Source organism: Aulonocara stuartgranti (assembly GCF_965226115.1).
Source record: "Aulonocara stuartgranti genome assembly, chromosome: 15".
Classification (NCBI taxonomy): domain Eukaryota; kingdom Metazoa; phylum Chordata; class Actinopteri; order Cichliformes; family Cichlidae; genus Aulonocara; species Aulonocara stuartgranti.
Genome location: NC_138951.1, coordinates 42,570,241 through 42,642,329, shown reverse-complemented (window position 1 = coordinate 42,642,329; position 72,089 = coordinate 42,570,241). Strand labels below are relative to the sequence as shown.

Below are 72,089 nucleotides of genomic sequence, written 5' to 3'. Positions count from 1 at the left end.
TGAATCATTTCTTCAACAGATTTGATTCAGCCATGAGGCAGTCTGCAACATCGGCTGCAGACTCACCCACCCCCACTGCTGCTGTTCCACCTCAGACACTTCACACCTCCTCTATTCACCCTGCTCACTCCCCCCCACCCCCAACAACAGCATCCAATACACACTCAACACAAGGCTCCAGCCTGTCTCTCTCAACCACCCAGGTTAGGAGGGAACTGAGGAGGATTAATGGCAAGAAGGCAGCGGGTCCAGATGGCATCAGCTCGAGGGTCGTCAGGTCCTGCGCGGACCAACTGTGTGGGGTGATGGAGCACCTCTTCAACCTGAGCCTGAGGTTGGGAAGAGTCCCACAGCTCTGGAAAACCTCCTGTGTTGTACCAGTGCCAAAGACTTCACGACCCAAGGACCTCAACAGCTACAGGCTGGTGGCTCTGACATCCCACCTGATGAAGACCCTGGAGCGGTTGGTCCTGGCTCAGCTTCGGCGCCTAATAAGCTCATCACTGGACCCACTTCAGTTTGCCTACCAGCCTGGCATTGGAGCGGATGATGCCGTCATTCACCTCCTACATCGTTCCCTCGCTCACCTGGAGACCGCTGGAAGCACTGTGAGAATCATGTTCTTTGATTTCTCCAGTGCCTTCAACACCATTCTTCCCTCGGTTCTAAAGGACAAGCTGGTGAACTCTGGAGTGGACCATCACCTCACTACCTGGATCCTGGACTACCTCACCGACCGACCACAGTATGTGAGGACTCAGGGCTGTGTGTCGGACAGGGTCGTCTGCAGTACGGGGGCCCCACAGGGAACGGTTCTGGCTCCGTTCCTCTTCACCATCTACACTGCAGACTTCTCCCACAATTCCACCCAGTGCTTCCTGCAGAAGTTCTCTGATGACTCTGCAATAGTCGGCCTCATCACTGATGGGGACGACAAGGAGTACAGAGGTCTGACCCAAGACTTTGTGGACTGGTGCCAGCTGAACTACCTCCAGATCAACGCCAGTAAAACCAAGGAACTGGTGGTATACTTCCGCAGGCACAAGCATTCTCCACTGCAACCACTGAACATCCAGGGTATGGACATTGAGGCTGTGGACAGCTACAGGTACCTTGGTGTTCATCTGAACAATAGACTGGACTGGACTCATAACTCAGACGCCCTCTACAGGAAAGGGCAGAGCAGGCTGTACCTGCTGCGGAGACTCAGGTCGTTTGGAGTGGAGGGCCCACTCCTGAAGACCTTCTATGACTCTGTTGTGGCTTCTGCTATCTTTTATGGTGTGGTCTGCTGGGGCGGCAGCATCTCTGCTGGGGACAGGAAGAGACTGAACAGGGTGATCCGAAGGGCCAGCTCTGTTCTAGGATGCCCTCTGGACCCAGTGGAGGTGGTGAGTGACAGGAGAACGGCGGCTAAGCTGTCATCCCTGTTGGACAACATCTCCCACCCCATGCAGCAGACTGTGACAGCACTGAGCAGCTCCTTCAGTGGGAGACTGCGGCACCCACGGTGTGGGACGGAGAGATTTCGCAGGTCTTTCCTCCCCACTGCTGTCAGACTCCATAATAAAGACTTTAACTGATCAAGCACACACATCCATACATATGCAATAATGCTAAGTGCAATAATCCTTTCTGTCATCGTTGTATTTTTACTCAGTTGTATATAGTATTTGTATTCTATTTTTATCTTATTGTATATTTATTTTATTCTACTGTATATAGTATTTTATTTTATTCTATTCTGTACAGTTGTGTACTGTATTTATTCTTATTGTATTCTAATTTTTGCCTCATAACTTTTGCACTGTCCACTTCCTGCTGTGACAAAACAAATTTCCCACGTGTGGGACTAATAAAGGTTATCTTATCTTATCTTATCTTATCTTATAACTGTGAGAAAGGGTGTACACACCTGCGCAGCATTAAACATTTGCATTTTCTTCTCTACAGCATTACAGTTCTTAATGTGCTTTGAATATGTGATTTATAACTGGACAAGTAGTTAATGTTTTCTAATAATGTTTTCCTACTACAGGATTTCTGGGCTTATGTGTGAAGAAACGGGGTTTATAGGTTATGAGTTGGTGATGCTATTAAACTGTGGGAGACACATCCTGTCTTGAAAACAGTGTGATTCTTTTTACAGGAAATCTTTTTACAGCACCTCTGGGATGTGGAGGGCTGACGCCTAACCCGAGATGGTCAAATGTGTTGCTAATGTTTGTTTTGCTTTTGTTAAGAGTGCATGTGGAGGATTCAGTAGAAAACAGACAAGTGACATGAGATAACAAATAAGAGATGCAGTTTGTATGGAACAGTTTAATAGAGGGCTCATAGTGATAAAACAAGTGGAGTGACATTGCTTAAGGAAGTCACTGATTAAATTGGGGATAAAATAAATTGCGGCAATAATAGTGATTTAATGATTTGGGAAATCCTGAACATGATACTTGTCTGTTGTGCTGAATACTTTATCACTCTCATGATCTATAGTTGGTTGTAAATAAGATGTTTGATTTAACAGATTTGTTTTCCAGGATACAGGTTCCAGGTGGAGCTGGGAGTTAAATGAGCGTAACATGTAACTGCTGACTAATGTTTTTACACAAGCTTACAGGTTGGCGGGAGATTGTTTTAGAGAGAATGTGTAACGTTCTTGTACAGGTCTCAGTAGGGAGTTGACACATGGCGGAAGCCAGGTGCAAGAGGAGGGTCATCTTAATTCGTAGGTGTCGTGACGTGCCATGACGAGAAGTGAGTGAGGAAGGGCGCCTACAGGATGGAAGTGGAGGCCAGGATAGAGGCTTGAGGAGGATCAGTTATCATCTTAAATCTTCAGCGGAATAGTACAGGCAGCTGTGCTACTGAGCTTCCAGGAGACTGAGAGGAGTCTTCCTACAGCAACGTTTTAAATAAAATGAGAGATTCATCGTTGACATTGAGGAAGACAACTAAGGTGTACGACGTGCTCTGCCTTAAATCTTCAGCAGCGTTGGAACATGAGAACCTGAGGGATGAAGGGAGCGTGCCAAGCTCCAGAAGTGACGGCTCGTACCACAACAGCGGTCCAGTTGAAGGGGACAGGCAGGACCTAGTTCCATTGGTCTCAATGTGCAGTAGCAGATGAGAGCTTGGTGGAGACAAGCTCATCTCCAAATAACACGGGTGGCAAAACAGAGGCAGAATAACCCTCTGACCCGTGCAACGACTAACCAGTAGTCTACCTGGGAAGTTGAAGAAAGAAGAGAAGGATCGTAGAGCATCATTTCACTCAAAGAGGAGGTGGCTGAGTGGCTCGACGAGTGAGACATTAAGAGGAGTGTTGGCCTCTTCGAGGCCAAAGAGGAGGAGTGTCGAGATGAAATATTATTTTACATCCATAATCCTTATTATTACTGTTGCATCATTTATGATTTATTGTTGTTGTCATTTCATTGACACATTTATTGAAACTGGTGAGGTTATATTAAAGTCTGTATTTCAGGTGTTAGCCTAAGCACATAATAATCTTTCATTGCAGGTGCAACTGTAATCATGTTATACACATATTGCATAATTAAAGGGTTGAAGCTCGGTTAAGTTAATTAATGGTTTGAAGCTACGGGCAGCACGATGTCTGGCCGATCAATGGAGCAAAGTTCAGCTATTGAAAGGTTGCCTACATGTTTACAGTATAATTTACTACATGTTGCCTGTGTGCATTCAGCAGGCTGCACTGGAGTTTGCCTGGTAACAGATGACGTAGAGGGAGGTCATGCACTTAGATTAACGACACAGACACATAGCCTGTCTGGGTAAACTGATTGCAAGTGTTGTCTAAGTCTAGAAAAGTGTAATAACAGGATGCATCTGGGAGGCGGTGGAGGAACTGAAAGAGGAACTGTTCTGTTTTAGTGACGCGAGTTACTGGTCATCATAAGTATAAATATTACAACCACCTATTGTCAGGCGGGAGATGGAGCCTGATGTTTTGCAGAGCCTATCTTCACCACATATATGTGTTTTAATAAAATAATTTGTGTTGACCCACTATGGACTTTCAGTCGTATGTCTCTTCCTCAAAAATTCGAACCGCGACAGGGTACTTCACATATTCTTGGTTATCAGCCACAGAGGGTCCAGGTTTCTAGCTTATCCACAATCCTGCTCTTGCACTTAATGCCTTCAATGTGGCTTGGTACCTGGGATGGGATGATGATATCTTCCCCCTGACCTGATTTCCTGCTCCCCCGTGCCATAACATTTGAGTTATACCTCGTCAATATCTAGTTGTGAAAAGAGTTGCTTCTTCTGGATGTTGGAACACTGAGCTACTAGTTGTTTTGTCATCAGTCTAGATGTTGGGTGTCAAAGATTCCATAGGTCCAACTTCCTCTTCATGCTTCATGTAATTTGTATAGTAGCATTAAAACCGCACCCTGTTCTCATCCCTTGTCCACTTGTGCCTTCTTGTTCCAGCAGCCCACTCCAAATAAGTGTGTCCTGGTTCCTCAACTCCTGGGGAATGGACCTTGAGCAGCATGGGAGGCCTAGGTTAGGGGAAATAAAATCCAATTCTACATGGTGGAAAAGTAATCACTTTTTAGACCCCATTCCCACAAAACTGCTCAAAGAAGTCCTGCCATTAATTAATGCTTCGATCTTAAATATGATCAACCTATCTCTAATAATCAGCTATGTACCACAGCTGGCTGTAGTTAAACCTTTACTCAAAAAGCATCTCTAGACCCAGCAGTCTTAGCTAATTATAGGCCAATCTCCAACCTTCCTTTCATATCAAACATCCTTGAAAGAGTAGTTGTCAAACAGCTAACAGATCATCTGCAGAGGTTTATTTGAAGAGTTTCAGTCAGGTTTCAGAGCTCATCACAGCACATAAACAGCTTTAGTGAAGGTTACAAATGATCTTCTTATGGCCTCTGACAGTGGACTCATCTCTGTGCTTGTCCTGCTAGACCTCAGTGCAGCGTTCGATGCTGTCGACCATAATATCCTATTAGAGCGATTAGAACATGCTGTAGGTATTACAGGTACTGCACTGCAGTGGTTTGTATCATATCTATCTAATAGACTCCAGTTTGTGCATGTAAATGGAGAGTCCTCTTCACACACTGAGGTTAATTATGGAGTTCCACAGGGTTCAGTGCTAGGACCAATTCTATTTACATTATACATGCTTCCCTTAGGCAGTATCATTAGAAGACATAGCATACATTTACACTGCTATGCAGATGACACCCAGCTCTATCTGTCCATGAAGCCAGATAACACTCACCAATGAGTTAAACTGCAGGAATGTCTTAAAGACATTGCCAGAAGAAAATTGTACATAGTGTGATCAGCTACATGAAATGTGTTTTCATTGATCACTAAGCAATCCACATGTCTACGTGACTTTTTACATGAACTCTTGTGTGATAAACTTATTTAGCATCTAACAGCTTCCTCTTTTCTAAGAACATACAGACTTAGAAAAGGGCAACCTCAGCTCTAAGTTCTTGGAATAACTTTGTTATCTTTGTACACACATGTGACCAGCTTGTATAAATAAAGAACGCAGACAGTGACAGAGCGCGAGTCCGTGAGTGCTTCCTGCGAGGACGAGCACTCTGTGACTGCCCTCGCGAGTAAAGACGACTGCAGTGTTTGTGTTTTCTAACTCAGGTGTCTCAGCTGAAGAGCCCTGGGGGGATATTCTTAGAAATCCCCTGTCAGACATAAAGACCTGGATGGCCGCTAACTTTCTGCTTCTTAATTCAGATCAAACTGAGGTTATTGTACTCGGCCCTGAAAATCTTAGAAATATGGTATCTAACCAGATTCTTACTCTGGATGGCATTACCTTGGCCTCCAGTAACGCTGTGAGGAACCTTGGAGTCATATTTGACCAGGACATGTCCTTCAACGCACATATTAAACAAATATGTAAGACTGCGTTCTTCCATTTTTGCAACATCTCTGAGACAGGATATTTCTGATTTTAGAGTGATGCTGAAAAACTACTTCATGCATTTATTACTTCCAGGCTGGACGACTGTAATTCATTATTATCAGGATGTCCTAAAACTCCCTGAAAAGCCTTCAGTTAAAATCCAAAATGCTGCAGCAAGAGTCCTGACAGGGACTAGAAAGAAAGAGCAGATTTCTCCTGTTTTGGCTTCCTGTTAAATCCAGAATTCAAAATCCTGCTCCTCACATACAAGGTCTTAAATAATCAGGCCCCATCTTATCTTAATGACCTTGTAGTACCATATCACCCTATTAGAGCACTTCGCTCTCGCTCTGCAGGCCTACTTGTTGTTCCTAGAGTATTTAAAAGTAGAATGGGAGGCAGAGCCTTCAGTTTTCAGGCCCCTCTTCTGTGGAACCAGCTTCCAGTTTGGATTCAGGAGACAGACACTATCTCTACTTTCAAGATTAGGCTTCAAACTTTCCTTTTTGCTAAAGCATATAGTTAGGGCTGGACCAGGTGACCCTGAATCCTCCCTTAGTTATGCTGCAATAATCGTAGGCTGCCGGGGGATTCCTATGATGCATTGAGTTTTTCCTTTCCAGTCACCTTTCTCACTCACTATGTGTTAACAGACCTCTCTGCATTGAATCATATCTGTTATTAACCTCTGTCTCTCTTCCACAGCATGTCTTTTATCCTGTCTTCGTTCTCTCACCCCAACCAATCACAGCAGATGGCCCCGCCCCTCCCTGAGCCTGGTTCTGCCAGAGGTTTCTTCCTGTTAAAAGGATGTTTTTCCTTCCCGCTGTCGCCAAAGTGCTTGCTCATAGGGGGTCATATGATTGTTGGGTTTTTCTCTGTATCTATTATTGTACGATCTACTGTACAATATAAAGCGCCTTGAGGCGACTGGTGTTGTGATTTGGCGCTGTATAAATAAAATTGAATTGAACTGAATTAAATTCTGATATCTTGCTTAATCGATGCTTCTCTGCATCTCCAGGTCTTCATCCATGTTTGTGACTCTTTGTTTAGTTACCTTATTTACTCATCACCATTAAAGCTGCATTAGCATTTAATTCCTTTGTCCTGAGTCCTGAATTTGGGCCCACAATCTGCTTGCCACACAGCTGAACCGTGACGCATATATATAGTGAACAGTGCCTGCTGCTTCCACACATAGATGTTTCTTATCCTTCTGTGAACTTTACATATAGAAGAAATGCATCGTATTGACATACATAGGGTGGCTGTAGCTCAGGTGGTAGAGCAGGTCATCTACTGATCGGAAGGTTGGTGGTTCGATTCCTGGCTTCCCCTAGTCTGCATGCCAAATATCCTTGGGCAAGATACTAACCCGAAATTGCTCTCCGATGCATTCATCGGAGTATGAATGTGTGTGAATGTCAGTTGTGCTTGTGCGAATGGGTGTGAATGGGTGAATGCACAAGTTGTGTAAAGCGCTTTGAGTGCTCAGAAGAGTGGAAAAGCGCTATATAAGAACTAGTCCATTTACCATAAGACCAATTGACTGCAAACAAGTGTGCTTGGTTTAGTCTAATGCAATCATGTGTTCAGTTCATTACACAGATTCTCGAGTGTTGATCTTCCAAAACCATAAAATAGTTTTTGTTTTGTTTTTTCCAGGTACAGAGTACAGATCTCTCTTCCCTCCCTGTTTTCCAGTGTCTGCTCTGGGATATAATAGTAAGAACAGCAGCAACAATCCAACACAGTGTGTGATGATTCCGGTTGCAAACAGATGGCTTACTTCCTGAGTTTTATTTATCTCCTCCCTCCTCTAAGGTAATAACTGGAAGAGCATGCATAATTCAGTGAAAATCAGGATTTCGATTACTGTCAGATGAAAGTGGTTTAATGTGTTTAATGTCTCTGCCTCATCACTTTCCTCATCGCTCCCTGAGGACTGTGTCACAGAGAGGAGTGAGACGTTGTAAACACCCTACTGCTGCAGTCATTTCTTTTTTATATATGCAACATTTATTTTGACATTCATGGTCAGATGCAATACATCTCAGCTAAATATAAAATATCTGACTCTCTAAATATATTAAAAAATAACAATGGCCCTCTTTAATGAGGCTAAATGATTTTTACCCAATGAGGATTTGGCTACACCTACACCAAAACCTTATTATGAGCTCACCTCCTGCTGGCCTCTTTAACAGCAGCCAAGCTGATATGTTTCACCTGAAGCAGAAAGTCCAGCATCCATGCCTCCTACTACTGATCTGTGCCTCTAGAGAGAAAAAGGAAAAGAGGTTTGTTCAATATTGATAAACTGTATATGGTGTGATGCTGTTTTGATTATTTATTATTTATAAAATTGCTCCTTATAGCTCATTCAGTTGCACAGCTATTTCTCAGATGCATTTTAGAGAGATTTAAGTACTTATTGTTTCCATGCATCCACTAAATGGCCTAAAAACTTTGAATGCATTATGCTAAAGTCGAAGCTAGGAATCTGCTGGTTATGTTCCCTGGGCGAGCTATGGCTGCATTGTTGATGACTATTTTTCAGTTTTAGTTTCCCCATATTTATGGTTTCTACATCGTGGTTCTGCTCTGCCCATTTTGTGTGTATGTGCAAACTACAAAAGTGATTTAACTATTAATTAAAGTGTAGTTATCACCCTGGGCTACATCAGTTTTGTGTGTATTGTTTCGTTGGTGGTTTTCTTCTGTTAGCCCATACATGCTAGCTGATCACCAATTAAAGCAAGGAATGGTTTGTGGTCATGTGATCATGTGCCAATTCGCCACCCTTAAGTTGTTCTTCATACTTTGCATTCACATTAAAAACTGAAGTCTAGCAAATGTAACTTAAATGTTCCACAATCTGAATCACATATTATTAAACACAGAGAGGAAAATTGTTATTATCTATATCGTGTTCATTTTAATTGAATTGATAATTTGAAAAATCTGTCAATTAAAAGTTTTCATTATTCAAACTTAAAATTGCTTCATTGTACGCTTAAATATTTTTTGAAACTGAAAATACATCAAGAAACTATGACTAAAAATGGTTACATACACATATTTGCAAATTAAAACAAATCAACAAATAACTGAATTACAGGTTCAATAATGCTATGTATTAACCATTTATGAAAAAGCATGCAAACCTGGCTGAAGTCCAAAAGTCTCAGTTTTTACCTTTTTGTGCTTCTTAAAATTTCTGTTCATCTATGTTAACAAAGAAAAAATCAAAACAGATTAAATCTCTTTGCACATATTATATTATTTTTTAAATTGAATGTCAAACTGTAACTGTTCCTTGATTTACTGTAGTTTAGAAATAATGCAAATAGTTTAAGCTTGCTTGTGGCATGTTTACTAAAGTAAATGAAGTACAGACTTTGAAATGTACTTAAACTAAGAAAGTCAAAAGTAGCTGTTTGGAAGACATTTCTACCAACTATTTTTATGCAAAGCTAACTGAATCTACTGCTATATTAACTCAATACTAAAATTACAGCATATGGGAACGGGACGAACAACAAAATCATTTTTAATGACTCAGCATAGGGAAGTACAGCAAGGCAACCACCTGTACTAGCCTGCCTGTATTTAAAAAAACATAAAATTATTAGACCTCACTTTGTTTTGCAGGACATTTCACAATATGAAAAAAAATCCCCTTAGGTTCCTATCATATATAAATCCAATATTTGATTTTAAAAAATGAGGCCATTACATGTAAGCTTTAAGTTTCCTGTTTATGGGGAAATTTTGGGAAAATCTGGATATTGTCCAGCCCCAATTTCTTTCACAAAAAAACAAAACAAACACAAAAACCCCGCAAAACCTCTCTGGAGATAAAGAAGAATCTGTAAAAAGATAGATGGAAAGGAGCAGGAAAAGATCATAATAAATGGTCTGCACTTTCATATCCCATTTTAACCTCAAAGGTTCTATAAAACACCTCGCAGTGTCTCTTATTCACACAGTCACACCCTCACCAGTGATGTGAGGAGAGCTGCTATCCAAGATATTTGTCTGCTATTAGGAACTCAGTGTGTAAGCCAAGCAGTCTCTGGCATGTGCAAAGGCCACAGATTACAGGACAGCTCCACCACTTGAGCCACAGCCTAACATTTCGCTACACCTGAAAATAGCAAAACTGATGACTTAGCGTCAAGATCAACATCTAATTACAGCTAATACCGATAATGTGACACCTTTGTATAGCTAAATGTGTAGCAGCAAAGAACACGGTCCTGTCACTCCTTTTGATGGATATAATAACTCTACTTCCAAAGTTAATTTGGAGGGGACAATGAACAGAAGCAGTAATTGCAGCTCAACATGTGTTAAAATAATCTTTTCAGCCAGAATTATTTGAACACCCTGAACCAGAAATTGCCCAAACAATGCAAGAAATTAGTCTCCTGAATTCTTTTTCTTCTTTGTCCTTAGCGGGCGCCCGGCGGCGGTGGTTGCCGCACAACCATTACGCTGCTATAGGTGCTGCAGGTTCTCTTGCTTGACCAACGCTTTTTGATCTAAGGCGATGGTTCTTGCCTTCTCGAGGTCAAGTCGACGGGTCCTCAAATCATCCTCGATTTGTTTCATCCATGTCTTCTTTGGTGCATTTTGCTGCACATTAGATCGGTGATAAATTGATCGGTCGAGGCTTGGACTCCGCGGCGGCCCTCAAATGCCTTGCGCATCACATCGATAACGATGTTGAACAACAGAGGTGACACCACATCACCCTGCCGGACCCCGGTCATGATGGGGAATTCTTCGGACATTTAGTCACGAATACGTACCAAGGCCTGCTGAATAGTGGCTCTTAGAGCCGGCTCTTTGACGTGAACGACGCGAGCCGGCTCCTTATCGCGAGCCGTGGGTTTTTTTTTTCCCTTTCTCTCACCCTCTCTCTCGCACTTTTTTCCCCGCTTCACTCAGCACACCAGCCTTGTGCTTTGCGCTGGGAAGAGGGGGGAGGGACGGTAGTTACACTCAGTAGCACAGGAACAGAGCCAGAGGGAGAGAAAGAGAGCCAGGGACAACAAAGTCACATTAGAAAGGTATAGTAATCATCCACAACTATTTTCGGTTGCAGATGATAAAGGATTCAGAAAGTTTATTCATGCAGGTCCATATGACAGAGAATATGCATGTTCTTTTGTATAAATAATAATTAATAAGTAATTTATATTTAATTGTGTTGTGGTTTGCAGTGTTTTGTGTTGTTTCACTTTAAATTTGTAAAAGAAAAAAGCTGAAAATTTAAAAGTTGAAATCTGAATAGTTGATTTTTGTATTATATGATTTATTTATTACATTTTATGTGGAGTGAATAAATAAAAGTATATTTACGGTGGCCCCTACAGACAAAGCACATACAAACGTCAAAACACGTACGAACCCTGAAGCATGTACAAACTCCAAAACACGTAAAAACTCCAAAACACGTAAAATTACGTACAAACTCCAAAACACGTGAAAACTCAGAAGCACATAAAAACTCAAAACACGTACAAAAGACAACAGAAGTGCTCCAGGATGCTAGGGGCAGTGTTGAACTTTTGTTACCTAGTGGCTACACAAGCCAGCAAGTACCAACAACCGGATTTGGTGTGTGGTAGTAAGAGGTAAATGAACATTTTTTTTATTTTTTATTATTTGACTATACATGAATGGTTGTGTATAAATACACAAACAGTACACATATGCTTTCATTTAAAGTGGGATCCCGTGGATGGGGTTAATAAGATGGGGGTGAGGAGAGGTAAAGAGGAGCAGGGAAAGGTTAGGTTTAGGGTCCAAATCCCACCCTGCACAGGGTCTACTGAGGTTAGGTTTAGGGCCCATTCCAGAGATAGGGGAGTACTCAGTCCAATTAGGTATTAGAGTGGTTAGGTTTAGAGCCGAAATTGAGGGTTAGGTGTGAGTAAGAAACAGGCCACCAGCAAGCTGGTAGCCTGGCGTGCACGGGCCATCGATGGGGCCGGGTGGTGGTGTCCCTGCTCTGGTTCAAAAAATTACCCATTTCTAGGGTCTAGTGCACTTCATTAGGCCTTCGCGACGTTTCGGCGTAGTTTCGCGTTCTTCAGGTTGGCCCAGTGTGTTTCTGTCTGTTTGTGTTCTGTTCTGCCTCTCTTGGCTTTTATACTTTTAGTTGACTCCTCCTTCTTTTAGGTTTTCTATTTGTGTTTTTCAAATACTTGTTTGTCTTCATTGCTTTCTCTGTTTCTCTTATTTTTTCTTCGTTTCTTACTTGTTTTACTTCGTTGCTTTCTCTGTTTCTCTTGTTTGTCTCTTTGTCTTATTTGTTTTTCTTTCTTTATATTTCTCTTTGTTTTCATGGCACCCCCTGCTTGGTTTGACATCCCGTCCTTTGTTGTTTATGTTTCTTATCTTTCTTTCTGTTTGTTGACTTTCTTGTCTTTTCTGTTTTTCATTGTTTTTCCTAGGGACCCCTCTGGTTAGGGTTAGAATTTGAGAAAGGACTGGGGCCCCAGCAATGCTGGAAAGCCACAAGTGCACGGTCCTTCGCTGGTGCTGCCTTCCGTAGCGGACTTCTTGCCACTCGTCAGCCATGACGGGTGGTTTTTAATTATTTTTTAATTTGTAAATGTCTTTTAATGTAGATGAAATGTAAAAAAATGAATTGTTTTTTCAACTAAAACTGAAACCCAAAAGGGGCTCAAAACAACTAAAAGAGAGCCCAAAAGGCTTAAAAATCCCTTAAAATAAAAACTGTCTGTTCGGCTGTTTCTTTTACATTTCTACTAAAAATTTAAAAAAAAAAAATAACTAAACAAGGTTTGTTTTTAACCAAAAAAGAAAACATCCAAAAGGGGCTCAAACAACTAAAAGAGAACACAAAGGCTTAAATAAATCCCTAAATACAAAAAAAAAAACGTGTTTTCCGGTTCAAAAAAATTAAAACGTGCCTCAGGCAACGTTTCGACCTTAAGAGGTCTCCCTCAGGCCTGTGAGGCACGAAAGAAAACAAAATCAACAAAAATCCAAGCGCTCAAAACAATGGCTGGCTGCTGGAGATGTGCACTGTTCGGTCATCGAAAGTAGAATGAGCTCTCTCTCCTACCTGCGCTCCTTTTATATTCTCCGGTCTGTAATGCGTTTTATACAGTTCTTTTTTTTTATTAATGTTGTTTCAGTGTCCCTGTCTTCTTATAAAATTAGGGTTTGACTCTGTATGTGTTCATCTATTTGTACTATGATGAATTATATGAATTGAAAAAAAATTATTTCATTATATTATTTACATTTATTTATTTATTAGTGTTAATGCTTATTTAATATTTGAGTATATAAATTAATATTTATTCCTTGACGTTATCATAATGAATTTACTGTTATTAGTGTAACCCTTTTACATGAGATTAATATATTTTAACATTTGTACTTTATAAAATTAATTAAGGAAAAAATATACCTTTTTAAAGAAGTCAAACTTAGAATTAGAGTTAGACATCAAGCCAATTTGGGTTATTAGGGGAAAGGTTAGGGTTAGGGAAAAGGATCATGGGTGGGGTTAGGGTAAGGGAAAGGGTTGGGGTTAGGGAAAGGTAGTGGGAGGAGATAGGAGGTAAAGGTGAAAAGGGGGAGGGGTTAGGGTTAGGAAAAGGACCCGGGTTGGGGATAAAGGGTTAGGATGATACAAAATTGGACCAGACTAGGGTAAATTCCAAATAGGGTTGGACAAACAATTTGGGATCCGGAGTTGGGTCAAAATAGAAACTGAATCAATTTTGCATATTTAAGCCAGATGGTTCTTTGGTACCTAACAAAAAAAATCCAATACTTTTCCTTCTTTTTACGTTCCCAATCCGTCCACTTCACATTTCTTTGCAAGCCAGCCATTCTCATCGCTTCTTCACCATGAATTGAAAAATGTTTAACCAAAGGAGTTTCTGTTGCCTTCTTGTTCTTCACATTGTATCGATGTTGCATCATACGTGTGGACAATGTATTCTTGGTTTCTCCAACATATTGAACACCACATTTTGAACAAAAAATGACATATACACAATTCTTCGAGTTGGTGCTGAAACCTTGCTCAACTCGAAACACTTTTTTCTCAACACTCTTGATGAACTTAAGTCTAACAAATTGGGATTCCAACACCTGTGGTTTCCGCAAAGTTAAAGATGGTAATCTAGCTTTAACCAAAAAATCCCGCAAGTTTTTATTCCGTCTATAGGCTGTGATAACCTTAGACGAAGGAACAAATTGCTGTATATCTGGAACCGTGTCAAAATTCATTTTAAACTTCCCATTTAAAACCTTGGAAATACTCGAATAGGTTGTAATCAGTGGAATCAAATTCCGATCATCCAATGTTTTAGATTCCTTAAAGGTCTTGCATTCCCTAAGAAAGGACCTAGGGTAACCTCTGTTCCTCAAGGCCCTAAAAAGAGCCCTTACTGCTTCAAAAAACTCCACTCGTCTCGTGCAAATCCGATCGAACTGTAAAAGCTGTGCTTTCACAATTCCTCTAAAACAGTGTGTCGGATGGAAACTTTTCTTGTGGAGTAGTGCGTGCGTATCAGTTGTTTTAAAATGCACTTTAATATCTAACTTAAGTGTCTTTAAGAAATCCGGTCCTTTAAACACCGTGGTATCTAGGAAATCAATCTAGTTTTCCTCAAATTCCTTCTTCAAAGTAATTGATGGATCGTGTGTGTTGAGAATTTCCACAAAATTATCAAATTCCTCACGTGATTCCGTCCAGATACCCCAAATGTCATCTAAGTATCTGAGATAACATTTTGGTTTCGTCCCACATTTGGCTAATACTTCTTTCTCCCAATTGGCCAGGGTTAGGGTTAGGGGGTTAGGGGGTAATAGCCAGTAGTCGACCAAATAAAATGGAATAACTTGAAAAGTAAGTGTCGTAGAGGGATGAAAGTGGTGTCTACGGGGTTTTTTGGGGTCCTCCGGACACCCTGGTGAAGACCCCATGTCGATAGCACCAACGGTTCTGGACTTGGTTGAAATCGGTTAAAATTTGACCGAATAAAAAGTTCAAAGTTGCAGATAGGAGTGTCTGATCGGGCTAATTCCACCACCACTGTACTCAGCAGGCCCTGCTGGGTCGTTAGACACCCGACATGGCGTTAGGGTTAGGGGGAGCTGGGGTTAGGGTTAGGTTTTGTGTAAGAGCAGGCCACCAGCAAGCTGGTAGCCTGAGATGCACGGGCCATCGATGTGGCCGGGTGGTGGTGTCCCTGCCCCTTTTTTATATAGGCAGGAAGGATGACAATTTCTTTATTTAATTTGTTTAATTTATTACTTAGAATAACAATTTAGAAAAATATACTTAATTGCTCGATGTTTAATTACTTGATGAGACTCAGAAGATAAATACCACTTTCCTTTCCTTTTTTTTTTTTAATGAATGCATTTATTGAAGAAGGACCACCAAAATCTTTGTTCTATTTGGTGTACATATTAAGAGTTGCTGGACTAACAGTTGGTTTGATTTGCTTCAGAGAATCCTCAAATTCTTTCATCTTAATGTTGCGCACCTCAGCAGCAGCTATAATACGGACTTGGTCTGGTCCCAACTCTCTTATTGGGCCAAGTGCAGCATCTCTGGCTAATGCTGTCAAATTGCTCCCTGAATATCCTGCAGTCACTTTTGCAAGACAGGACAGTTCGTTTTGGCTCAGTGGACTCCCGTGCTTTCCCAAAAGATTTTTCAGCAGCGTAAATCTTGTCTTCTCATCGGGTAAGGTCACATATACTCTTTTTGCAAAGCGCCTTAATATTGCTTCATCGAGCTCCTGGGGCCTGTTAGTTGCTCCAATTACAAGTACCCTGTCATCCCTTCCTGACTGCAACCCGTCAAACTCAATGAGGAACTCGGTTTTTAAATGGCGAGAGGCGTCATGCTCCCCCTCCCTCCTTTCATAGAGCAAGCTGTCCACTTCATCGATGAAGATTACTGAGGGCTGTAACTCTCTTGCAACCGCAAAGAGTGCTCGTACGAGCTTCTTGCCTTCTCCCACATATTTGGAGGTCAAACTAGCAGCACTAATGTTGAAGAATGTTGCATTAGACTCTGCAGCAACTGCTTTGGCGAGCATGGTCTTCCCATTTCCTGGTGGGCCAAATAAAAGCAAGCCACGTGCAGGAGCTCTCAGACCAGTAAAGAGATCAGGTCTTAAGGCAGGAAGGATGACAATTTCTTGAAGTGCTTGCTTTGCCAGATCCTGCCCTGCGATGTCATCAAATGACACAGTCGCTCCACTGCAGTGAACAGAAGAAATATTTTAAATGTGCAAAACTTTTTTTTTTTTAAATTTCACCCAGGGAAAAATGTCTTGTTGATTGTGATGCTTCTGATACCTTTCTACAATTTCATTCATAACTAGAAAGGGCATTTTCTGAAGAAACTGCAGTGTGAATGCTTGAATCTGAATGTATGCACTGAAATGAATTAATTGCTGAATGTTAAGTTAAAAATTCTGAATGAGCTGGAAAATACAGAATTTTTAACCTGAAAACAAAAGTGCAGAACTTTTGAAAGTTGATGTTCACACAGAAGAAGTTGGAAAAAAGCTAAACATGTTTAAAATGTAAATAATAAAAAGATGAGTAATGACAAAAGAAAATTTAGAGTCAGAAAACATCTGAATGAATACTAAAAGTTCATATTCTTCTAATTGAAATGAACTTAAAAGATGAACAAACATTCTGGAGAAAATACAAACTTGTGTACTGTATAGAGATTTGTGAGTAAATTCAAATGAAAGCCTAAGGTGGTGACACAGTTTAACACATGCAAATAATCAAATAAACACAGTCCTTTTTGTGAACATGGATAAATAAGTATCAATAGTTTACAGCATTGTTCAGCCATGCCACTAAATGCTTTTTTACACATTGTTTTAACCTGGGCTCAGACACAAAGTCCCAAATTTAGTTAGTCCCTGACTTTGAGTTGTGGTTATGACTAATTATTATACACAAGGCTTTATCTATCTGAACTCTAAGGACACAAATATAAAAAAACTATACTTACCAGCTGATACCCCACACTACACACTAGGTGTGTCAGCAGAGGTGGGACCAAGTCATTGTTTTGCAAGTCTCAAGTAAGTCTCAAGTCTTTATCCTCAAGTCAAGTCTCAAGTAATGTCAGGCAAGTCAGAGTCAAGTCTCAAGTCACTGGTGTAAAAGTCCGAGTCAAGTCACAAGTCTGAAACTTTGAATTTCAAGTCCTTTCGAGTCTTTAAAAAAAACAAATGAAAAAATAATGTTGCAGTTATATGCTAAATGTAAATATTAGACCATGTAATTTTAAAATCTGTGTTTTTCTCAACACATACAAAATAGTGAACTTAGAAAATATACACAAATTGTGAAATTGCACCTCTTTAAAATGCAGCTCAATTAAACCTAGCTCCTAGAATAATTTTCACCGACAGTTCTGAGATAAGCTGCATGTTATTCTTGGATGCGGTTGTAGGACCGGCTTTAAAATCGCATGACAAAAATATCATACATATTTAAAAAAACTGCATCACCTACGTAGCCTGGACAACATTTGCTAGTTAGATGAAGTCAGCTATCTCATTGTAGCATATTTATATGCATATTTATAATCATACGGTTCTTGGAGTGAGTGCATACACTCATGAAGTTTAGTAACTTCCGGTCACTGCAACAAGCCCAGGTACAGTTTACCGCCGGATGGGTACAGGACCTTGAAATGCACCGTGTAGAAAGTAAAGACCATCGTACCTATCATAAGTTTACCAGTCTCACAAATTGTCTTCATAAATACACATTCGTTAACCGTTTATTAATAGGACCTTTGAGCTCAAGGGTAATTAATTAGTAGTGGAAATAATTTCTGGTAGCATTACAGAAATGTAGCAGTGACAATAATACTGTATGCTGTAATCGCACTGGGCAGTTAGTGATACAAAACAACTGTTTTATCCTGTGAATAAAAGTATATGTTTTTGTCAATGTACCATAATAACAGAAGCGAAACACAATATTGTGTCAGGACAATTCACTATTTATGCACAATAAACAAAGGAGCATAGCGCGAGAATTTCTGTTCAGCGCCAGACTTGCTTGTAACCTATATCACCAATTATGTTAAGAAAAATGACGCATTAACTACAACAGAAGACTGACCTTTGTGGGAATGCTTGGAGCAGACTAACCTGTGAGCTGGAGTGTTCTGGGACGTTATATTTGGTCTTTGAATGGCTGCAATCCAGGCCACCCGTCGCCTCTTTGTTACTTCGGAAACATGGCTCGAACAATTTACAGTGGGGCAAAAAAGTATTTAGTCAGCCACCGATTGTGCAAGTTCCCCCACCTAAAATGATGACAGAGGTCAGTAATTTGCACCAGAGGTACACTGCAACTGTGAGAGACAGAATGTGAAAAAAAAATCCATGAATCCACATGGTAGGATTTGTAAAGAATTTATTGGTAAATCAGGGTGGAAAATAAGTATTTGGTCAATAACAAAAATACAACTCAATACTTTGTAACATAACCTTTGTTGGCAATAACAGAGGTCAAACGTTTACTATAGGTCTTTACCAGGTTTGCACACACAGTAGCTGGTATTTTGGCCCATTCCTCCATGCAGATCTTCTCGAGAGCAGTGATGTTTTGGGGCTGTCGCCGAGCAACACGGACTTTCAACTCCCGCCACAGATTTTCTATGGGGTTGAGGTCTGGAGACTGGCTAGGCCACTCCAGGACTTCCAAATGCTTCTTACGGAGCCACTCCTTTGTTGCCCGGGCGGTGTGTTTTGGATCATTGTCATGTTGGAAGACCCAGCCTCGTTTCATCTTCAAAGTTCTCACTGATGGAAGGAGGTTTTGGCTCAAAATCTCACGATACATGGCCCCATTCATTCTGTCCTTAACACGGATCAGTCGTCCTGTCCCCTTGGCAGAAAAACAGCCCCATAGCATGATGTTTCCACCCCCATGCTTCACAGTAGGTATGGTGTTCTTGGGATGCAACTCAGTATTCTTCTTCCTCCAAACACGACGAGTTGAGTTTATACCAAAAAGTTCTACTTTGGTTTCATCTGACCACATGACATTCTCCCAATCCTCTGCTGTATCATCCATGTGCTCTCTGGCAAACTTCAGACGGGCCTGGACATGCACTGGCTTCAGCAGCGGAACACGTCTGGCACTGCGGGATTTGATTCCCTGCCGTTGTAGTGTGTTACTGATGGTGACCTTTGTTACTTTGGTCCCAGCTCTCTGCAGGTCATTCACCAGGTCCCCCCGTGTGGTTCTGGGATCTTTGCTCACCGTTCTCATGATCATTTTGACCCCACGGGATGAGATCTTGCGTGGAGCCCCAGATCGAGGGAGATTATCAGTGGTCTTGTATGTCTTCCATTTTCTGATGATTGCTCCCACAGTTGATTTTTTCACACCAAGCTGCTTGCCTATTGTAGATTCACTCTTCCCAGTCTGGTGCAGGTCTACAATACTTTTCCTGGTGTCCTTCGAAAGCTCTTTGGTCTTGGCCATGGCGGAGTTTGGAGTCTGACTGTTTGAGGCTGTGGACAGGTGTCTTTTATACAGATGATGAGTTCAAACAGGTGCCATTCATACAGGTAACGAGTGGGGGACAGAAAAGCTTCTTACAGAAGACGTTACAGGTCTGTGAGAGCCAGAGATTTTCCTTGTTTGAGGTGACCAAATACTTATTTTCCACCCTAATTTACGAATAAATTCTTTACAAATCCTACCATGTGAATTCATGGATTTCACATTCTGTCTCTCACAGTTGAAGTGTACCTCTGGTGCAAATTACTGACCTCTGTCATCATTTTAAGTGGGGGAACTTGCACAATCGGTGGCTGACTAAATACTTTTTTGCCCCACTGTATCTTCAACGACGTAATCCGATAACAACCGATCTCTTTACCCGTCGGCTTCCCGTGGCTGTCATGCGACCGGTTATTGCAGTTAATAATACAACAGCTTCTTGACATTTTTGTGTTTCTTTTTATCGCTGTGTGACTGATTTCAATTGAAAGCCTGCGTGCGCTAGTACCTCTTGCCACGAGTTCCCAGAATTCTTTGCGGTTTTACCCCTGAATGACGTCACATTTTCAATCTCTATATAATATGCATGTTAAATTTTAGATTTGGGGTGAAATATCAAGTCTTTTCAAGTAAACCGGTTCAAGTCCAATTCACATCCCAGGTCATTGGTGTAAAAGTCCAAGTCAAGTCACAAGTCTTAGAACATTTTTTCAAGTCAAGTCTAAAGTCATAAAATTAATGACTCGAGTCCAAGTCATGTGACTCGAGTCCACACCTCTGTGTGCGGGCAGGCGGAGAGGAGGATCCAAACGCAGGACTCAGACACTAACTTGAAACTTAAAAACCTCAGCTTTATTGCTGGTACGAAAACAAAACATGAAGTGAACATGGAATATGGAGAACCGAAACACACAGGCATAATCTGATGGTACGACGCGACACCGAGCATGGGAAAACACAGGGCTTATATACACAGGGTAGTAACGGGGGAATCGGCAACAGGAGGGAGACACAGCTGGGAGAGATCAGGGCTAATGAGACATGGGGAACAAAGCTGCACACACTAACATAAGACAAAGACTTTCACAATAAAACAGGAAACATGAATCACAACTCAGAGACATGGACTCAACACAGAGACAGAAAATGACACATGGAACTGAACTATACATGAAACCACAATTCCTAAAACATGGATAATAGAAACATGAAACTCTAATAATAATAATAATAATCCCCACAACCACAAGAGAACAAGAAAACAATCCATGATGCAAAATAAAACCAAAACATAATAAACTCAAAATACTGGGTCCAACGGACCCAGAACCGTGACAAGGTGTGCCATGTGACCTGAAACCTTGGTACAAAATCATCATAATCATTCTGTTAACACTGTTTTTTAACACTGTTTGTGTTGCTGTTCAGCAGTTTAAAATGTTTTAGATTGGATTACATGGAATGAATTTGAATTTTCTTGGGGGTTTTGTGTGTGTTTCGTTCTCAGCAGATTTTGAATTCCAGTTACCACATTTCTGGTCATATGACATATGCCCACTTAAAAAAAATCCCCACAGTTAATTCAACATTAAAACAAAATAAAAATATGTTAAATAAATAAAGGTTTGCTCTGTGATGAAATATTAAATAAGCATACATTGTACAGAGCACTAACAATGAAAACAATCCTTTAGCCTGTTGATCAGAGAGAGGCAGTCATTATGTCCATTTAAAACCTGTAATCACAGAGCACAACGTTTCTGTGAAACTATGAAGTCCCATATGATCCTCATCATGTCCAGTGACTTCAGAGTGGATCCTCCCTGTCATCCGGCCAGTGTTTGATGTGTGGCAAGCAGTACAGAAGCAGGATAGCTGAGGACTTTAAAAGAAGAGCAGAAAACGGGAACATATATAGTTGTAAATGTAAATATCAGTGATACTTGTCTTGTCAAAGGGAATAAAATAATGAAAATGTCAACTTACACACTCATTTAGGGAGGATCTTGACACTGCACAGAGGCACAATCAGTCTGACAATGATGGTGATCTCCAGGGATGTTTTCCTGCAGCAACATTCCTGCCAACTGGCCATATGATCCAGAGTAGTTGGTTTGTAATGAACAGAAAGGTGTATATGTTAGGTAGTGTGCACTCAGAGCTGGTCCTAAGAAACAAACACATCCTGTAATAAACTGAATACCTGTAGTAGTGCTGCTGCAAATATAAAGCCCTTCTATCATGTGTGGTTTCAAAGAAGGTGTTTTGGAGGCTCAGTCACAGAAACTGTGCAGTCTGTTCAGTCCTGAGTGTCTCAGCTCTGAAGGGGATGGATCACAGAGGGAAACACCTGAGTACAGACATTACAATACACTCTAACACTCCTAAGGTCAAGTGAAAACACAATTTAAACACTTTACAAAGAATGAATACATGTTTTCATGGAAATTATGTCATTAACCCTTTTTGTTGTGAGTAAATCTCACCGACTGCTTGTGGGACAAGCTAGAAGGAAGACTAATCTCTCCTGTGCTCCAGATGTGAAGTCTCACGCTCTGATCGTACGGCGATGAAGATGGTGATGATGAAGCCTCTCTGATCTGTGGCATTACAGTTTCTGGCTGCTATGTGCTTCACACTGTTGGATTTTACATGTGAAGCTTGGAGAAGACACAGGAGGACTGTGTCTCTCTTAACAAAAAAAAAAAAAAAAAAAAGGAAACCTAACACCCCCCCCCCCCCAAACTCCCCAACCTCACACCATCCAATGTCTATACAAAAGTAGGGTATCGGCTGGTAACAGAAAGCAAGTGTTACATATGTACTACATATGTAACACTGCTGAAACATTTCTGGCCAGAAATGTGCAGTTATCAACCCAGACCCACCCTGATGATTGCACTGGCCAAAACATGATAAAAGCTCATAAAAATGTATGTTTCATAGAAAAATTTGTCCAAAAATATAATCGTATACTTTTGAAAAAGGTTAAAGTTTATAACAAACCAAAATAATAAAATTTTTGTAAATAGTATTTCAAAATAGAGGCACACATAAAGTGGCTTAACTGTCATTATTGTTTGTTTGTTTGTTTGTTTGTTTGTTTTTTTAAAAAGCAACCTTTAGTCATTGTTGTTCTCTCAGAAACAATGAAGAAGCTGTTGAACATTTATTTGTTGTGTGGGCAATCCTCTGGTCCACCCTCCCTCCCTCCCAGCCACAGTGAGACTGGGGCAGCCTGGCAGGATGTTGAAGCCTGGCTGCAGAGAGGATATGCCTACACTGTTCATTTTAAACTGCTATATTTGATTTTTCTGACATTTATAGGTTACTATTAGTGAATTTTGGATTTTCTGTAATAAATAAAATTGTCATCTTTTACTGATATCATTACTTAATTCATGTAATTGTATTTTATGTAAACAATTCAAACATTATACTGCAATGCATGGCGTTTTTTTCTTAAGTCAACTTTTAAATATTGTTCTACTTTCTATTCAAAGATCTAGATCATGAATCATCATGAATCATGAGGTCTGACCCAAGACTTTGTGGACTGGTGCCAGCTGAACTACCTCCAGATCAACGCCAGTAAAACCAAGGAACTGGTGGTAGACTTCCGCAGGCACAAGCATTCTCCACTGCAACCACTTAACATCCAAGGTATGGACATTGAGGCTGTGGACAGCTACAGGTACCTTGGTGTTCATCTGAACAGCAGACTGGACTGGACTCATAACTCAGACGCCCTCTACAGGAAAGGGCAGAGCAGGCTGTACCTGCTGCGGAGACTCAGGTCGTTTGGAGTGGAGGGCCCACTCCTGAAGACCTTCTATGACTCTGTTGTGGCTTCTGCTATCTTTTATGGTGTGGTCTGCTGGGGCGGCAGCATCTCTGCTGGGGACAGGAAGAGACTGAACAGGGTGATCCGAAGGGCCAGCTCTGTTCTAGGATGCCCTCTGGACCCAGTGGAGGTGGTGAGTGACAGGAGAACGGCGGCTAAGCTGTCATCCCTGTTGGACAACATCTCCCACCCCATGCAGCAGACTGTGACAGCACTGAGCAGCTCCTTCAGTGGGAGACTGCGGCACCCACGGTGTGGGACGGAGAGATTTCGCAGGTCTTTCCTCCCCACTGCTGTCAGACTCCATAATAAAGACTTTAACTGATCAAGCACACACATCCATACATATGCAATAATACTAAGTGCAATAATCCTTTCTGTCATCGTTGTATTTTTACTCAGTTGTATATAGTATTTGTATTTGTATTCTATTTTTATCTTATTGTATATTTATTTTATTTTATTCTACTGTATATAGTATTTTATTTTATTCTATTCTGTACAGTTGTGTACTGTATTTATTCTTATTGTATTCTAATTTTTGCCTCATAACTTTTGCACTGTCCACTTCCTGCTGTGACAAAACAAATTTCCCACATGTGGGACTAATAAAGGTTATCTTATCTTATCTTATCTTATCTTATCACAGGACAATACACAGTATACAGGGTCATGGTAACTATGGTAGGTCTTCATGACTCCAGAATGGAGACATCGCTCTGGCTGAGAAATGAAAATTAGGTCAAGCAGTGTGTTCTTCTCAGTGGTAGGGGCAGTGATGACCTGTGCGTATCCCCTAGACTCAAACAGTTCCAGGATTGGTTTGTTTGCACTGGATAAAACATTCTCATTAAAATCACCACAAACTATGATGGGATGACAGTCCATGATCTCTAATGAGTCTAATAGGCTTACCAGGTTTTTCAGGAATGGCCTCAGAGTGTAGTCTGGAGGTCTGTACACAACTGCAATCAGAGCACTGACTGGTGCTTCAACCTTTAAAGCCAGAAATTCAAGGTCAGTTACATTATGGATGTACTGTTTTTCATGCACTTGAATGTCACTTTTCACATAAACAGCAACTCCACCACCACTTCTGTTTGCCATCTGGGGAAAGTTTGTGTAGGACAGGTGTCTGTTGCATTTGAACAAATTGTAATTTTTCAAGTGGAGACTCTGCGACAAAAGAGCCCCGCAGGTGTGTTTCTGTTAGGCACAAAACATCTGCTAGACACAATTCATGGTGACTCTTGATGTCATTAATGTGAGCTGGCAGTCCCTCTGTATTATGATGAACAATGGTGAAAACGTCTGACCTGCTCAGTGTTTGTCTCACGTGTAGAAGAGGCATCATGTCATCAAGGTTGGCTTGTCTCATGTTCTCAAGCGCTGCAGTGATTTCTGGGTTGGTGAATATTTTTTTCTCCTCCATATCAAGAAGATATAGTCCACTGAGAGACGTCACTCTACTGACAGCTACGTAGGCCATGCCGGGCTCAAAAATGCTCTTAAGAGAGACAACAGCTGATGTAGTTGTCATACCCTGTACCTTATGTATTATACATGCAAAGGCCAGCTTCACTGGGAACTGTCTTCGTACCACTCCTTTCTGCTTCAGATTCTCCTCTGCTCTCTCAATGTACACCATGTCGTCTGCTGGTGTGCGGTTATTCTTTCCAGATGTCTCATTATCCATTTTAAGTACAAGCTTGATGATGTGTTGGTCGTTTTCAGAGTGAACTACTCTAAGTAGTATTCCAAAAGCTCCATTAACCAAACCATTTTGTATGTCAATGTTTCTGGTGAGCATGACACGAGCTCCTTCTGCAACTTTCAGTGTGTCTGGTAACTTGTTTTTACCTCCTTTGAATGGTCTGTCTTGAAGTGCCATTCTGCCAGTTCTAGGATCTTTTCTAAAATCATCTGCATGGATGTCAATGATACGAGTATGGAGCAGAGCCAGTGTTGAAGAGTTGTGTGCATCCACTTCTTTATTAGTTGCAAAAATGTGCAACGCATCAGTCGGACAAAGGGCTGGTTCAGTTATGGCCTGTGACAACAAATTTCTATCTGCTTCACAAAGCTCATCCAACTTTCCTTTCACACGAATTCTGTTCAGCATCTCAGCAAAGACAACATCATCTTTCTGACGCATAATCTCGGTCAGAGTGATCATTTGAAAATGCTCCCGCCACAGGTCGATCTCGGACGGGTCGTGCACACAGAGAGGTTTAGACTGTCGCACTGGGGGTAGCTGATAGAAGTCTCCGACAGCAATAACTGACATGCCTCCAAAGGGTCTCCGAGTCCCTTTGATCTGTTTGAGTCTTGCATCTACATATGCAAAGAGATGTCTTGACACCATAGACACTTCATCAATGACGATTATTTCAGCATTCAAAAGTTCTGATCTGACTTCATCCAGCTGATTGCCAAGTCCCTGAATTGGAGGTTTTAAGCTTCTAGGCAGCTTGAGAAGAGAATGCAGTGTTGTTCCAGAAATGTTAAAAGCTGCAGTCCCAGTGAAAGCAGTTAACAGGACAGTGGGTCTTGATATGTCAACGTCGTCTGCATATCTGGGCACTTTGCTCAGTATCTTAGATGTTTCTGAGTAGATGCATTTGATAAGATGTGATTTTCCTGTTCCAGCACCACCATTAATATAAAAGAAAAACTGCTCTGGATTTAGAGCACAGACTCTTTTAATGCACCAGTCTCTAACTGCATAAAATATGCAGGCTTGCTTCTTGTTCAGATTCTGAAACATCTGACGTAACAATGTGGGATCAATAGCAGGGGGTTCCCTGATGGCTCTGACTTCTGTTGAAGCATCAGCCTGACTGCTGTAGTCGGTCACATCTTCCTGTTCATTTTCATTGTCTCGCTCTCTTTCTTGTTCAACAAGTGGCAACCTTACGAGATCTGATTCAGGTGCCAGATTACACCATTCGTCAGTCACACCTCTGTTCTGCTCATATTCCTCAACAGCGCTCTCGATCTCCTCACCGTTTTTCTCATATTTCTCTCTGTTTCTTTTGACAATGTGTTGCACGTACTCAAGACGGTCAGTATCTGGTAGCTGTACACAGCCAGCACCATAGAAAGCCTGATAGGTTGGCAAAGATGGTGTTTTCAGTTCGTGGTCTGAACGATGAGGAAGGTACAGTTTAAGCAGTCTTCCGTAATATTGCTCTGGATGTTTTTCTTGTGAGCACTGGTGAAATCTGATGATAGCAGGCTTATCGTTTTTGCGCCTTTGCACAAATCCCATCTCATTGAGAAGAGGCAAAACATCTTTACCTTTTTTCTGTTGGCCATAGACAATCCTGCAAGTAGCAGCAAATTCTGCCATGCACATCTCCTCATACTCTGGTGTTTCAGGTCTGGCTTTGTATTTGTCATTCAAAGATGTCATCCAAACATTGGAAGACTCAGGTGTTGTGTTTTCCAGAACTGACAGGGGACGACTCATTTTCACAGGATTATCATCAGTTGGAATGAATATTACAGCACGTGAGCATTGCTTCATGTGAAGACCACATGCACGAGCAACACACTCCTGTGCACTGATCTCTCGCTTCTTTGAATATGCCTGCATGACGGCTCTCATTTCATCGCACTCATTTACACTGTCCTTATGGGAGTTCTCAATGACAGTTTTCAGGTACTCAGATAGCCCGCCCTCTTTTTTTGATATATATTTCATTAAATAATTTGCAGCACCAAAAGCATCTAAAACAAAGCTTATGTCGATATTACTGTTCCAGGCTTCAAGCAGATGTGGATTATAGCCATTTATCCAAGAGTCTTTTGGATCATGCTTTAGTATGATCGTACTCCTTGTGTTCATTTTATTCAGGTATCGCTCATATTCTGCATGTGTCAACTTGCATCTTGCCAAGAGCTGCTCTAAACTCATGGAAGCAGTTTCAGATTCATTTAGCAGCTGGTTCAGTAGTCTGAGCTTGTTCTTTGCTATTTCTACTTCCAGTGCATCATCCTCACTGGGTCTTGTGATCATTGTCTCATTGCAGGGTGGTTTGGGAAAACCAAAACGGCACCCGGAGCTTAAACTCCTAAAGCACGTCTTTGTGTGGTTCTTACTGTGTTTTTGCACTTCTGTTACTTTCTTGTACAGTTCAGGTTGTTTATGTGGATCAGGCAGCTGAGCTGTGATGTATTTGTTTATAAAATCAACAACAGTTTGCTCATCATCCTCCTCAAACACAGGAGCACCTTCTACCCACAGGAGGCAGTGTATGTGTGGGCTTCCTCTGTGCTGAAACTCAACTCTGTAAAAGTAGTCAATGACTTTGCCAAGTGGCTCTGCAGGAGATAAGAGTAAATCTCTGAATAATGCTTCAACTCTCTTGTCAAACATGCGCAGGATTGCTTCTCAGGATGTCACACTTTGCCGACCAGTCGAGTCCTTCAAAATTCACTTGTTCACCTTGCTGCCTTGTTATTGCCTCAATCACTTCAGGCCTGCGCATTTCAGCGGCCGAAAATGTGCAAAAGAACGTGGGAGTTCCCAACTGTCTGATCATGGCAAAAAGATCTCTTGTGGTTTTCTCCCAATAGGCTGGGGTTCCTCTCAGAGGTTGCATGAATCTCACTGCGTCTTTATTTCGCACCAGTTTCTCCACCTCATGTTTATCTTGTAACATGCCTGAGGTTATTTTTCTCCCATCTCTGGTCAGAGGCTTTGCCTTCCTTAACTGTATTGTCATGCTGGATGTAGCCAAGTGTATTTCAGTCACAAACTGTGCAAAGAACAAATAGTTTGTGTCTTTGGCAAAACGATCATCAATGCAGAAAAGTCTTGATTTGAAATACCCACTGGGGGATACTTTGATCAACCTTCTTTCATCAAGTGTGTTTTGACCTGTAGGAAACTGCACAGGGAAGGCCATGGCCTCCAGTTTAGGTGTTTTGAAAAAACTTATTGGATTGTTTCTCTCTGCAGGAGCAACAGAGTAGATTCCTTCACTGAAACATAATATCTCCTCAGCCACATCAGGGGGCTGCAAACAGGACTCGAGTGCAAAACCACCATTAGTCAGTCCATCTTCTTGCTCTGAATCATCTCTCATCTGTTCACGTGATTGTTCACCATCACAGGGTAACATGTCAATGTCCTGTTCATTTTTATTTTGTGCTTCACTCAGTGCATTTTTCTCACAGCTGTCAATTTCCATTAAATCAGCCTCATCATAATCGTCCTCATTCATGTTTTCATCATCATCATCATCTTCATCAGGAAGTGTTGGGTCACATAGCTCAGCATCATCTCTGATGCTCACATCCTTATACTGTGGATGAATCTGCTTGAGTTTATGCAGTGCTTGCACAAGTTTAGACCAGCTTACAGTCTGAAACAGCTGATGACCTTTGTAAGACAAGCATCTCTTCAGTTTTACTCTCATCACCTGAGAATTAATTCTCAATCGAGGTAGTGCTTCAACAGTTTCCTGCACCTCTGATGGGACACAGACCACATTTCCTCTAATTGCTCTCTGTCTGCCTTTGGGAAGAGGAATGATCTTGGCAAATGGTATGCACTTGGCTATGAGATGTCTCTCCAGTATGTTGAGATCAGACAGTTCAGGTGGAATATCAGCAAGATCCAGTTTATTGGCAACAGCAAGTGCTGGCATGAATCCATTTTTAAGATGATCGTGGCAGGTGTGACAAATCCACTCTCTCTTTCTCTCATCAGGCACATTGCACTGCTCATTTCTGCAGTTTTCATCACAAAGATGAACAAACCTTCCTGTCAAACATGTTGCAACCACACGTGGGTTTTTGACATACTTTGACCTTGTGCGGGGTCGCACTTGGTTTGGAAATGAAGCCTTAAAACATACAGTACATGGCTATGATGGTTCAGCTTTGATTTGTGATTTTAACACAGATATGGCCTCGTTGATCACACTGTTGTCACTCTCTTGGGTTTGTCTGTTCACCCATCTGTATTTCCTTTTTATTTTCATTGCACATCTCATGTTGTGCATAATCCTGAATGCAAGATTACTTTGATACCTGTCTCGCATTAGTTGTTTCATTAGTTGTTTGTGTCTTACTCTGAATGGGTCGTCACGTGCATAACGCTGAGTCACTCGAGATCTCTGTCTCTCTCTGAATTCAGGGTTTTCTTGATACCTTTTAGTTATATATATTTTTTTGTTTTTGTCTAAATTCAGCATTGTCACAGTAGCGTCTTTTAATATATTGTTGTTGTTTTTGTCTAACTTCAGGATTGGTTTATATGCCTCGCTTGTGCAAGATTTTTTCTTTTCTTTGTACTCTTTATTTGAAGCATACTTTAGTTGTTCTTTCCTTTTTTGGTTTTCTTTTCTCTGATTTCTGGGTTTCTCTGATGCCATTAATCTTCTTTTCATTTTGTGCCTTTGTTGTTGATTAACTTTTTTCAGTTTTTGTAAAACTATATCAGAAAGATCACAGGCAGCAACATTTTTTATGGCAGCATTTGATTGACATGAAAAAGCATCCCTTGATGGAAGGAAACTTAATTCACTGCATAATTCTTCAGTTGGTATATTAGGAGGTTCATTCTGATCTTCATATGATGTGAACTGAGTCATGTGGACTTCTTTTTGTTTCACCAGTGGCGTACAAATGGACATTTGACAAAATATGTTTTCAGTCAGACCAGTGGTTGTGTTTCTCCTTGGAGTAGAGGGGTTTGCTTCATCAACAGTTGTATCAGAGTCAGTAGGTGCCACAGCAGTGGCAGCTGTTTGTCTGCAGACTGTGTCTGTGATAGTATCATTTAGGTTGACTGTGCTCATACTGTAGAACTGCACAGGCTTCAGTTCATAGTTACAAGAGGGTGATATCTCCATCATTTCATAAGAATCTTGTAGCCTCTTAATCATGTCACTCAGGAGTGTGAATTTCAGCATCACTGCTGAATCACGATTACGTGACTGTAGTAGTAGAGGAAGACCACTGGGTGTTCTGGAGTGTGGATCAAAGAAACCATATTTGCCTGATGTGGATCTGAACGCTGCGATACACAATCCACTCATAATCAATAAGGCATACTGCACATCTGACAACAGGCAGCTCAGTCCTGCTTCTAAGCTGAGAAAGGTATCTACTGCCTCCTCTGGAGGTTCTTCAGATGTCCCATACCGGGAAAGCTGTGTCATGTTGACATGATACATAGACCTGCGAGCATCAACTTTGTCTGGCAGCTCGTCGGTTGCCAAATGAATATTTTTAGGAAATCTTTTCTTGGCCTCTTTGTACATCACATTACCTTTATCCAAGACCAGATTAAGGTCAGCTGTAGTCATGTTTTCATTCTCATGAAGGAATGCAAGAAATGTGAGTGAGTTACATGTGCACTGCTTGTTTCTGGAGTCTCCATATTTAGGATGTGCCTGGCTGTGAGATGCACAGACATGTGTAACAGAGGGCTGGTTTTCAAGGTTCACTCTTTCTGCATGAGATGGTCCTGCCTAGGGCTGGGCCATATTATACCGTTCACGGTAATACCGGTATAATGTTAGGCAACGATAGGAAAATGAAATGTCGCGATAGAATATGAGTAAAACGCGCATGCGCAGTGCCTTTGTTTTCATACGCACATGGCCGATTGTTGAGTGAAACAGATGAACCAGAATTGGTTTGTAAAAATGGTGCAACTTCAGTGATGTGGAACCTCGTTTGGTGTTTGTCCGTCAGATACACGACAAAGCACATTTTTTTGCAGAACATGCATGCGGCCGTCGTTATTGTCGTATTTGTCGGTCTAAGATGCTCTTAAATCTGGGAGTAATCTGGGTCCTAAACTCCGTGTGCTTCTGGTCAAACGAACACTGCAGCATCACTGAGAGTTAAAAACTGTCTAAATTCTTTCATCTTTAATAAAACGATAAGCATTGCTGCTTTACCAGGTGTAACTATGAAGTTTAACTTCCAGGCATCCATGAAAACAAAATTTATTACATTTAACGGAGTTAGCAGGAAGCTAGCGGAAGTTAGCTCGCTAGTTTCACTAGCTACCTAAGCATGATATTGCATGTTCTGACTGAAAGATTTCTGAAAAAAATCAAACGTACAGCTCTGCTATCACTTCCAACATAAATGAAGACAGGAAACTAAACAGCAGTGACGTTTGTAGGGTTACTGAAGTTGGGCTAGCTGGTATATAATGATGTGCTACGTGATCGCTAGCGACACAGCTATGTTAGCATAACATAAACAGTGAAGCTGGAGGACGAACACTAACACTTTTCCACTTATAAAAGTTAACGTGAAGGTTCCTCATGGTTAGAGACAAATGCAATCGCATGGCAGGATGCTGTAAACGGACCAAACTTCAGTCAGGAGAACAACTGAGATAATCCATCCACAATACGAGGTTAGTCATTAATATACTGCAACAACATGGGAATAGAGCAGCTGCCAGAGAATTCAACATTAATGAATCAATGGTACAGAAGTGGATGAAGCAAGAAGAATGAGTTTAATAAAGTTTGATTTATCTGACTGCTTTGTTTCGCTTAATGTGCCTTATAATCCCGTGCACCTTATGGTCCAAAAAATACGTACTGCACACTGCAGTTTAATGTTGCAAAGCACCTCTTTTTAACTTCAGTGGATATTATACATGGTTATGCTCAGGATATGTCAGCCCATTTCTACTGGAAATGCCTTTTGGTTAAACTTTCAGCAAGGAATTTGCATTTGCACCGTTACATTTTTATAAAGCTTTAATGTACATAAAAACCAGCTTCTTGTTTAAGTGAAAATAAATGGAAGGTTGTCTTTTTGCGCTAGTAATGTTGTGGAGTTCTATTTTGTCTCGCATCAATTATATCGTCAGTTATATCGTTATCGCAAATTTTCAAATATATATCGTGATAAATATTTTTGGCCATATCGCCCTGCTCTAGTCCTGCCACATCACTGTGACGGCCTCACAGTGAAGCTCATGGAACTCATGGAAGCTCATCAAACTTCTTCCAGCGTTGTTTTGCAGCTTGTGACTTTTTCTGCTTCCTTGGCATTTTCACACACTTGCAAGTGTTTCTTAGTCTTTAGAAAATATGTTCACAAGATAAGAGTGGCACACACCAGGAGATGTTGTCTTTGTTTTTATTTGTCTGAAACAGTTGTCTTTCGTTTGACAGTTTGTTCTTCAGTTGAGAGAATATTATGCACTCTCTTTATAGGCTTGGCACAACTTAGCAGCAAGCCCAGAATGAAAAACAGGTAGAGAGAAAATTTAGAAGAGAGAACAGACAGAGCAGGAGAGACACAGCTTTAAATCAAACCGCAATAAGATTCTTAGTTTGGCACAATTTCGCACAAACCACAGGGTTAAATACAGATGGAAAGAAGGCAGAGAGAACAGGTGGAGAAGGACAGAGGATAGAGGGGTTGGGATATGAGAGAGAAGACTGGAAATCTGGTCCTTGTTCTTCTTCTGCACACTGTGAACAAAAAAGAAGAAAAAATAATAATTGTATTAAAATGAAATCACATGGTAATTGTTTGAACTAATTGTGACTACTAAAACAAATATTCAAGCTAAACTGTTGTTGGCTGCCATGTGCAAAAAGTTGCATAATTGGGCACTTTTTAAAAGAATAAATATTTAATTAAATTCAGCAATAATATTTTTAAATACAAATATGATTAACTAATCACATGTAGTGTGACTACAAAAATGTACGAAAAAAATATTTTAGCCCAATTATTAAGCTGCACTTATGTGTATTTATTATAAAATTGTGTTTAAAATGTTTAGCACAAAGTTTGAACCCATCAAAGCTTATATTAGTCAGATTATTTTTTTATTTTGGTCTACTTCTCTTACAGTATGTGCACACCTACCAGGCAAAGCACAGGTGTCAGTCAAGTTCCTGAAAGTGTAAGACGAGAAATTATATGTTAGTTGTCTGTACAGTGTTATCAGACTAACAGAAATACAAAGCCCACACGACATGATACACTGAACTCATAGTCAGCAGGTTATAGAATAATACAGCACACCAAATAAAAGAATAAAAAATAAAAATAGAATAAAACAGACACAGCAGCAATTTTATAATTCAAACTAATTACCTGAAGTATTTCCACATATTTAAGGCTACTGTTAGACTGTTACTAGCCTTAGCATTGCTGCTAGCGCTAGCATTCCGGCTAGCATTAGCACTTCAGTTAGTGTTAGCGATGCAGCTAGCGTTAGCATTGCAGCTAGCATTAGCAATGCTGCTAGCGCTTGCACTCTTATTACTGTTAAAACTGAGCCACAATGGCAATAATAAAGCTCATTTCTTACTTTTGTCTCACTCACTGACCGCCAAGATATATCACAGGAATATTCTTTTTGTCAGTTAACAACTGCTAAGGCTAGTGTTAGCACTATAGCTAGCGTTAGCATTGTTGCTAGCATTGGCATTGAAGCTAGCGTTAGCACTGCTGGTAACAGCAAAACATCATAAACGTATATAAATGATAGCGAAGGTTATTCTTCTGATTAATTAGTGTGAATGTTTTTCAAGCATTCACACTAATTAAGTTGGCCAGTTTACTGTCCACATTCTTGAAGTTTTTCATATCCCTCTTCGGGGGCTGTTTCACAGCTGCCGGTCTTCCATTCTGAGTTTTTCCCACCCGAGCGGTTGTCTTAGCAGGAATAAGATTGTCCCAGAAAGCATTACACATTAGAAAGGTAGCTTCAAATGGCATGTGCCTGCACTATTAAATAACCAAAAAAACCCACAAACCTTTGCATCAGTTAGTCTTAATGAAGGTCTTACAGGAGTGGAGGGTCTGATGGTGGTGGAAACACCTGCGGGTTGACTTTTAGGAGCTGACTTTGGCTGTGGAAGAGCATGACGTGATGTCCCTTGGGGGTCATTTCTCCTTTTAGAGACTAGTGTCGTCTCTAAAAGGGTAAGCCTGTCTTTTGCCATGGTGAGGTTGGTGACCATTTTATCCTGAAGTCTCTTTGCTCGGTCATACTGCTCTCTATGCCCAGTGAGCTCTATTGCAATACCCCTTTCAAGCTCAGAAATCCCTTTCTTGTACCACTGCACAACCTCCTTCGTCTCACCTGTGTCGTCCTCGTCGATCTTCAGTGCCTTGGATATATACTCAAACGCGTGCTTGTGGATGTTTTTTATAACTTCAGCGCTGTCTTTGGGCTTACTTGCGTTTGTTTTGGTCGACATTACTCTCGCGCTACTTCCCCCCTGTTCTCAGTCATAACACGGTAAGCTAGTCATAAACGAAAACGTTTAGGCTTTAAATCGCATTTAAAGGTGATGCAGTCCTCTTTCTTTGGGACAAAACACAACGCTTTAGCTTCATAGAATAAAAATTCTGGCGCTTCGTGACAACAGGGTTAGGGTAGGGTAGGGTTAGGGGGTTACGGTTAAGGGTTAGGATTAGGGGGTAATAGCCAGTAGCCGACTGTAACAAATTGGAATAACTCGAAAAGTAAGTGTCGTAGAGGGATGAAGGTGGTGTCTATGGGGGTTTTTGGGGTCCTCTGGACACCTTGGTGAAGACCCCATGTCGATACCATCAACAGTTCTGGACTTAGGCCCAATCGGTCAAATTCTGACCGTAACAATAGTTCAAAATTGGTGAATAGAAGTGTCCTATCGCGATGATTCCACCACCGCTCTGTGGTTCCTGTTCCTCTCATGTCCTAGTCCACACATGCCTTCAAGACGCATCCTACAAGTGGAGAGCAACACATGATCAGTTACCACTATAAGAGAATCGCCTTGTGCGCCTCTTCTTCGCTCTGCTTTGTCTGTGTGTTTGGTTTTTAAATGGGTTAGGGGTTAGGGTTAAAGAGATGGGCGGCAAAGGAGCAATACAGAGTGGAAGGCTATGAGCTAAGGCGGTATACAGTGCTGCAACAGAACAACAGAGGGCATACGTTTAGCTTGTGTTACTACGAGTGCTAGATAAGAGCAGTTTGCAGCTGCTACAGTGGCCACGTGTTTGACAGGCAGAGTGTGACACAGAGAAGTGGTTTAATGCTTTTACGTTTTGACTCTTAATCTTTGTAGGCCTGTGTGTGTGTGTGTGTGTGTGTGTCTCTTGTGCCTCTATGTGCCTGGCTTTTGCCTCTGTGTCTGTCCCCCTGTGCCTCTCTGAAGCTGCTGGGTCATTCAAATCTGACAGTCCTTGTGGAATATGTGCCCCCTTGAGGGTCAATTTGGCACAAAGTGTCAGAAGATGTTAAAGCAGCACAAAATAACAAGATCTAACAACCCATGGTGGTCGTCAGCCACCGGAGGGAACCCAGGTTGCCATGTCCAGTGGCAATTAAATGTGTTGCAGCTCTACAACGTTGTATATTTCCAGTCAGTCAAACAGAAAACAGAATGTGATGAAATGACTTTATCTTTAATTCCACTTTTATCGTGGGACTGATCAAAGTCGCTGCTTGCAGGTTTCAGTAAAGGAAAACAAAAAAAAAAACAAAAAAAAAAAACGGTGAAACTCCGCTTCACAGTCTGGTGTAAAATCAGCAACCCAAGCAAAAATAAATAATCAATAAATATGCAAACGCATATAGAAAAATAATTTCCAGCTAAGGGTGCCACCAGGCTTAATTGAAAGCAGATAAGGACCACGTCCAATCTGCAAATCTAAAGTCCTAAACAGTCCAGAGTCCTGATACTTCGCAGGAACTGTCAGGGAAGGGAGCCGTGCTCCTCCCGCAGGCCTCCCCTCCTCTTCTTCCTCCTCTTTCATCCAGGAGTGTGACAGGATCTCCTTCAGAATGGGACGGTCCTCAGGCTGGAAGGAGAGACACCAATGAATCAGAGACTGGCATCCTGGTGGGAAAAAAAGAGAAAGGTTCTGAAAAGATTTACTATACATGTAGGAGGGGTGATGTGACCCTGAACCACAGTGATTTTGGAGGAAACGCCTGTTGAGGAGAACCTGAGGCTCACCTGTAGACACCGGCCTGGTGAACCTGGGGCAGGCTTTGTAAATCTCATCGTCATTCTTGAAGGGAATGTAGCCGCAGACCATGGTGAATAGCAAAACCCCCAAAGACCAGACGGTGAGGGGGACTGCCTTGTAGGGCTTTGACGCAATCCACTCGGGGGGGGGGGGGGGGGGGGGGCTGTAGACACGGGTTCCTGAGGACGCAGGAAGTGAGGAGAGGAGGGTTACAATGCGAAACTCGGCACAGGGAGGAATTTTGTAGGGGAAGGGGGAAAAGATGCTATAGGTTTATGCTAAGTCCACATGTACACGGGTATTTTTGAAAATGCAGCTTTTTCTGTGCAAACTGCTCCCAAGGTGGAGATTTTAGAAAACTCAGTTTTTCCATTTACGTCTGGATGAGGAAAATTGAGATTTAGTCACGCAACGTCAAAGGTGTGCATCATTTTTGATGTCACGCTGTGCACTTTTCAAAAATACCCGTGTACATGTGGATGTAGCCTTAGAATGACTGGTTACCTTGAAACTCGCTGTACATGCCGTCTTTAAGCAACGCCCCATACCTAAAGTCTACGATTTTGATGTCCATCGTCATGGTGTTTACCACTATGTTCTCGTCTTTGATGTCCATGTGCACGATGCCGCGGGAGTGAATGAATAGAAGCGCCTCAACCACCTGATGGAAAATCCTATTGGGAAGAACAAAGAACCAGAATGTTAACAGACATCTAAACGACTGCAGCAGAATGCATTAACCTCCTTTCAACCTCCTTCAAAGGTGGTGGGCGGGAGCGCAAACCTGAGTGAGAGGCTTTCTGACAGAGCTCCTCTCTCCGTGATCAAGTCAAGCAAATCCTGACAGTGTAGAGGCCTCTCCATCACCAGCAGGAAGCCCCGCCCCTCCACCTCGAACCAGTCCAGCATGTGGATGACCCCAGGGTGCCCCCCGTCCTCTGACAGCAGCTGCAGCGGTGCAATCTGCATGGGAACGTGATTGATCTCATCTGACTGACGTAACAAAGAAGAAGATTAAGCTGTGTGCATGCAGGAGTGGTGGGTAGGAGGACCCAAAGTGCAGACTCACGTGAGCAAAATAGTGCAGTCAAAACAGCTTTATTGCTGAAACATAAAATAACTAAACTGAAGGTACCAAAAAAACTGAACTGGCAGGCTGGCAGGAAGACAGAACACACAGCATAGTAGATGGTATATCATGACCCAGACAAAGGAAAACACAGGGCTTAAATACACAGAGGGAGCAATCAGTGAATGAGAGACAGAAGGGAAACACAGCTGGGGAAAATCAGGGCTGACGGGACAGAGGAACCAAAACCAGACACATTAACATGAGATACGAACTTTCAAAGTAAAACAGGAAACACAGGCTGAACTTACAGACAGTAAGTTCAGACACTGCAACAGAGGGAACATGGAAACCCAAACATAAGAACTACAAAATCACAAACCAAGAAGAACCGTGGAAAATAGAAATGCAATACAGAAACCAAAACCTTCACAGCAATAAACCAAGAGAACACAAAGAAAGGTACAAAACTGAAAACGCTGAGTCAACGACCCAGGTACCCTAACTGTTACAAATTTCTCAACCACTGCACACCACAGCTGCAGCTCCCCTGAGCCACCAGCAGAAGACGGAGCTAAACAATCGTAGCTTTGTTTCACATGTGTCACTCAAAACACCCTGTGCATTTTTGTACACATTTAGTTTATTTATTTATTTTAAGTATCACTCACCAGTGTTGTCCACTTGTCAGTTGTAATTTAATGGCAACCTGGATGGTTAAAAAAAGAGTAAAATATTTTAAAACAATAAAATAATAAAATAAACTTCTTGAACTGTAATAATAATGATAATGGAGAGAAAGTGCAAATTTTTTAAATGAATAAATACAGGTGTGTATTTTTTTTTTACATGTAGTCCATCAGAGAGCCTCTGTCCTGAAAACACTGAGCCAAAACCTCCACTGCCAAGCAGAGGACTGCAGTGATACTGACTGAGGAAGTGCTCGCTCACATCAGTGCACTGCTCACACTTAAGAGATCAAACATTACCCAACAACAACAGAAACCCAAAGAAACTCAAAAACACCACACGGTTTACGATGTGTTCCTCCCTATTATCTCGATGCAGTCCATAGGCGTTTCTCAATATGCGGACTTGTGATACATCATCAGTCACAGACCAAGTACTGTTCCAATTCAAAGGACGCATCGAAGTCAAGTAGCTCAAAATGTTCTCGCTACCCCCATTTTATCGAGCATTCATCATCTGTGACTTTTGTGGATGGAGATAACATCTAAATGTTATGTTTATTTCAGTGTTTTATTTGTTCCTGAGCAAATCGATTTGGCTGAGATTAAAGTTCCACTTCATAACCGGGCCGTTTTATTTAATACTGAAGTCTTACTTGGAGAGCTGTCAGTATATTTTGAATTTCACCCACCATATCTGCTGATATAAAATGCTGTGTTGTTATTTAAACAGCTCACTCTGAATTAACATCACTACCTGAGACTTCAGCTGAGACTGAAGAAGTCACTTGGATGAGTGATGAAACATTTCGCTCACAGAAAATACCACATCCAGATGAACAGAATCTACTTTCTAGGAATCGCTTTATGTCAGTGACTATACCCATACATTACATTTTTCCTGGCCAAAATATATTTCAAATATGTGGTAAATATATGTTGTATTTGTGATGCTCAAAAAATATATTTTTGAAATTGAAAATATATTTGTTTCAAACCAAAATACATTTCAAAATATATTTTAGGGTGAAGAAAATACATTTCCAACCTTACAGTAGAATGTATATCAAAGTATCCTTTATTTAAAATGTATTTAGTGCAATGATGATGATAATAATAATACTAAAATTGATTGTTTTTAATGTACTCTTAATTTGATCTGTTATTGTATATTTTACACATGTTTGTATGGGATATTGTATTTGTTTTAAATGTTATATACCTATGTGGTATGTGACTTTTGTTGCTATGATGTCAGGTCTCTCTTGGAAATGAGATTTTTAATCTCAATGAGATTTTTTACCTGGATAAATAAAGGACTAATAATAATAAAAGTAACAACATGTTTTATTTACATCTGCAAAAAACAGTTGGATTCAAACAAAACAGAGTCAAAGGTTTAGCAAGAATGAGGTTGTTTATTCATTTGCTTACAGTATTTCACATTACACAATATCTCACTATAATGTAGCGTTCACTTGACTTTGAAATTATCTGTCAGTGATACAGTAAACAAGATACAACAACTGCTATGTACACTTTAGTTTTTGACAATATACAGGGAGTGCAGAATTATTAGGCAAATGAGTATTTTGTCCACATCATCCTCTTCATGCATGTTGTCTTACTCCAAGCTGTATAGGCTCGAAAGCCTACTACCAATTAAGCATATTAGGTGATGTGCATCTCTGTAATGAGAAGAGGTGTGGTCTAATCTAATCTAAAAACTCCTTTGTCCCACACGCCATCAGACTGTTTAACTCCTCCCTGGAGGGGAGAGGGAGGGGAAACAGGAGGACAAAGGAGGGGGGAACAACTAAGCTGTAGTGCCTCTTCACCTCACTGTGCAATACCTTTTGTGCAATACTTTTGTAAATAGTCAACGGTGCAATAGACTCAATACTTGAAATGTGCAATTCACTTGTATTTTTATTTTTATTCCTATTTATTCTATTTATCCCCTTCGTATATTTTATTTATATTGTCTCTGTATTTATATATATGTGTGTGTGTGTATATATATATATATATATATATATATATATATATATATATATATAATATTCTGTAACTCTGTAACTTCTGTCGGTGCTGTGCTTTTTTGGAAATCGAATTTCCCAGAGGAACCCACCCGAGGGATTAATAAAGTTCTATCTAATCTAATCTAATCTAATCTAATGACATCAACACCCTATATCAGGTGTGCATAATTATTAGGCAACGTCCTTTCCTTTGGCAAAATGGGTCAAAAGAAGGACTTGACAGGCTCAGAAAAGTCAAAAACAGTGAGATATCTTGCAGAGGGATGCAGCAGTCTCAAAATTGCAAAGCTTCTGAAGCGTGATCATCGAACAATCAAGCGTTTCATTCAAAATAGTCAACAGGGTGGCAAGAAGCGTGTGGAAAAACCAAGGCGCAAAATAACTGCCCATGAACTGAGAAAAGTCAAGCGTGCAGCTGCCAAGATGCCGCTTGCCACCAGTTTGGCCATATTTCAGAGCTGCAACATCACTGGAGTGCCCAAAAGCACAAGGTGTGCAATACTCAGAGACATGGCCAAGGTAAGAAAGGCTGAAAGACGACCACCACTGAACAAGACACACAAGCTGAAACGTCAAGACTGGGCCAAGAAATATCTCAAGACTGGTTTTTCTAAGGTTTTATGGACTGATGAAATGAGAGTGAGTCTTGATGGGACAGATGGATGGGCCCGTGGCTGGATTGGTAAAGGGCAGAGAGCTCCAGTCCGACTCAGACGCCAGCAAGGTGGAGGTGGAGTACTGGTTTGGGCTGGTATCATCAAAGATGAGCTTGTGGGGCCTTTTCGGGTTGAGGATGGAGTCAAGCTCAACTCCCAGTCCTACTGCCAGTTTCTGGAAGACACCTTCTTCAAGCAGTGGTACAGGAAGAAGTCTGCATCCTTCAAGAAAAACATGATTTCCATGCAGGACAATGCTCCATCACACGCGTCCAAGTACTCCACAGCGTGGCTGGCAAGAAAGGGTATAAAAGAAGAAAAACTAATGACATGGCCTCCTTGTTCACCTGATCTGAACCCCATTGAGAACCTGTGGTCCATCATCAAATGTGAGATTTACAAGGAGGGAAAACAGTACACCTCTCTGAACAGTGTCTGGGAGGCTGTGGTTGCTGCTGCACGCAATGTTGATGGTGAACAGATCAAAACACTGACAGAATCCATGGATGGCAGGCTTTTGAGTGTCCTTGCAAAGAAAGGTGGCTATATTGGTCGCTGATTTGTTTTTGTTTTGTTTTTGAATGTCAGAAATGTATATTTGTGAATGTGGAGATGTTATATTGGTTTCACTGGTAAAAATAAATAATTGAAATGGGTATATATTTGTTTTTTGTTAAGTTGCCTAATAATTATGCACAGTAATAGTCACCTGCACACACAGATATCCCCCTAAAATAGCTAAAACTAAAAACAAACTAAAAACTACTTCCAAAAACATTCAGCTTTGATATTAATGAGTTTTTTGGGTTCATTGAGAACATGGTTGTTGTTCAATAATAACATTATTCTTCAAAAATACAACTTGCCTAATAATTCCTCACTCCCTGTATACAATACAGTACTTAAAGGAACACACTCCACTTTTTTTGGAAATAGGCTCGTTCCCCATCTCCCTCAGAGTTAAAAATGCAGCGTCTTCTTTCTAGATCTGTACGTTAATAGGGCTCTGGCTCTCTTTTCATTGTTTCCTCACCTGGAATCATCATGAGGGAGCTTATGTGTTGGATGTTAGCAAAAGAAGGCCTGGATAGCAGCTGTGAGACTCTTTATACCCTATTAGTTTTATTTTCAATGCGCTCTGAGGTCATAGCAATTTAGAACAAACATGCAGAACTACCTTCTATTTATAGGGTTGCTAATTGTTTTTCATTATTGCAGCAAACCAGCCAATGAAATGAATGAAACAAATCCTGACTGGGTTCCAATATATGGGGCACTACGAAATCTTTGTTTCAAACTACATGCTACATACCACCATGCCAATCAGGTTACTTCTTCCATGTGAGGGTGAAAAGGTGACTCTAAGATGGCGAAGGTGTGCTGCGTTTTGGTGAACATGTGACCCAGTGTGGTAGTAAAACCAGGGGAAAATGCTCTTGTGAAATACTCTTAAAAGTCTTGTGCTGTATATGTAGTGATAAGTTTTCAAAAGAGACGGTAAATTACAGAATGCTATAGTGGGTGATATTATTTAAATGGTGTCATGATTTTATGTGAACATTTTGTCGTTTGTAAACTATACTTGACATTGATTCTACATTGTAACTGATGTGATGTTCTACAAAGAGGTTTTAATTTTAAAAAAAGGCAAACATTTGTTTGTTTCTTTATTCAACTTTTGAACAGTGGTATTTAGTAAGTACATAATCTGTCATGGTCCGTGGTCCTGTGTCTGTGGAATGCGTGATGCTCGGGTAGCCACACCCCCGGGCTGGGCCATCACCAGCACACCTGCTCTCCATCACGGTGACTACACGGAGATCTGCTTAACCCGGCACTGACGGATGCTCCATGCCAGTCCGTTAGTCACGCCACAGTGGTTTCTACTCGGCGTCTGCTACCTGCCTGTCCTCCGGCTCAACTGGATCTCGCGGTGCTCACCTGGCCCATTTGCCATTCCCACGGACTTCCTGCCCCCACGGACTGCCACACTTCCCTCCCGAGCTCCCATGGTCCCGTTCTATCCCTCCCACCGTCCCGATCCCGGCTTCCTCGTGTCATCGTTTCCCCGGGTTTTTAGTTTCTTGTTTTGCTCCCTAGTTTCCCTGGGTCGCCTTTCGTTGTTACAATAAAGTGTTTTTTCTGTTAGCGCGGAGTCTGCGCCTGGATCTTTTCGTGCCCGCGCACCACGGCCCATGACATAATCAGTAAATGCAAATTATTTACATGCCCCCCTAAATTAAAACATTATGGGTTATTCAGAACAGAACTATGCTTGGAAAAATATTTTCCCATCAGTTGATCCAACTCCTCCACAGTAGCAGGTGGAACTTTTCTTTTTTGAGGACGGCTCCTTTTACCTGTCACAACGAATGGTCTGTTTATGTTTTGATCGAGAGCCTTTTTTTGGGGCAGCTGAAGAGGAGAAGTCTACCTTATGGCCAACCTCTGGCTGTATCTTGGTCATATTACCCAGCAAAACCCAGTATGCAGGTTCATCTGTAACAGTCCTTGTGCCACAGATCAGCACTGTTGCTTCTACATTAAACAGAAGAGCAGCGACAGCTGCAGTGGGCGGCTTCAACCTTCCCTGTGATGCTCACAGTGACCCATGGCTGCAATGCTGGTTCATTCAGTCTTTGAGAGTGCAGGACCTCAAACACAGACAGAAAAAGTTCATTTAAAGACAAGAACTATGAGCCAAGGCCGACACAAATGTGTTTTATCTACTTTCAAATCCATTTATCATAAATGTAACAAATAAAGTGTTTTTATGTATCCATCTATAGAACGCTGCATGCTATATTCTAAATCTGCCTGTTTCTTTTTAAAATGGCCTGAAATGGCCTGTATTTGTATAGCGCTTTACTAGTCCCTAAGGACCCCAAAGCGCTTTACACAACCAGTCATCCACCCATTCACACACACATTCATACACTGGTGATGGCAGCTACACTGTAGCCACAACTGCCCTGGGGCGCACTGAAAAAGAGAGGTTTTTAGAAACCTATTAGCAAAAAATGAACCTCAAGTATGTAATGCAAGGATGTAAACACTTTCAAGAGGGAGAAAGCATAAAGTTCGACTTTAAGTGACAATTATGGACACCTAATAGGATAAGGAGATTCTGCAGGTCATTAATCAATGTATAAAACTAAAATAAAATGTATTTTTAGTGACACATGACACAAACAAGGAAGCAAGATGTGTAATTAGGATTATTTATAATAAAGGCAAGGCAAGGCAAGGCAAGTTTATTTGTATAGCACAATTCAACAACAAGGTGATTCAAAGTGCTTTACAGAGACATTAGAAAAAAGAACAAATAAAAAGCATGATTTAAAATTGAATAAAACAAGCAAATAAACTAACTAACTAATTAACAAACAAACAAACAAACAACAGTATATAAAATCAAAACAGATAAAATCAGAACAGTAGATAAAATCAGTAGTTAAATGTAAGTTTTGAAATTTAAGCTTAAAGTGTGGATTTGGTGCTTTATTCAAATGCAGCTGAGAACAGGTGAGTCTTCAACCTGGATTTAAATAAACTGAGTGTTTCAGCTGATCTGAGGCTTTCTGGGAGTTTGTTCCAGATATAAGGAGCATAAAAGCTGAATGCAGCTTCTCCGTGTCTGGTTCTGACTCTGGGAACTGATAAAAGACCGGATCCAGATGACCTGAGGGATCTGGATGGTTCATACTGGGTCAGGAGGTCATTGATGTATTTTGGTCCTAAACCATTCAGAGCTTTATAGGCCAGCATCAGAACTTTAAAGTCTATCCTCTGACGGACAGGCAGCCAGTGTAAGGACCTCAGAGCTGGACTGATGTGGTCCACTTTTTTGGTCTTAGTGAGGACTCGAGCAGCAGAGTTCTGAATGAGCTGTAGTTGTCTGACTGATTTTTTAGGTAGACCTGTAAAGATGCTGTTACAGTAATCAAGCCTACTAAAGATGAATGCATGGACTAGTTTTTCCAGGTCCTGTTGAGACATCAGATCTTTTATCCTTGATATATTCTTGAGGTGATAGTAAGCTGACTTTGTTATTGTCTTAATGTGTTTTTCTAAGTTTAGGTCTACATCCATCACTACACCCAAATTTCTCGCCTGGTTTGTGGTTTTTAGATGTATAGATTGAAGTTCTCTGGTGACCTGTAATCGTTTTTCTTTGGCGCCAAAGACTATTACCTCAGTTTTGTTTTTGTTTAGCTGGAGAAAATTGTGGCACAACCAGTCATTGAATATGTCATTAAACACTTTGGTCAGAGCGGTTTCAGTGCTGTGGTTCTGTCTAAAACCTGACTGGAAGGCATCGTAGCAATTATTCTGTTTTAAGAAGTAACTGAGCTGTTGAGAAACTGCTTTTTCAATGATCTTACTTAAAAACGGGAGATTTGAGATCGGCCTGTAGTTGTTCATTTGTGTCTTGTCAAGATTGTCCTTTTTCAGTATAGGTTTTATTACAGCAGTTTTTAGTGGTTCTGGAAACACACCTGACATTAAAGAAAAGTTGACGATCTGTAACAGGTCTGACTCGTTTTGTTATCACTGTTGTTGATATATTTGTGTGGGCTGAGATTTTACTTTCAAAGAAAACACAGTAATGATCAGACAGGCCCACATCAGACACAGTAACCTTTGAAATGCTCAGGCCTTTGGAGATCAGTAGGTCAAGAGTGTGTCCTCTATTATGTGTGGCCTCTGTTACATGCTGAGTCAGCCCAAAGTTAAATAAATATGAATTAATTAGTGCAATTTCTTTAACCATGGAGAATAACTAAATCCTTCAGGACAATGTCACATCAATGCACTGAACTCACTATGTTATCCATCTAACAGAGCCTCTACATGTTCTCACTGTAATTTCCCCCTCATGAATGAATTCATGCTGCACTAATCTGAATGTTCGGGGGGAAATCAAATGCATTTTACTCGCAGTACTCAAACTGACTTACCTTACCCTTACGGGGAAGTAAGCCTATCTGGTGCAGATGCAAGGCTGTGTTTATTCTGGCAGAGTAATAAGACACACACTCTCAGGGCAATTCTTAGACAGAAAAAACTCGGAGGGCAATGCAAAAATGTATCCAAAAAATAGAACAAAATGACAAAAAAAGGAGTCAAAAAACAAAAACGATTGGATAGCTAACACATTCAGCAAGCCTGGGAAAAGGCAACCATATAGATAGGGATAAACATGCGTCTCAGGTATGTGGTGAGGATCTGGGGGCAGCTTGGAAGCCCCTTTTTCTCACGGGCTTTACCTGAAAGATGTGCAACGTGGGATGAATCCATATTGGAAGGCCATACCCAAAGGCATGACTTTGGGGATAGAAACTGAGCCTCTAAAGTGACAGTTGGATTGCAGATGGAAGCCAGTGAAAGCAGTCCTAAAAGACTGAAAAATCGTTTTAAAAGAGAGAGGTCAACTTGTGCATCCTACTGGAGAAAATGCTTCAGGTAATTAACAACATCTGTAACAAAAGCTAATTTAGGCAGACTTAGATAATTAGGCAAGAAATGATAGGATGATGGTGTCAGGTGGAGGCAGTTCATTTATTTTTACTGGGATGATGCATGATATTTAAAATCAATCTTTGTAGTTGTAGTATAAAACTACACAGCAGTCCATTAACGACCCCAAAAGCACAAAAATCAAATATTTGGTCAATGCAAGACATTTCCAATCATGAATAGTAATGCTAGCACATTAATTTTTTATGCAGCTCAGCAACAGCAGACCTGAGATTCTTTCAGCTACATTTTGAAGGTAAATTGACGTAGCCTTTAGAGACATGTGGCAAAAACCAGATACATGGGTAAAAGGGAGTCCGAGCAGGAACAGGCACCCACATAATCAGTGTGTACGTTTGCCTGACAGCTGGGGATTATTGTGCTGTTTTCTGTCTTTCCTAAACACAGTAGGCCATAACGACATCAGCATTTTCAGAAAACATGAAACATATTAGTGAAAATATAGTAAAACAGGCTGTAGCCCTGGAGCTCGAAGCTATTCATTAAAAATAATAATATAAAAAATTGTGTCTGAACAAAACAAACAAAATCAGACAAGTTATTCTTACATCACAATTTGTTATAGTAACTGTGTTTGTCAATAATGCAAAACATATGAGATTAACAAATTCTCTACACAATAGTGTCAGTCTGTTCTTCTCTGTTGGCCTGGTTAATATCATGTAACTTTTCTAAGCTTTTTCCCCTTTGCAGACAGGAAAACCCACAGTGCTGCTTTCAGGGAACACAGGTCATCTTTAGACTTTTGTTTTTGTGGCTGTTACTATTTCTTATGTTTCAGTACCATTATAGTCAAAAGAAGATTGTATTTTCCATTTGCAGCAATTTATTTTTTGTGGTGTGGCTGTTCTGTAGAACAGCGAGAGGTGCAGTAGACTTCAGCACAGAGGAGACATGTCGTGTTTGCTGCGTGGCAGGCAGGATTGGACACAAATACAGGACGCACAGGACACAGAGGGATGAACTGAGAGTCAGCTTTTATTGTGCTGTTAGTCTTGTTTCCATTCTTTTTCACTTGCTGTTTTTTCATATATTTCTTGTGCTGATCATCTTTTATTCCTCCACTTTCTTTCTGCCACGTGGTGTGCAGATAGGATAGCACAGGCTGACAAGGTTTTCCTTTCTTGTTTTCTGGCAGGGAACAGAGGCTGGTTGGCCTAAAAAACAAATGATTCTTCTGATGTGATGATGAGTCAACAGGCCCACAATGTTTTAATTACAAAGGCCAGACTGAAGGCCACGCAGGATAATGTAATATCACTTAGGCTACGTTCACACTGCAGGGGAAAGCGCATCAAATCAGATTTTTTTGACCCTATGCGACCCATATCCGATCATGGTGTGACAGTGTGAACGGCACAAATCCGATATTATCACATCCGATCTGGGTCACTTTCGTATGTGGTCCTGAATTTGATGCATATCCAATGTTTTAGAAAGCGACTGCTGTTTGATGGTCATGTCGCATTAAATCCGTCTTTTACGTCACTGACACAAGACAAATGCCAATTATCAGCGCCGGAGAAGACATCGCGAACGCTTCCTGGCCATCCAGTATAGATGTCAGCTAAACTGTTGGGAAGACAACGTTGGAGAAACGTGAACATTTTATTTGTTCTGTATAATCTGCAGATTCTGACAGAAATCTGCAGCTATCCTTTGAAGCACCGCTCCTCTCAAACAGCAATAAGGATCCTTATTAGGTTATTTACATTATTATGTAAATAACAAAATAACTTAAAGCAAAAATTGGGAAACGTAAAGTCCGAAGTCTTTATATTAAGGCCATCAGTCAAACAATACTGTTGGTCTGGGTCTAAACAGAGCACGTTGTGTGTGACATCTTTTGCGCATGCGGCCGCTTTGAGCGTTCACACTAGAGCGCGTTTGCTGTCGCATTTTATTTGTAGTGTGAACGAGCAGACAAAAAAATCGGATTTGATCAAAAAATCGGAATTGAGCATCAAGACCTGCAGAGTGAACGTAGCCTTATTTAATGCAGGTCTATGCTTCAATTTTCTAATACTGAAAACATGCTTGTGTTATAATATCCATGTCTATGTAAAAAGAAGATACAACAGGAGCACCTTTGCATTTCTGCTTCTTCTTGATGATGGAGTTCCAGTAATAGATGTAGCTTTGCTTTATTATAGCTGCTTCAGTATTAGTCATTTTCCAGAAACATGCCCTGATTCACTACATTTGTGTCAATTAAAATGTCTTTGCAGGTGTTATGCAAGTCTTTTGTCTTTAGGAGATACAAGCAGAGAAGCAGGAATGTTTTGAAAGTAGATCCACAGGATTGTGAAAGGATTTTGTGTGTGTGAGCGGAATTTTAATCATAATGACTAAAAAAGGCCCTTCAGGAAGTTTAACTGTGCAAAGATCACTGTACTCCAATTCTGCTCTGGACGCTGCTGGAATCCATTTTTTCTTACACACACGGCAGTTAATAGCAAGACTATCCTCCCAACATGTTGTTTCATTTCTGTTGCCCTGAGGAGACGAATCCCTCAGTTGAAAAGACCTCACCTTCCAGCAGCCATGGGAAGCAAGTAATGTGAGTGCATTTAAAAACTCACTGAGCATTATAACTGATAAGGTTTCCGAGAGAGACTCAGGCGCAGGCCAGGGTTTTCCTTTAAGCGAAGGACAGTGCGTTTATTTACAGTGAACACATACACCAAGTGGCTATATACAACGTGCAGGGGAAACGGGTCCGGGTCGCCAGGGTCCGTGGGAAACAGGGTTGGGAGAAGGGTGTTCCACACTTTCTGTACGAAAACGTTCCCCCTCAATCACTCCTCTCCGCATCGGGTTCCAAAAATGATCTACACACAAAACGTCAGGTTAGCAGGATAATTATAAGAAATTCTCAAAGTACAGGTTAGCAGTGTACTTTGAGCTCAACGGCACGAGGGAACAGGGATGGACACAGGCGCAGAAACCAACCCGGAAGCGAGGTGACAGAAAACAAATGATTTATTTCCGCCCACAGGTAAACAAAGGTGAAACACAAAGCGACGCCACCACACTAGTGGCGCGTAGGATTCGTCGGTGATAATGAGGGCGACCTAGACACCTCTAGGAGACGGCTGAACAGCGGGGACAGCGGGGAGGTAGAAACAGGACTAGGTAGGGGCCGGGGGCACTGGAACAAGAGGAGATCACGATCAGAGGGATCCAGCAGACAACCAATAATCCTCCGCAGTTGAATTGAATTGCCTTACTTGGTTTCAGATGGAGGGGACAGGTGGAGCGGAAAACCCGGAAGCGGTCGAGGCGTGGGGAGGCAGGCAGGTGAGCGGTGGGCCGGCAGGCCACGTTGTGTAAGCAGCTGGCGGCCCAGGTCCAGGAGGACGGGAGCGAGGGGAACAAGATCTCCACTCCGGGTGCTATCGCTGAGGACAAGAAAAGACAGGTCAGTCATCACACGGCGTTAAGACAAGGTTTAGGATGCTCCACTGAACTAACATGGGAATAGCAGATACTCAGGCGATGAGTGGTTGAGAGCGCAGGTCTGATATACCGCTGGCACGATTGCTCACAGGTGGTCAGCCAGGGAGGGGCAACCGGACTCCGCCTAAAGGAGGAGGAGCCGCTGTCTGAGACCTGCAGGTGCCCAACCAGACCATGACAAGCAGAAACACAAGTCTAACTGACACTGATAGCTCAACGATCCAGCAAAGACTAGTGCAGACTCGCCATCTAAGTAGTGCAGTAATCAGCTGGGATCAGCGGCCGGTGTGGTGATGAGCAGGTGTGTGGGCCAGCAGCGGGAGCCCGCAGTGAGCATCGCCGTGGCGAGAGAGAGAGAGAGTGAGAGAGAGGGCGAGAGCGAGAGAGCAAACAAACCACAAACATATTGCCCAATAGAGGATTGACCAGCGGGGCACAGGGACCATGACAATAACTGTTTACTTGCTCATCTTCATGTCCATGCCCAGTCCTGCTTGGCTTACAGATGGTGTATGCATTTTTGCCTTGCAGCTTGAGTCTTTATTGATTAGTGATCATGGTTTTCAAGAACTCGGTCAGTGGGGAAACATGTTCATTCTACTTGATTATTCTTCTTTCATTATTCCTTTGAGCTTAGATACCCCAGATGGATGCACAACCTTCTAGCATAGAAACTTTGAGGATGTTTGTTGAACTAAATATATAAAACATGTATGTGACTTTTAGATGCTCAGACATAATTTGGGGGGTGGGGGGTTCCCAGGGCACCGAACAGGCTAGGACCGCCACTGGCTACACCCACACTGCATACACTTGCTCCCACTGCTGTGCTGTCAGATGGAGCTTTAGTTTGACTGGATTCAAGGATTTCTTTGCAACAATGAATAATGAATCACACATGGTGGTTTCCTGCTGCTTCTCTTGGTAAAATCTAACTCAGTGTGAGTATCATCATAATTCCTTAGTTTGGCAAATGTTGTATTTATGTCATTTGTGGAGGAGGTGAGTGTAGATTTAAGAATCCTGCATCCTGGTGCTGAGTGATTGACTGTCACCTTAGAATCACTGATGTGATGTATTACAGCATATGAGAACTTATGGGGATTAATGTAAATCTGCCTAGAGATTTTTTACATTATTATTTATGCCTAAAAAACCACAAACTGTAGAACTGTGAAGCCAAAATAACCAAACTTAATAGACTTGAATTTGTCTGAGAAAATATGCAAATCAAGAGAGAATTTGTCTTCCTGGTTTGCTGAATAATTGTTATTCTGCAGATGGTCCCAGTATATAAGCTCAGTCAATCTTTCAGAACTGGTATACGGTATCATCGTATCTGAAGATTGAAATATCTGCTGAATGAATCCAAGTGCACCAGCTATGCATTAAAATGTGTATACGGAGCACATACATAAGTGAGAAGACTGTATGACTGGGTAGGTGCACATACGCTACCAATGTACAGTGTGTTTTGTTTTTCTTTCAATTGTTAAAGCTTTATTGTTGTTTTTGCACATGTGACCTGGTGGGAAAAAAAAATGAGGCCAAACAACACAGTCACCATCAGAGGAGGAACATTCAAAAGAACAGAATACTAGCTAATGGTTGTTTGTTGTGGTATGATACCTAGTCATACTGTACTATGAATTACTAAAGCAATAAGGTGTGAGTGTGTGTTGGGGGGGCAGTTTGGTCTGATCCCAGTAAAGTCTCTTCAACTGATTGCAGCCTATGTGTGTGTGTGTGTGTGTGTGTGTGTGTGTGTGTGTGTGTGTGTGTGTGTGTGTGTGTGTGTGTGTGTGTGTGTGTGTGTGTTTAAGATGAAAGAAGGAATTCAGCACTCTGTGACATTACGGCTGCGCTATGATGCAGCTGTTGCATGCAAAATGTACGATGTTGTTTACAGCAATCGGGCGTCCTGTCAGGTGGTGAAGCAGCAGAATACTGATGAGCTGTCTTTGGGGAAGAGAAGCCACTGAGAAGTCTGGCTCAAGTGATGAGAGGGGAAAGCGTGTAAGTGCAATGGCAGTCATTACATATTTACTCTTTAAGGGAGCCTGCTTGAAATTGGTAGGTAAAAACATACACACAACATCACACTTCACATCCCCGCACAGTTTCAATCCAAGTGTCAAGTGATTTGTTTTCTGTCCTCAATCCCTTTTGTTTGTTTGTTTTTATGTAGAATAAAAGCATGCATAAAAGCATATAACATTTTCTGTGTATATCACTAAGTTTTGCAAAGTGACGCATGCTCCTGGAGATATGTGAACTCATGGCTTGTGTCTAACTTTCATTTCTGCAAAATAAGATGGTTGGCCAAAAGTTTACAGAAAAGAGAGATACTGTTTTTTCATAGTTATTAAATATAATAATATAAATAAAACAGGAGGAGCAGAGATTAGGCTACATGTAGCTAGCAAGGAGTCTGGAGTCATGCAAGACCCAAGCGGTTTCAGTATTGAAAAGGACCAAAGCTGGTTTCTCTCTATGCCTCTTTCAAAGACAGAACGTCAGTTTAACCCTTTCATGCATAGTGGTCACTACAGTGGACACAGCTGTTCAAAGGCTGTTTCCTTGTATTTGCGTCAGTGTTGATGGGATTGCACTTGCACATAAACCACTACATTGGACACTGATGCCTCACTCCATACCTGCCACCCACTGGTCGTTTAATGTCACTATAGATATATGACATGCTTCATTGTAATTGTTGTTATTGAACCCTGTCATGCATGAATTATGACCACCTCAATCAGGATTTTTTTTTCTTAAGTATTTTATTCATTTTTTCATGCGTAAAGAGGAGTAAAAAGACTAAAGAAAAAATTCTGATTGTCGTGGTCATAATTCATGCATGACAGGGTTAATCAGCCTGAATCCGTTAGTTGGTCGATAATTTTGGCATGGTGAACCTCAAGAGAGACAACGGCAAGTAGGTCTTTAGTTGGAGATGTGGTCTCTTTTTAGTGTGTGCTTTTTTGACATTGATGATTTCCAGTGTGTTCAATCTGGAGCCTATCCCCGCTGCCTTAGTGCGAGAAGCAGGTTACACCCTGGACAGGTCGCCAGTCTGTCGCAGGGCTAACACATAGACGCAGACAACCTGTCACACTCACACCTATGGGCAGTTTAGAGTTTCCAATTAACCTGACCCCACTAATGTCTGTGGACTGTGGGAGAAAGCTGGAGTACCCAGACATGCAAACATGCAAAAACCCACACACAAAGGCCCCCACCCGATGGTGGAATTGAACTCGGGACCTTCTTGCTGTGAGGCAACAATGCTAACCACCGTGCTGCCTGATGTAATACTATGTTGCAAACCCCCCACGGTAATACAGACATAGGTCTGTAATACATTTTAAATGATTTAATTAACATTACTGAAAAATGCCCCCCCCCCCCCAAAAAAAGCACTAGCTGGGTTGATCAAGATGAATGTATTGTAACGTGTATTTTGCTCAACATACTGAACCATGGGTGAAAAGGAGGAGCTGTGACAGTTAAAGACAATGATACATCATTTGCAAGAAATATTTCTGTCTTGAAAATTAGAATTGTACTTATAAATTCCAACCAAAAGCAGGATAAACAAAACACATACGGTATATTGTCTAATAGTCTTGGAGTACTCTTAATATTAAATAGCTATAAATATTTACTACCAGGAGGAGGCCCCGGGGCAGACCCAGGACACGCTGGAGAGATTATATCTCTCGGCTGGCCTGGGAACGCCTCGGTGTTCCCCCGGATAAGCTGGAGGAGGTGGCTGGGGAGAGGGAGGTTTGGGCCTCTCTGCTCAGGCTGCTGCCCCCGCGACCCAGGCCCGGATAAAGCGGATGAAGATGGATGGATGGAAATATTTACTAGTAAGAACTGCAGTCTGGGTTTATGCATGTATATGCCCAATAGAGGTCTTATTAGCAAATGAGCACCAAAACCACGATATTTTATACTAGAAGCTGTAAAAATGAGAAAAGGTGGACAGCTGTCTGTTGAATCTGTAAAGAAACCAGATGCACTGTGCATTTATTTATTTTTGAGGTTTAGGCATTTTTAATCCAACGTTTCCCCTCTAACTTTATCGACACCTACATTTAGACTGTGCATTCATACATATAAAAAAATCTCTTTATCCTGAATATCCTATCCAGTCAAATGATTTCTTTACTGTGCACCAGGGCTGGCTATATTCCGGTGGCTAGAGGGGAAATGCCCCCTTAAACAATTGTCCTTTTGTGTCTTGTGCCCTCGTGTTTAGTGTAGGTTTAGTTCAGTGTCGAGTCTGCGTCTTTATGAACTGTTTCTTGTTTCCTTTTTTACTTTGAAAGTCCATGTCTTATGTCAGTGTATTCTGTTTACTTCCCCCCGTCTCTTCAGGATCATCAGGTCCAGCTGTGTGTTCCCCACCTGTGTGTAATCTCCCTTTGTTCTTCTGTGTGTATCTAAGTCGTGTCTACTTGTGTGCTGATCGCTGGTCCATCTGTGTATCAGCCGTGTGTTCACCCTGCTATCCTTCCTTCATGTTCAGGTTTGCTGTTCAGTTTATCCCAGTTTAGATTATCTGTAGCTCCGTTTTGCCATCCTTATGTTTCAGTTCAGTTCATTTTTATTTCAAACATTTCAAACATGTGCCTTCACAGTCATTGCAAAATATCATTCCATTATTTGTTTGAAAAGGAGTAGGCTGAAGTATTTACTTATTTGTCCCTACCCCCTCAAGTTTTACCTCTCATTCATTTAATTTTCTTTTAGTCTCTTTTAGCAAAAGTAAAGCAAAACAAAACAAACATACATAAACCAAAAACAAGAAATAATCAAGCCCCACCACAGTATAGTTTCGTTCATATGAAAAAGACAGAATGTGTAAATTTGCAGATTCACAAGTTATGGAAAAAAACTAACACAAAAACCGAAAAGAACCACAACACCATTACAAGCAACATCACCGTCCTGGGTTAACACTGTTTTCTTCATTCTTATAATTATCTAAAATTAGTTTTTTATATTTTATTTTAAACTGGTTTATGTTTTTACTGTCTTTTATTTCTTCTTTTAGACTGTTTCATAATTTAACTCCTGCAATTGAGATAGACATAGTTCTTAAAGTTGTTCTAGCACTTCGTATTTTTAAATTCCACTTCCCTCTTAAGTTATACCCACCATCTCTTTCTATGAACAATTTACAGATTTCTTTTGGAAGCATTTTATTTCTTACTTTATACATTATTTGCGCTGTTTTAAGCTTCACCAAGTCTTGGAATTTAATAGCTTGCATTTTGAGAAAGAGTGCATTTGTAGGGTCCCTGTACCCACATTATTATTAATCTAATGGCCCTTTTCTGTATTATAGTTATTGTTTGTGTGTTACTTTTGTATGTGTTTCCCCAGACCTCTACACAGTAGCTCATATATGGCAGTAGTAAAGCACAGTATAATATGTGCAGGGCTTTCTGATCCAACATATCTGTGGAGGTGGTTGGTGAGGGGAGGATGTTAGTAAAGCTGACATCCATCATGCACAAACCACATTACCCACTGCACGAGTCTGTGAGTGGGCTGAGCAGCTCCTTTAGTCAGAGACTGAAACACCCTCGCTGCAGGAAGGAGCGCTTTCGCAGAGCATTCATCCCAACAGCAGTTAGACTCTAACTCCTCAATCACGATGTCATAAGTCACTGGACACTGTGAACATCCACGGTCACCACTTCATGTATAATGGACCCTCCATGTGTACGGACATGTGCAGGTATATATGTCTGTATATGTATACATATGTATATTTAGTGTGTACGTGTGTGTGTGTGTGTACATGTCTATAAATAGGAATAGCAGTGGTACAATAGCTAAATCAAGCTATATAGTTTATGTCTTCCATATTTCCAACCATATCCATAATCACATACTGTATATGCTACCATTGAATATAGTGTATTTTTTACTTTTTTTCACTGATTGTGTCACGACTGGGGCAGCAGCCGTGTGAAGTGTAGAAAGGAGGACTCAAATGCAGCACTTATTCAGATGTGAGGGTGAACATGGAGGGGATTCATGGAGAAATGCAGAGTACGCAGGGTGACACAGAGGATGAACACAGGCGATGAGGAACTGAGGGAAACACACACACTATAAATACACAGAGGAACACTGGGAAATCACACACAGGTGGGAGACACAGCTGGACCTGATTAACCTGACGAGACAGGGGAACACGAACACCAGGGACCAACAGGGGGAGCACAAACCCAGAAACCCAGAATCTAAAATCCCAAAACACAAACCATCCCAAAACAGCCCACAAGTAATAATGAAAATAATAACAATAAATACACCAAACACAAAATCACTGAGTCATGGACTCAGGATCATGACTGATTGTACTTATTTGTATTTTTGTATTTCCTTCTGATATCTGTACCTGAGCTGAGGTGATGCAAAAATTTCCCCGTTGTGGGATCAATAAAGTCTTATCTTATCTTATCTTCTTATCTTATATGCTTTGCTTTCCCCACGACGGCCCTGTGCCAGTTTCCCCCGAACATAGTGCTGTGTGGCTTCCAGCAGAGCTTGTGGTCAATGATCACACCAAGAAATTTTATTTCAATTAGTCTTTCTAAATATACATTGTCAACACATATTTCTACACTGATGTTTTTCTTTTGGTTTACAAATAACGTAAATCTGGTTTTATCTAGATTCAATGATAATTTATTTATATCAAACCACTTCTTTAATATCATTAATTCCTGTGTGATCATCTCCAAAACCTGTGGCAATTCCACACCTGAACACAGTATATTTGTGTCATCTGCAAATATTACAACCTTTAAAATCTGCGATACTCTGCAGGTATCATTTATGTACATAATAAACATTTTTGGACCCAGTACTGAACCATGATGTACTCCACAAGCTATATCCATCAAATTAGATTTATATTCCTTTATTTGTACATATTGTTGCCTATTCCCTACATAGATTTTTACCCAGTCCAAAACCACTCTCCTAAACCCGTACTTTTCCATTTTCTTTATTAGAATTTCATGATTAACAGTATCAAACGCCTTCTTTAGATCTAAGAAAACCTCTTATTATCCACACATTCCGTTATCTCTTCCATTAAATCTATCAGTGCCAAAGCTGTTGATCTGTTGCTTCTGAACCCATACTGACTGTCAGTAATTCATGTTTTTCCACAAAACTGTCAAATCTTTTTATGAAGAGTTTTTCCAGTATCTTAGAGAACTGGGAGAGTATTGACACTGGTCTATAGTTTGTAAAATGATGCCTTTCACCGGTTTTGTAAATGGGAATAACTTTAGCAACTTTCATTTTTTGTGGAAAAACCGCTGTTTGAAACGACAAGTTGAATATATATTTTAATGGTTTTACAATACCATCAATAACTCTCTTTACTGTTACCATAGCAACATCATTCCAGTCTGTACTGGTTTTGTTCTTAAGTCCTCTAACTATGTCATAAATCTCTTTCTCTTCCACTGCTCTTAAAAACATTGAGCTTCTCCTTTCAATATTTTCACCAGTGTCCCTTTCTATTCCATCAACCTTTATTTCTTCTGCCAGTTTTGGCCCCATGTTTACGAAGAATTCATTAAAGCCATTTACCATCTCTTCCATGTTATTAATGCTTCTTGTCCCTTCTATAAAGTACCCAGGGTCATCATTATTCCCTGATTCATCTTTGATTATACTGTTTAATACATTCCAGATATCTCTTGTGTTATCTTTATTGTGTTCCAACCTTTTAATGTAATACTCTCTTTTACAGGATCTCATTATGTTAGTTAATTTATTTAAGTTTTTTACTTCCTTTCAGTTTCTATGGTTCTCTTTTTTTATGAATTCTTGATATAGGGTATTCGTTTTTTTTGCTGGCATTTTGTAGTCCTTTAGTCATCCATGGTCTTCCTGCATAGTTGTGTTTCCTGTTGATTTCAATTACTGGGCAGTTTTTATCAAGTAACGTGTTAAATGTTCTTAAAAATCCTTCGTAAGCTTTATTAACTTCTGTTTGTTCATATACAATATTCCAATCTTGCTTTGAAAGTTACTTTCTAAGACAGTTTAACGTCTTCTCTGTTCTTATTCTTTTGTAAATAATCTCGTGTCCATCGCTGTTGACTTTATAATGGCAATTATAAGATGCAAAGACTGGTAAATGGTCACTTATGTCGTTGATTAATAGCCCACTTTTTATATTTTCTTCTATTATATTTGTAAATGTATTATCTAATAGAGTTGCGAGATGTTATATTGGAAATAAACCGATGCTGTACATGGAGTCAATAAATTATTCTGTACTCTTATTATGATTTGGATTCAATAAGTCAATATTAAAGTCCCCACAAATAAACATTCTTTTCTGATTTACATTTGTAAATAAGTCCTCCATATTATCCTTAAATATCTTAGTTCTGTAAATACAACTGACAATTAGGTTTTTCCTTTTTTCCGTACTTATTTCCACTGTTAAACATTCCATCATTCCATCGATAACAGTCGTCGTTCTTCCAATTCTGTTGTACTTTAGGTTTTTATCAATGTAAAGTGCCACCCCACCTCCTTTCTTGTTGATCCTGTCTACATGAAGGAATTCATATCCATTTATTTCAAAGTCTTCTTCTTTTCCAGGAGTTATCCAGATCTCTGATATGGCTTTCACCTTGAATGGCTGTTCAAACTGTTTTATGTAGTCTTTGATGGATTGAAAGTTTGCATATAAGCTTTGACTATTAAAGTGAACCGTTGTTATACCCTTTTCTACCTTGATTTTCTTTTTAAATTGCTCATTTGTATAATAATAGCATTCATTTGTCTTATTGTTAAAAAAATTACAATCAGGATCTATGTTGCTGTCATGCACCATTTTTTTATTTTGCAATAAACCTCCTTCACGTGTCAGTGAGTGCCTGCTCTGGGGTCCTCATTTATTTCCTCCACACGGCTCACCCCGGTTAGCCGTGACAAATCATCCATGCGACGCATCTTCCCACCGCCTTCAAGTTGGACTCAAGTTTATAAAGAACCCATGTCAAAGTATTGTGGTTAAGTTATATCCAATTTATTAACCCACCTCTGAGATGAAGTGCAGCTGCGAAGAACATTCTTTCTCCCGTTTGGCTACAGCAGGCGATGAGGTGCGTTTAATGTTTCTCTGTTAATTTGAGTTTCCATGAGACTGCGATAAACTTTTTTTTTTTAATATATATATATATATATATATATATATATATATTACTATGCCAATCCTGTTTAGTTTTGTAGGTATTGTCTATATTGAGGGGTCTTTTTTTATTCTTATTTCATTTTGCAAAATTTTTTGAAGTAGGCCCTCCAATTAAAATAGATTTTCTGTTGTCTGTTGAAAAGATCTGGATGGATATTTTATTTTTTTCTTTATTTCTATTTTTCAGTTTTATTTTTCAAGACTGTGAGTTCTCTTTTTTAAATAACTGGACCTACTAGTGATGGCCAAATGAAGCTTTCTGAAGCATGGAAGCTTGTATTGAAAAACGGTTCATTGCTTTTCAACACAGTCCTGTCTGGTGACATCTGGTGGTCAAAATATGAAGAGCAGCTTGAATCTACAACGAACTGCTTCATTATGACTGCCCACTCTACAGAGTGGAGTTCACGTTTCTGTCTGATATTGGGCCACCGTTGTCTTGCTTTGAACATGTATTTTTTGGGGGTGAAAAAATTCTTGATCAAAATTATATATTTAACAAATGAACAACAAACTCTCCTTGTTTAAACATGCGCCACGGTGTGGTCTCTCTTTGTTTGTGACTTCTTGATGTTGGTAAACAGTAATAATTGAAAAATACATATAATATACATATAATAATGTACAACACATTATGGAGTATGCTTCTGCTGTGAAGTCCTGCCTCCATGTAGTTGTGCAATTAATCACTGGACAGCTGGTATGTTTATTAATAATATGATATTAGGCCAATTTTCTTATACATCTTCTTTGACCTGGGGGTAGAATTAATTGTGAACTGGAAAATGCTTATGAACTTGCAAATTAAAAACACGATGCATCTATAGTAACCCCTTTTTAATTTTTGTTTAAGAAGAGAATTTGTTCCTCTGTGCGATGGCCGAACCTGCTGGTTTTCATGGAGATAACTTCTCCAGCCTTAAAGAAAATCCTCTCACATGGGACAGAGGAGGCTGGAGTGCCTGGGTCGCACAAATTATCAGTTAAAAAGAATAAACACATTAAATTGCTGCACATTCTGTAGAATAATATTTTAAGATTATTTTAAAAATAAAATATACATTTTTATTACATTAAATGTAAAGAGTCAAATGGAAGTCTTTCTGAAGTTCTTTCATGATATTTATATTATGAAGAGAATTTTTCACATTTTCAGATAAAATAAAGATGCACAAAACAAAAACAAACAACAAGAACACAAAGCTGGCAAACCCAACCAAAATGGACCAAAATCAACTCAAAATACTCCCACACGACAGAACCTCCCCTGTTCCTCGCTGGCTCCGTATCTCTCAATAGAATGATCAGTGGTTTGCTCTCTCACCATCAAAACACTCCACAAACCCTTATAAACCACAGAATCAGGTATGTTCTAAACGAAGCTTCGGACATCACTGATCACGTGACTCCGGCCAAATGAACCAAGTGCTTCTGAAGCAGTGTGTTGACTTTTTTTGACACACGCACCAGAGCGTCAGCTTCTAGCGGGCCATCACTAGCACCTACCCTTAGTTTTGTTAATATTGGCAATAGTGAGAAGTGTTATCGTTGGTTTCAAATATATTCGACATAGGCTATCCAATTAAGGTAAATGTCAACAAGTGCGTCCTCCTTTTCCCCAGATTTGAAGGATGAGTTGGTGTTTTCTTCATGGCCCAGCCTATCCCAGAATTCATAGCGCGGAGGACAAAGACGAGCACAGGGAGAGCAAACGTCGTTCCGTGGTGTGGAGTGGATGAGCTCGGACAATTAGAAAGGAAAGGCAGGAGAAGAGATCAAAGGAAGTTGCAAACAACGGATATCTTAATGGATCAATGAGGGGAACCCTCGATCGCGTAGCGACGTGGCTCGACTTTGAGCTGAAGCTCTGACAGAGAAGAATGCTGGATTTGAGATTTGAGGTAGGGCTTGGCGGCTCAAAAAGCTTGTGAGCTTGTCTTTGAGTAGAAGATGGATAGGAGGTGCTTAGCTGGTTAATTACTTCAGATAAGGTAGCAATAACGACTGAGCTGATTTCTGAATTAACAGAAGTGACAGCAGCAGCTTGGGTAGAGTTGATGAATTGAAAGATTGATTAGAGGAAAATAATCTCTTTAATAATAACCCCCAAAATTGTCCAAGAGCAGAGAGCGTGGGAGATGATAAGCCGTTCAGACGCAGTCAGAACCGTGAGTCAACTTAGAGAGCGGTCTCGAAGGATTGTGTTGAGGGTGGATGCCTGATGATGCTAGTGAAAACACATGAGAAGTGAAGGGACGCCTTGAAAAATTACGCGCGTGACTCAGTTTGGATGTCTTAAAAGGATTGATGGAGGACAGAACCTGGCATCTCTGTGCCACGAAGGTTCAGCTTTGCTTTGGAAAGGCAGGAAAGATGGCAGTGAAACTGGCATCTCGGTGCTGGAAGCATGCTGCTGCATTTGCGAATGAGGGATAAAGAGAGAACCTGGCATCTCTTTGCCATGAGGTTCGCCGATGCTTTGGAAAGGCAGGAAAGATGGCAGCGAATCTGGCATCTCAGTGCCGAGCAGAGAAACTGGCAACTCTATATTAGAAAGCGTGCTGCTGCGTTTGCGAATGAGGGATAAAGAGAGAACCTGGCATCTCGGTGCCAGAGGGGTTTACTACTGCTTTGCAATAATGGACGCAGAGAAACTGGCAACGTGGTTAAAGAAGATTGCTGCTGCGATTAAGAATGATGGACATAGAAGGAACCAGCGGGAAGGATTCTCTGCTGCTTTAGCCATGATGGATGGACAGGAACTGGCAACTCAGGGGTAAGAAGCTTGTCACTGCGGTTTGCACATGGCAAATATAGCAAGAACCTGACACCTCTGTGCTAGAAGGGTTTGCTGCTGCTTGCAATGATAGAAGCGGAGAAACTGGCAGTTCGGTAGTAGGGAAGCTAGATGCTGCATGCAAATGGGGGATGAAGGAAAACCTGGCAACCCGGTGGCTTTTAATTTATTTGTCTATACAGACAACTGCCAACCCGATGGTAGAAAAGCTGCTGCTGCTTTCGCGAATGAGCAATAAAGGAACCTGGCAACCGGGTGCCGACGTTTGCTATGGAGTCTAGCCGAGGAGGGAAGAGGTTGGGAACCTGGCAACTCGGTGCAGAGGTTTCCTGCAGAAATTTGCAAAGGATGGATGGGTGGCTGAGAACCTGGCAACCTGGTGCCGAGGTTTGCCGCGGAGTTTAGCAGAGGAGGGATGAGTGGCTGAGAACCTGGCAACTCAGTGCCGATGTTTGCCGTAGAGCATGGCTATTCAACTACGAAGTTAGATTTTCAAACCGAGGAATTTATCTGGGCCAGATATTTTTTTTGAAGCCAGTAAGCAGCAGATCATGATCAATTTCCAACCCACACAACTGTACTGAAAAACAAGTAATTTTTTTATTCCTATTCCCCTGTAAATCTGGTGACCTCTCACAAATGCACACCAAAAGGTCCATGTAGTGGCAATTCCTTTACTTTTGAATGATCAAACGTCCCACAACTTAAAGTCCACAAGCCACTGCTGCACTGAGGTAATATTTCGTACGCAGGCAAAAGAAGTCCATTGTCCAAACCTTTTAGTTGAGAGTTTTGGTTTTGGTTTATTTATCCATTTGGCAAGCAATAACAAGATCCTTCCTACTGCTTCTCCTGCTCTGGTAAAAAACCATAGGCCCACCCCAATGCATGCTGGTCCTATACCAGTCTCTTTATTTATAGAAACAAAATGGCCCTACAGCTCTTACTGACTAATTTAACAAAACAAACAAAACAAATCATTTAAAACAAAATATTAACCGACAAATAAACCCCAAAATATAAGTAAACTAACAACAAACTTTAACTAATTTCAAAAATAAGAACAAAAACAAAAATAAAGAACAAATAGCTCCAACACTCCGGCCCCTAATTGTGCATACAATCACAATTACTTTAAAGTCCCAAAAGGAGGAGCTATTCCCTTAAACAAATCCTTAATTTTCATTGAGGATTTTCTTCACGATGAGGCTTCCAGTAGCAAAATAAGTTTTGTCACTGGCCTTTCCAAAACACTGGTCCTTGTTTGTAGTCTCACAGAACGCACCAAGCCTTTTGCATCCTGGTTTACATTTAAGACTTTCGCCATCATCCATGATCCTCTTGGAGCTGTAGCGTCTGCAATTAAAACAACATCTCCAGGTATAAGACATCTTTTAGTCCTCATCCATTTTTGTCTTTCTTGCATCAAAGGTAGGTACTCAGAAAGCCATCTCTTCCAGAACAACTCTGCCATGTACTGTACCTGTTTCCACCTTTTCCTGACATGCAAATCACTTGGATGAAACAGTCCTGGTGGAAAAACTGGTTTATTTTTCAGCAACAACAAGTGATTGGGTGTCAGTGCTTCAAGATCATTTGAGTCATCTGAAACTTTAGTAATGGGTCTGTCGTTCATTATAGCTTCAACCTCACAGAAGACTGTGTGGAGCCCTTCATCATCCAGAACTTGCTCCTTAAGAACTGAGGCTAAAATATTCTTTACTGAACGAATGAGACGCTCCCACACACCACCCTGGTGAGAAGCTGCTGGGATGTTGAAGTTCCATTTCATGCCATCCTGAACAAAAGCCTTTTGAATTTTGGCATGGTCCAGCTCAGTCAAACTTTCTTTCAACTCTCGATTCGCCCCAACAAAATTTGTAGCATTATCAGATCTGATGGTCGAAACTGGGCCTCGTCTACAGATGAACCTCCTCACAGCATTTATACAAGAGTCTGTATCAAGTGTACATGCCATCTCCAGATGTACTGCACGACTGGTGAAACAAGTAAAAAGAACTCCATACCTTTTAAGGAGACTTCGTCCTCTTTTAACACTTATAGGTCCAAAATAGTCCACTCCAACATTTGTGAATGGGGCTATGTCTGGCAGGACTCTCTCTTCAGGCAGATCCGCCATCTTTTGTTCAACAAACTTTCCTCTGTTGCGTCTACACGTGACACAACGAGAGATGATTTTCCTGGCAGCAGAATTTGCATTTAGTATCCGGTAATTTTGTCTTAGTTTTGACAGCATGTGTGCTCTTCCTGCATGTCCCAACCTTTGATGGATATGGCGTAAAATCAGTGTTGACACATGCATATCTTTTGTCAAAATTACAGGATGCTTTAATTCCATAGGCATGGCTGCTTTATTCAATCGGCCACCCACTCTGAGGATTCCTGCATCCAACACTGGATCAAGTTTATAGAGACAATTTCCCTTAGAGACTCCTTTGAGGCCATTGCGGATTAAAGCCATTTCAGTCGTAAATTTCTGTTGTTGTGCATATTGAAGAATAGCTTGTTCTGCCTTTGCCAAGTCTTCTGGAGTGAGATTTCCTTTCTTCAAAGTGGTCTTAAATCTTTCCATTCTTATCTCCACTTCTTTCTGACCTTCCGGATCATTCTTATTCAAACCTGCAGCAAGCAACTCTTTCCTCTTCTGTGCCAACAACACCAAGACCTCTTTCATCTTTAAAAGCCAGGCTACAGAGATTTGAAGTTTTGCCCAAGACGAGAAGTAGAGGATAAAATAGCTGGTAGGATTTTGTAATTCTCTCACAATGGCATTCATTGTCAGGTCCCTTTTGACCTCTGGGTCATCTGCAGAAATTACACTGTACTCCACATCCAGTTTAGGCCATTCCTTTTCTGACTCATAGAGAAATTCTGGCCCTTTTATCCATCTCCTACATTTGAGGAGATCCCCAGCTCTCATACCTCTGGATGCGTCATCTGCAGGATTCTCCTTAGAAGAAACGTATCTCCACTGATTCACATCTGTTGCTTCCCGAATAACAGCAATTCTGTTTGCAACAAAAGTATTGAATCTTCTGGTTTCATTGGAGATGTATTTCAGTACTGTTGTGCTATCAGTCCAAAAAACTGATTTTTCCAACCTGACTTGCAGCTCCTTTTGCAGAAGCCTGTCCACCCGAACTGCAAGAACTGCAGCCGTCAATTCCAACCTGGGAATTGTAGTTTGCTTGAGAGGAGCAACTCTAGCCTTTCCCAGGATAAAAGCAACATGCGTGACGTTATTCTTTTCCAACTTTAAATATGACACCGTTCCATACCCATCTTGACTTGCATCAGAAAAATGATGAAGTTGTGCCCTATCTGGTCTTCCAAAGCAATTTGGTTTAATGCAACGTTCCACTTTAAACTTTGAAATCAGCTGGAGATCCTCCAGCCAATCACGCCACCGCTGGGAAAGAGAGTGGGGAATAACTTCATCCCACTTCAAATTTTGTCGGCAAAGCTCTTGTAGCAACAGTTTAGCTGGCATACTGAAGGGAGACAAGATTCCCAAAGGATCATACAGTGAGCTGACCACAGACAAAATTCCCCTTCTGGTTGTTGGACGGTCCTGCAGGGAGGTTCTGAACTGGAACTTGTCTGTTGCTATGCACCACTGTAAACCCAGTGCTCTCTCAACTGGAAGTTGATCTGTGTCCAAATCCAGATCCTTAATTTCCTTTGCTCTTCTTTCCTCTGGGATTGACATGAGCACTGTGCAACTGTTGCTGATCCATTTTGAAAGCTTAAATCCTCCTTTAGCGCAGATATCTGTCAGCCTCTTCACCATCGTGGCTCAAGAGTTGGGCGTTCGTCTTGTAATCGGAAGGTTGCCGGTTCGAGCCTCGGCTTGGACAGTCTCGGTCGTTGTGTCCTTGGGCAAGACACTTCACCTGTTGCCTACTGGTGGTGGTCAGAGGGCCCGGTGGCGCCAGTGTCCGGCAGCCTCGCCTCTGTCAGTGCGCCCCAGGGTGGCTGTGGCTACAATGTAGCTTGCCATCACCAGTGTGTGAATGTGTGTGTGAATGGGTGGATGACTGGATATGTAAAGCGCTTTGGGGTCCTTAGGGACTAGTAAAAGCGCTATATAAATACAGGCCATTTACCATTTACCATTTTACCATGTGCACTGCCTCCTCTTCTGAAGCAACAGATTTCAAACAATCATCCACATAAAAGTTTCTTTTGACTGTATCAACCACTTCAGCTGGAAACTGTTGTGCATTATCATCTGCAGTTCTCTGTAGAGCATAATTTGCACAACTTGGCGAAGATACAGCTCCAAACAAATGCACTTTCATCCTGCATTCCTGTGCAGACCTTGAAGTGTTGCCATGTTGCCACCACAGGAAACGGAGAAAGTTGACATGTTTTTCTGAGACGTGAACTTGGTGAAACATGGAATCAATGTCCGCCATTAATGCAACAGGCTCTTGTCTAAATCTGATCAGAACCCCAACCAGCGAGTTTGGGAGATCAGGTCCCTGTAGAAGCTGACTGTTCAATGATGCTCCTTTATAAGTTGTTCCACAGTCAAATACAACTCTTAATTTGCCCTTTGTGGGATGATACACTCCATGATGAGGGATGTACCACACCTTTCCATCATCTTTGTGCAACTCATCTACAGGCACAAACTCGGCATATCCTCGTTCAAGCATGTTGTTTACACATTTAGTGTATTCATCCTTATAATGAGTATCCTTTTCAAATCTCCGTCTGAGACTCTGGAGACGCTGCTCCGCGACACAGAGGTTATTTGGCAAACTGGAACCTTCTCTCCTGAAAGGCAAATCAATGTGATAATGATTTCCAATAAGCTTTATTGAACTACTAACAATATCCATGAAACACAGATCCTCTCTAGACATTTCAGTCTGCTCCTCTGATGATCTTTCATTAAAATCATGATTGTACTGTTTAATCAACATGTCTTCAAGACGCTCAACAGAAATCCTATTGGCTGTTACAGCAGTGCAGTTGGTTTTATTTCCACTGTTACTTCCAGTGCGCAGGGGACCATTTATGACCCAGCCAACTTTTGTTTTTACAGCATAAGGTCCACCTCCCACACTGTTTATCACCTTCCATGGCTCCAAAACATTGGAAGCATCAGTGCCTATCAGTAGCTCCACATCTGCATTAACGTTGTACAGTTTAACAGGTTTAAGATGAGGCCACTGATCGATGTCGCTTTGCTGGGGAATATTAACTGTAGAAACTGGCATAGTCTTTTGAGTCAAAACATCTGGCAATGGCATGAAATCATTTGCTTCCAAACCAGACACTTCCAAACCAGACAGAACTTGTGTACTAACAATCTTATCTTGACTCATTGTTCTCAAAAAGATATTGGTCTTTTTACCTTTTACATTCAGCCTTTTTGCCAAAGTTTCTGTACAGAATGTACCTGAACTTCCAGGATCCAAAAACGCATACGTTTGCACAATTTTATTACTCTTTTGGCTCTTAACTTGAACTGGAACTATAGAAAAAATTGCATCAACTTCATGACCAGCCCCAATATACCCACATGTCTGAGTGGTTGCAGTTGAAAAGTTGACATTAGAGTTTGTCCTCTGTTGAGTTTGTTCCGAAGACGCACCTGGATCCTTTCGCTCTATATGAAGAACCCCTGGGTGCCTTTGGTGACACACGTCGCAATCCAAACGACTCCTACAGTCTTTGCTTGTGTGACCAACTTTTAAACAACCAAAACAAATTCCCCTTTCCTTGATAAAAGTCAACTTATCCTGATGCGTTTTAGCTTTAAACTGCTTACAATTCTCTAGTAAATGGTTGCTGTGTGAACAAAACAAACAACTATGCAGAACGGCGGAAGTTGTTCTGCTTCCAGTTGATTGAGCTTTGATTCCTGGCACTGTACTGACATTAGTGGCAAAACTACTTCCCTTTTTTCTTTGCTTGGTAGAACTTGAAGCTTTAAAGCTGCTTCCAGATTGTGAGTCTTGTATGTTGCCAAACACTGGATCTGATGCTACTTTTACCTGTTTTATTATAAAGGTAACCAGATCAGTGAATACTGCTCTGTAACCATTTTGTTCCTGCAGTTCATAGGCAACAACTCTCCATTTTTCCCTCAATTTGTATGGAAGTTTCATAACAACCATTCTCATATTTGAGGGCAAATCCAACTCCTTCATATAAACAACTTGCTGCATTAGATTCGAACATCCTTGAAGAAAAAGAGAGAATGACTGTAGACCTTTCACATCCTCACTTTTAATAGGTACCCAACTCACAATCCTCTCCATATATGCAGAGGCAATTTTATTTTCGTTCCCAAAATGTTCTTCAAGAAGATCTTTGGCTGTGGAATAGCCCTGCTCAGGTGGTAAGTGCTGACAACTATGCACCAAATCCCTAGGCTGCCCCCTAGTGAACTGCTCTAAAAAATGCAAACAGTCGCTCCAGTTATCAGTTTTAGCTTCCACTCCATTTTCAAAGGCATTCATAAATGATCTGTACTGTAAAGGGTCTCCATCAAACACAGGGATGTTTCTGGCGGGGAGGACAGAAGATAAGTTTTGTTTTACAAGCAAAGTAGTGATGTCATTTTGTTTTTGCATAATATTTACAATCTCCTTCGTGCAATTCCCAGTCAAAGTAGGAGACTGAGGCTGTGTTTGCTGCGTCACTTGAGCTGAATCATCAACCTGATGTTGGGTTTGACTTTGTCTAGGTACGATTACTTGTGATTCAGATGCAGAATTTATACCAGAGTAATCTCTTAATGTTGGAACAAATGTATCGGCACAAGGATTTAAACTAGGCGCTTCTTGTACGTGCCCTCTTTCAAAATAAGAGTTCATTCCATCAGAATGCTCAGAGCTACAAACTGAATTTATTTTTAAGACACGAAGCTTTGCATTAGTGGCTGCCAGCTCTGTTTCCAAGGATAATGTCTCCTTTTCTTTTCTCAGTTTTCCTCTTGCGCTTCGATAGAATGTTTTTTCTTTAATGCAGCCAGTCGCTCCATGAGCGCTGCCTTGTCAGCCGCAGCTTTAATGCATGCGGAAGATGTTGATGAAATTCGACTTTGCTGTGACAAGGTTTTTGAAGGTGGTTTTACACTTGAGATATTAGAGACACTGTCTTCAGGTTTTATTTCATCCAAACTTTCAACAGCTTTATCATTGCGAACAGTATTGTTTTGTTCAGTATACGGCTCGCCTGCCTCCTGCAACCAAACCTTTACTTTGTCCATAAAAACAGAGAATGCTGTCACCTTCGACTGAAAATGTGCAACTTGCCTTTTCACTTCATCTTCTGGCAGTGGCAAACTTAAAAAGGATTCTTGCAAAGCGTTTGCATCTTGATAGCATTTAATAAACTTCCCAAATTCAGAAGACACTTCCTTAACGTTTTCATGTGAGGTCATTAAAGCGGAAATTTTCCCCATGTACTTAGATGCTTGCTTACACATTGAACTGCGCTTTTCTTGGCATGTCTTTATATACAAATCCAAACCTTTTGGCGTAAATTTAACGCTTCTTTTCTCTGCTTGCATCTCAGTGTCATCCTCTCGTTTACTCTTAATATCCGACATTTTTATTGTCCTCTTGGATTATTTCAAACTTTATAAAGATGCACAGCACACTGAGAGTCCATAGCCTAAAGTACAAACATGACATCCATTTACCTGCCTTTTGCAGCGGACAAACATTTCCACAGAGGGCGTTGGCATGTTTCAATTAGCGATCCAATTATGCACCAATTTAGTACGTCAAAACTCAGTTCATCAGTCTTTGTAGTGAAATTATGTCTTTAAACTCCAATAGTTTCACCGTTTTCCTTTACGGCTTAAACAATATTATCACTCACCAGCTTTGACGAACGAGTGACATGTTGATCCAGGCTTCAACATCAAATCCGTCTGGATTACTCACCAGACGATCCAATAACTTTTATTCGAGTTCGACGGTGATCCTTGAAATCCTTATATCCATTAATGAAGGATTATTCCTTTGTCCACGGGAAGGTTTTTTACTTTGTGTAGTGGCAATTCCTTTACTTTTGTATGATCAAACGTCCCACAACTTAAAGTCCACAAGCCACTGCTGCACTGAGGTAATATTTCGTACGCAGGCAAAAGAAGTCCATTGTCCAAACCTTTTAGTTGAGAGTTTTGGTTTTGGTTTATTTATCCATTTGGCAAGCAATAACAAGATCCTTCCTACTGCTTCTCCTGCTCTGGTAAAAAACCATAGGCCCACCCCAATGCATGCTGGTCCTATACCAGTCTCTTTATTTATAGAAACAAAATGGCCCTACAGCTCTTACTGACTAATTTAACAAAATAACAACAAACAAAACAAATCATTTAAAACAAAATATTAACCGACAAATAAACCCCAAAATATAAGTAAACTAACAACAAACTTTAACTAATTTCAAAAATAAGAACAAAAACAAAAATAAAGAACAAATAGCTCCAACAGTCCATTTAAAAAAAGGGAGCTATAACTAAACTATTTTTTGCACATTTGAAATAATAATAATAATAATAACAAAAAACATTTTGATAATTCCCTTTCAAATTAAAATAATTTTCCTGCCATGGATGGAGCCCCATCCGTCACAAGTATACAGACACGCTTCATATCCAGACCATTTTCCTCAAAAAGAGCTGAAATCTTCTCAAACATTATTTCGCCAGCTGTGTGTCCCTCTAACGGTAGTAAACCGAGCAATTTCCCATCCAAAAAACGGACATATACGCACAACTGGGCATTATCAGTTCTGTCTGTGATCTCCTGCTATAGACATTACATCAGTTTTCTTCAGGTCATCTAACAGCATTTCAAACTCGTCTGACGCCAGAACTTCAACTCTACGAATATTTGAACTGTCCTACAGGGGTACGTTTTAAATAGCAGATGTCACACTCACTTTTCACCGCATCCACCACGGCCAGCATGCAGTATTTCATTGTTTCAGAATCTGTGAAAGGCCTTTTCTTCTTCGCCAAGAAGCATACACGAAGGGAAGATGCTGCAGCTCTCTTGGGCTGTACAGGACCCTCACCATGGTAGTACAACTCCGGTTGTAAGATTATTAAACTCGGTAAAATGAATAAGTATTTGTCAGTCCGGGCAGGGTTAAACCGACAGTTTTCATTGTCAATTTTGTGCTTTTGGAGTGAGAGAGACATGCTGTTGTCGCATCATATATTACGATGATTGTTTAATATGTTTACATCACGGTGCATTGTGGGTTAAATATTGCTAGGCGAGTGTTGCATTCACAGTCTACACTACGCTGTAGGAAATTTAAATTTTTTAATTTTTTTTTTAATTAATTAATTTTTTGCGTTTTCTCTGTGTTTCTGCCAGGGCCACAGGCAGGGCCACTCGCAGGTTGCTTCTGGGCCGCATTTGGCCCGCGAGCCACCATTTGAATAGGCTTGCCGTAGAATTTAGCCGAGGAGGGATGAGTGGCTGCGAACCTGGCAACTTGGTGCCAACATTTGCTGGGAATTTAGCAGATGAGAGGTTAGGAACATGGCAACTCGATGCCGAGGTTTGCTGCGGAGAACAGAGTTGAGGTTCCCCCCCTGCTACCTGGCGCCTGCGGGTGGGTGGAGCTACAAAGTACGCTGTAGCTTTTGCTATTGGAGCTGCAATTTGTTTGGAAGCGTGGATTCGGTGTTGGCGGCTAACTCGCCCGGCCTGTGACACGTTCTGGAGCAACGTGAGAGGAGCTGTGAGTAGGGATAGGTATCGTTTAGGTTTTATCTGATAACAGTACCAAACCGGTACTTTTGAAACGTAGCCGGTGCTTAAAGAATGAAGAACACACACTTTGTCCAAAAACCCCTCATGTTTAGCTGTTTTTTTGTAAAAAGATAACAATGTTAGCCTTTTCTGCAGCTATGGGGCATATATGGTATCACTCTTGGCTGGAAGCAGTGCTTAAACAATGGAAAAAACACAAACTTTGTCCAAAAACCTCTCATGTTCAGCTGGTTTTTGTAAAAAGATAACAATGTTAGCCTTTTCTGCAGCTATGGGGCATATATGGTATCACTCTTGGCTGGAAGCAGTGCTTAATCAATGGAAAAAACACAAACTTTGTCCAAAAACCTCTCATGTTCAGCTGTTTTCCACTTTTTCTTTGGTCATTTTACCCTTTTTGGCCAGGGTGAAGGGAGTATCTGCCATCAAACAAGAAGACAGCCTCATGTAGCTATGATGATGTTTGCTAGTTCACCTT

At 41.0% G+C, this 72,089-nt stretch overlaps 1 protein-coding gene, 1 long non-coding RNA gene and 1 pseudogene across 3 annotated transcripts in view; all 3 read right to left on the bottom strand.

Moving 5' to 3' along the window:
- Window positions 1-15,360: 15,360 nt before the first annotated feature.
- Window positions 15,361-35,929, bottom strand: LOC309688673 (spastin-like). Its single transcript, XM_082504547.1, has 4 exons — window positions 34,121-35,929; window positions 33,905-34,019; window positions 16,313-16,334; window positions 15,361-16,213 (listed from the first exon to the last, which is right to left on the bottom strand). Exons 1-4 carry the CDS (start codon window positions 34,565-34,567, stop codon window positions 15,397-15,399), a joined length of 1,401 nt encoding a protein of 466 aa, XP_082360673.1. The 5' UTR covers window positions 34,568-35,929; the 3' UTR covers window positions 15,361-15,396.
- A 45-nt stretch (window positions 35,930-35,974) lies between these two features.
- On the bottom strand, window positions 35,975-42,843 carry LOC309688672 (serine/threonine-protein kinase pim-2-like; annotated as a pseudogene). Its single transcript, XR_014280754.1, has 5 exons — window positions 42,724-42,843; window positions 37,111-37,319; window positions 36,831-37,000; window positions 36,314-36,505; window positions 35,975-36,193 (listed from the first exon to the last, which is right to left on the bottom strand). The product of XR_014280754.1 is annotated as a serine/threonine-protein kinase pim-2-like (transcript).
- Window positions 42,844-49,287: 6,444 nt separating this feature from the next.
- LOC309689536 overlaps window positions 49,288-72,089 on the bottom strand; it is a 62,641-nt gene continuing 39,839 nt past the window's right edge. Inside the window, exon 2 of the long non-coding RNA XR_014271426.1 lies at window positions 49,288-49,935. This is a non-coding gene — a long non-coding RNA (uncharacterized lncRNA). The remainder of the gene's footprint in view (window positions 49,936-72,089) is intronic.

Coding starts and splice junctions, on each gene's coding strand:
- LOC309688673 (XM_082504547.1), bottom strand. CDS start 34,567: ATGTCGACCAAAACAAACGCAAGTAAGCCCAAAGACAGCGCTGAAGTT. Junction 16,335..33,904: donor TAAACTGGCCAACTTAATTA/GTGTGAATGCTT, acceptor TGCCCTTTCTAG/TTATGAATGAAATTGTAGAA. Junction 16,214..16,312: donor ATGAATGAAATTGTAGAAAG/GTATCAGAAGCA, acceptor TGTTCACTGCAG/TGGAGCGACTGTGTCATTTG.